Source organism: Photinus pyralis, unplaced genomic scaffold (assembly GCF_008802855.1).
Source record: "Photinus pyralis isolate 1611_PpyrPB1 unplaced genomic scaffold, Ppyr1.3 Ppyr1.4_LG7, whole genome shotgun sequence".
Taxonomy (NCBI): domain Eukaryota; kingdom Metazoa; phylum Arthropoda; class Insecta; order Coleoptera; family Lampyridae; genus Photinus; species Photinus pyralis.
In genome coordinates, this window is record NW_022170738.1 from 41,487,888 (window position 1) to 41,555,729 (window position 67,842).

The 67,842-nt window shown below is 35.4% G+C and overlaps 11 protein-coding genes and 3 long non-coding RNA genes across 19 annotated transcripts; 9 read left to right on the plus strand and 5 right to left on the minus strand.

Moving 5' to 3' along the window:
* Positions 1–300: 300 nt before the first annotated feature.
* On the minus strand, positions 301–2,536 carry LOC116176499 (probable cytosolic Fe-S cluster assembly factor AGAP009023). The gene is made up of 8 exons (XM_031495103.1): positions 2,393–2,536; positions 2,252–2,347; positions 2,049–2,204; positions 1,728–2,001; positions 1,424–1,666; positions 1,067–1,286; positions 641–798; positions 301–594 (listed from the first exon to the last, which is right to left on the minus strand). The coding sequence occupies exons 1-8, from the start codon at positions 2,453–2,455 to the stop codon at positions 353–355; spliced, it is 1,452 nt and encodes a 483-aa protein (XP_031350963.1). The 5' UTR covers positions 2,456–2,536; the 3' UTR covers positions 301–352.
* An 812-nt stretch (positions 2,537–3,348) lies between these two features.
* LOC116176502 (dynein light chain 4, axonemal) lies at positions 3,349–4,202 on the plus strand. The gene is made up of 2 exons (XM_031495106.1): positions 3,349–3,579; positions 3,631–4,202. The coding sequence occupies exons 1-2, from the start codon at positions 3,505–3,507 to the stop codon at positions 3,874–3,876; spliced, it is 321 nt and encodes a 106-aa protein (XP_031350966.1). The 5' UTR covers positions 3,349–3,504; the 3' UTR covers positions 3,877–4,202.
* Positions 4,203–4,376: 174 nt separating this feature from the next.
* LOC116176498 (ARF GTPase-activating protein GIT2) lies at positions 4,377–8,880 on the minus strand. Its single transcript, XM_031495101.1, has 11 exons — positions 8,709–8,880; positions 8,524–8,657; positions 8,366–8,472; positions 7,996–8,316; positions 7,774–7,948; positions 7,655–7,727; positions 6,447–6,745; positions 6,163–6,399; positions 5,061–5,213; positions 4,805–5,011; positions 4,377–4,758 (listed from the first exon to the last, which is right to left on the minus strand). The coding sequence occupies exons 1-11, from the start codon at positions 8,764–8,766 to the stop codon at positions 4,564–4,566; spliced, it is 1,959 nt and encodes a 652-aa protein (XP_031350961.1). The 5' UTR covers positions 8,767–8,880; the 3' UTR covers positions 4,377–4,563.
* Positions 8,881–8,918: 38 nt separating this feature from the next.
* On the plus strand, positions 8,919–10,329 carry LOC116176501 (mitochondrial E3 ubiquitin protein ligase 1). The gene is made up of 5 exons (XM_031495105.1): positions 8,919–9,135; positions 9,189–9,504; positions 9,557–9,833; positions 9,881–10,088; positions 10,133–10,329. Exons 1-5 carry the CDS (start codon positions 9,031–9,033, stop codon positions 10,250–10,252), a joined length of 1,026 nt encoding a protein of 341 aa, XP_031350965.1. The 5' UTR covers positions 8,919–9,030; the 3' UTR covers positions 10,253–10,329.
* Positions 10,330–10,605: 276 nt separating this feature from the next.
* LOC116176500 (cytoplasmic tRNA 2-thiolation protein 1) lies at positions 10,606–12,395 on the plus strand. Its single transcript, XM_031495104.1, has 5 exons — positions 10,606–10,870; positions 10,921–11,271; positions 11,573–11,761; positions 11,808–12,012; positions 12,066–12,395. The coding sequence occupies exons 1-5, from the start codon at positions 10,826–10,828 to the stop codon at positions 12,353–12,355; spliced, it is 1,080 nt and encodes a 359-aa protein (XP_031350964.1). The 5' UTR covers positions 10,606–10,825; the 3' UTR covers positions 12,356–12,395.
* A 1,471-nt stretch (positions 12,396–13,866) lies between these two features.
* On the minus strand, positions 13,867–25,518 carry LOC116176503. Of its 4 annotated transcripts, XR_004146454.1 has the most exons (8): positions 25,371–25,518; positions 25,107–25,317; positions 24,773–25,055; positions 20,424–20,531; positions 19,823–20,373; positions 19,115–19,769; positions 15,864–19,063; positions 13,867–15,812 (listed from the first exon to the last, which is right to left on the minus strand). It is a non-coding gene; the product is annotated as an uncharacterized LOC116176503 (long non-coding RNA). The 4 variants fall into 4 exon arrangements; XR_004146455.1 differs by having other exon boundaries at positions 19,115–20,373; positions 24,899–25,055; XR_004146456.1 differs by having other exon boundaries at positions 19,115–20,373; positions 20,424–20,534; positions 24,899–25,055.
* LOC116176505 lies at positions 18,055–21,747 on the plus strand. Its single transcript, XR_004146458.1, has 3 exons — positions 18,055–18,190; positions 20,471–20,565; positions 20,807–21,747. It is a non-coding gene; the product is annotated as an uncharacterized LOC116176505 (long non-coding RNA).
* Positions 25,519–25,650: 132 nt separating the features above from the next.
* On the plus strand, positions 25,651–27,014 carry LOC116176504. Its single transcript, XR_004146457.1, has 2 exons — positions 25,651–25,786; positions 25,837–27,014. It is a non-coding gene; the product is annotated as an uncharacterized LOC116176504 (long non-coding RNA).
* Positions 27,015–29,612: 2,598 nt separating this feature from the next.
* LOC116176856 (E3 ubiquitin-protein ligase rififylin) lies at positions 29,613–32,084 on the plus strand. Of its 2 annotated transcripts, XM_031495665.1 has the most exons (7): positions 29,613–29,763; positions 29,828–29,950; positions 30,000–30,130; positions 30,184–30,348; positions 30,399–30,601; positions 31,033–31,249; positions 31,300–32,084. In XM_031495665.1, exons 2-7 carry the CDS (start codon positions 29,844–29,846, stop codon positions 31,473–31,475), a joined length of 999 nt encoding a protein of 332 aa, XP_031351525.1. In that variant the 5' UTR covers positions 29,613–29,763; positions 29,828–29,843; the 3' UTR covers positions 31,476–32,084. The 2 variants fall into 2 exon arrangements, with proteins under 2 accessions (XP_031351525.1, XP_031351524.1); XM_031495664.1 differs by having other exon boundaries at positions 29,617–29,950.
* Positions 32,085–32,999: 915 nt separating this feature from the next.
* LOC116175700 (E3 ubiquitin-protein ligase MARCH3-like) lies at positions 33,000–36,743 on the plus strand. 2 transcript variants are annotated; one of them, XM_031493945.1, is made up of 4 exons: positions 33,000–33,709; positions 33,800–33,987; positions 34,033–34,226; positions 34,273–36,743. In XM_031493945.1, exons 1-4 carry the CDS (start codon positions 33,517–33,519, stop codon positions 34,640–34,642), a joined length of 945 nt encoding a protein of 314 aa, XP_031349805.1. In that variant the 5' UTR covers positions 33,000–33,516; the 3' UTR covers positions 34,643–36,743. The 2 variants fall into 2 exon arrangements, with proteins under 2 accessions (XP_031349805.1, XP_031349804.1); XM_031493944.1 differs by having other exon boundaries at positions 33,004–33,987.
* Positions 34,653–36,555, minus strand: LOC116175701 (ester hydrolase C11orf54 homolog). The gene is made up of 7 exons (XM_031493946.1): positions 36,414–36,555; positions 36,271–36,369; positions 36,036–36,211; positions 35,822–35,986; positions 35,682–35,778; positions 34,907–35,073; positions 34,653–34,861 (listed from the first exon to the last, which is right to left on the minus strand). Exons 1-7 carry the CDS (start codon positions 36,487–36,489, stop codon positions 34,688–34,690), a joined length of 954 nt encoding a protein of 317 aa, XP_031349806.1. The 5' UTR covers positions 36,490–36,555; the 3' UTR covers positions 34,653–34,687.
* A 1,954-nt stretch (positions 36,744–38,697) lies between the features above and the next one.
* LOC116175702 (serine/arginine-rich splicing factor 7-like) lies at positions 38,698–42,006 on the plus strand. Its single transcript, XM_031493947.1, has 4 exons — positions 38,698–38,924; positions 38,982–39,260; positions 39,308–39,497; positions 41,643–42,006. Exons 2-4 carry the CDS (start codon positions 39,059–39,061, stop codon positions 41,848–41,850), a joined length of 600 nt encoding a protein of 199 aa, XP_031349807.1. The 5' UTR covers positions 38,698–38,924; positions 38,982–39,058; the 3' UTR covers positions 41,851–42,006.
* A 1,884-nt stretch (positions 42,007–43,890) lies between these two features.
* Positions 43,891–45,659, minus strand: LOC116176006 (dolichyl-diphosphooligosaccharide--protein glycosyltransferase 48 kDa subunit). Its single transcript, XM_031494424.1, has 5 exons — positions 45,404–45,659; positions 44,853–45,346; positions 44,664–44,798; positions 44,456–44,614; positions 43,891–44,406 (listed from the first exon to the last, which is right to left on the minus strand). Exons 1-5 carry the CDS (start codon positions 45,528–45,530, stop codon positions 44,017–44,019), a joined length of 1,305 nt encoding a protein of 434 aa, XP_031350284.1. The 5' UTR covers positions 45,531–45,659; the 3' UTR covers positions 43,891–44,016.
* Positions 45,660–45,882: 223 nt separating this feature from the next.
* Positions 45,883–47,597, plus strand: LOC116176004 (U4/U6 small nuclear ribonucleoprotein Prp31). The gene is made up of 2 exons (XM_031494423.1): positions 45,883–47,362; positions 47,417–47,597. The coding sequence occupies exons 1-2, from the start codon at positions 45,980–45,982 to the stop codon at positions 47,516–47,518; spliced, it is 1,485 nt and encodes a 494-aa protein (XP_031350283.1). The 5' UTR covers positions 45,883–45,979; the 3' UTR covers positions 47,519–47,597.
* Positions 47,598–67,842: the final 20,245 nt, after the last annotated feature.

Consider the following 67,842-nt stretch of genomic DNA (forward strand, 5'->3'; position numbering starts at 1 on the left):
TATGCAAACACTAGATACAATTTCAAATGCAAACTGTCAAAACTAATAAAAACAAGAGATTATCCAAATAAAATCAGGGCCTACTGGACCATAAAATTTTAGTTCACTTACCTTCAATGTCACTTATTCCAAATTTGAGCTAAAATTCATGAAACTGTAACACATGTTTATATGAAATTTTAGTTATAAAATAATAAATATTTAGAAAAACCCTGTATATTCATAATATAAGGATTAGGAATATGCGCATATGGGGATGAACCTAATAATTTTGTGGATACTTGCAACGAATTACAGAAGTTTAAGAAAAACATTTTAATAAAAAAACATCTTAAAATTATACAACGAATCTCTACCACTTAATGTTAAGAGCTGTATTAAGCTTTTCAACCGCATGGTAATTAGTGTGCAGAATAGAACTCGCTTTATCGCTCTCATTTCCCTGGAGCCATGTTTTGTATAACTCTTGCGTTACTTTGCTTTCGTCCGGAACCTCGACAGGTAACGATTCATATACGTGTTCCAATTGTGCGGTTAATTCTTTTAAGGTTTTATCCTCACGCGGCCGCACTTGCGCTCCACCATTTAAACAACCTACAAGTAAACCTGTACAATAACCCCAATAAACTAGCGCTCTCACCCGAAGGGCAGGCCATCACTTCCACGTAATGGTACTGACATTTTCCCCGTTTTAGCTTCTGCACCAGGTTCTGAATATTCCGAAAGCCGTTGGCGATTGCGAACCTTAATAATATCTTTCCGTCTTTCTCTAATATGACTTCGCGAAAATCGGGATTCCTGAAATTATTAAGTCGTCAATTAAAGATCATCTGTTACTGAAATTAAACATTACAAAATTTTCTTAAAATTGAAGGCGAAAAATGTGGTTATTACAGTGACTCTAAAGAGAGTGTGGTGTTATTTTCTATTGGTAGCTGGTATATTGGCCATGTTTTAACGAAATACGCAATAATTGTAACCATAGCAAAATCTACCCATTTGGTAATGATAAATTTGGAATAAATATGGAGCATAGGGCAACACGGGGTCCTTTTAAAGTTATTACCTTAAATTTTTATATGCTATTTCATGGTCTTCGATCGCAAAGAGTTCTTTGGCAGCATAGTGGAAAATGTGATCCGCATAACCACCAGACCCGGAACCGATGTGTCGTTTAATTGAAGGTGAAATTGCATCAAAGTCTTTCTTCCAAGGTTCTGAATACATCGCCTTCTCCACTTGGTGCAATTCAATACCGCTAGTTTGTAACATTTGTTCAATTTCAACTACAAAACTGAGTTTAGGATGATAATAGTCAGTGATCATCAATGGTGGCATATTTTTCCCATAACCTTTGGAAATTGTATGACTGTTTGGAAAAATACCTCCACCACTAATAGTAAAAGCGAGAGTAAAAGCATACTTGCGGTAATAACACAATCTACATCTCGACTTTCTGCAGCCTTGTCGAAAAAATCCTCTCTCGCCGCCTCCAGCTTTTTATCATAACACGGCATTACAGTGACATGATAAACTGATCTCACACCTAAATTTTTCAACACCCAATCTTTTACAAGTGAACCCATAATTTGCTGAGGCGACTTGGTAACGGAAATAAAGGGTAGTATGAAATTACCGTGAGTTTTTTCAGCATAACAGACCCATCCTGTGAAGTTAGTTAAGTACATAAGAGATTTTCCAGAAACTAATTTCGAGTTAAATATTACCGGGACAGCTGGAGGCAAGCATTGGCAAAGCATTTTTAACACCATCATTTGTTGACGATAAATATCTCCTGACAAACTCCTTCCGAGTCTCGAGTAAAGCGAAATTTTCAGCAACCGCCATATCAACAACCATATCTGCCCCCAGATGTTTAAAGTAACCTGCCAATCTCTCGGCAGCTTCATCGGGTGTTATATTGTATCTTACGGCTAATGAAAGCAGGGGCTGCACCGAAACTGAGATAATAATAAACTTCGCTTCGCTCTCATTACCATCCTAAGAAAGTTTGAAACACTCTCATTCGCAAAATTTAAATAACTCACCGAGCGTAGTTTCTTATTTTCGTTTAGAACTCTGAGCAATTCCTCTTGACTTTGTTGTGTGACGAGTACAGTTTCGGCCGAAGTTATACACCCGGAACATGCTAGGCAATCCGAGAGTGTGATCTCCACCTTTTGCAACTGTTGTCGGTGACCGTCCTAAAAAATACGCCGTCCGTTTAATCAATAAAGCAAGAGAATCGAACCTCTTCAATTTGATAGTAAGATCCATCCTCCTGTATCGAGATTTTAGCACCCGTTCCCGCACTCGACTTCTCGATTTTGACCGGTTTGATACACTCCTATGAAACTAAGTCAGTTTTGATTTTGTGAATTATGAACGCTACCTGAGAGGGAGTGATAAAGTCATCTAAGTCGGTTAATTGTAAAACTCCACTAAAACCTGACATTTTTAAAGATACAGGTTATGTTATTGTAATCATCTGATTGTGACAATTGTGTGAAATGTCAACCTTGAAACAGAAACTTATATACAGGGTCAATCATAACACTAGGACACACAATTTTATGTTTTGTAAACAAGTTGACAACTTGAACAGAGTGTAATGATTCTATGGACATTGTATATGTAATAAATTTTCAATGTTTATACGAGTATATACAAGAAAGAACCTCTCACATGTCTCTTTCAAGAGCTGTTTAAATTTTTTTAAAACGTTTGAGTGCCTTCCAAAGCTCTCCGGGACCGATTCAGTTTTCTATGTTTTTTGGGCTTGTTTTACAGCTTTCCAAGCTCGGCCAGCTATGGAAAAGATAAATATGGCTCTAGAAATTTTATAAACGCTTTCCAGAGACTTCTTAGTGCTTTCAACTCGGCTTTCAAGCACATTCTAAAGCACCCACGGCAATGTAAAACTTTTTCAGAACCTCTTAGGCGCTCCAGAGAGCTCTTTCAGAAAATTTTAGCCACTTGCTAGGTTCCTCCTAGTCCTAGAAACTGTTCATGCTCTTCTGATGCTTTCATGGGTCTTCCTCCTCTAAACCTTCCTAGCCCTGAAAAGGAGATACGACTATGAAAAATGATCAAAAGGTAATTTAAACCGTTAGTCAACATGTAAGGGATTTTGAAAATTGCTAGATGGTTCTGTAAAGTCTTCTAAATGCTAGTTCTTTAGTCGACGACACTATTCTATTTAGTTGCTTTAAAAAATCACTGCAATTCTATTTCCATTACCCAGTTTCAGTACCTACCTCCGACATTCCCATGCTCAAATACCAAACTTTTAAAAATTTTTGATCAAAAAATGGTAGTTAAAAAAGTAAAATGAAATTAGTATAGGGCACGAATGATGTCACACACTTTGTAAAATAACCTCGTATACAAAGAACGTTGCGTTATACACTTTGTATATTATACGTGCCGTTTCCAAGGCGCCAATTGTTGTCAATTTAAATCAAATTTTGTCAAAACCTTAAGATTTTAAAATAATTTACATAAATGGCCGAGGGCGAAATTGGAGGAGAAAAAAAGGAAACCGAAAAAAGGATCGTACACACGTATCCCTTAGTGAGGGTGAGTCATGCTGCAGTTATTGATTTTGTTGTGGTCGAATACCTATTCTAGAATTCAGATATGAACGAAGAGATGAGAACGGAATCGGTCGAGATTGTTGTGACAGCTTGCGAGAAACACTCCGCCAACAACGAGATGGCTGCACGAATGATAAAGGAGCAGATGGACAAAAAATTCGGGCCCCCGTTTCACGTGGTCGTTGGGGAGGGGTTTGGTTTCGAAATTACGTACGAGTGTAAAAGCTTATTGTATATGTATTTCGCTGGAACTTTAGCGATATGCATGTGGAAGGCTTAGGTCTTAAGATTCTTTTTCACGATAAATAAACACGAAACATTACTTTTAGTACGCATATGTTTATTAAGGTAAGCTATTTATACAACTTTTACTATTTATATAAATCAGTCATTTATACAATGGATTAAATAGTTCCGTGCGTATGTGTCTCTGTATATAAAATCATTTAGGTAGTTATAGGAAAACGAATACTAAAACTATATTTAAATATTTGCACATCCGTCGATCACTTTCAGTAAATGCCTGATTAAAACTATTAAATATTAATACTTGCATCGTGTAAATGTTAAAAGGGTCATACAACAGTAACAGACCCGGCACAATGATATCATCTGACGCTTAGTACAGACTTCTTTAGTCTCTCCCTAAACCAATAACAAACACTGTCCAGCAACTTGCATCTCTAAACATAATTAACAATATTCACCATGCTTGATGATTTCTCGTAGACAACATTAAGATTTTTCTCAAAGTAATGTGTAATTTGCAACATATCCCCACAAATTATTCAAGTATTGCAACAATTAAATAGTCAATTTGAAAAAGATTAATTCCACCTAGGTCGAGAGATAAAAAGTCTGTCTTAATATTATTGCTCAAAGTAACAAGTGGTAAAAATTTCCCTTTCTTGAATCAAAAATACCACATTATTATTGCACAAAAGTGTAAAAAAAGCATCAAAGAAAGTCAATGAGCAGAATATTGCGTTACTAAAACCTTTGTGTCTTTTGCTATTTCGTAAGCGCATAGACGGACTTGGTGTAAATAATATTCAACCTTTTGAGTATCACCATTCTTACTGCAGAGTTGCAATGAAGTGCATTCGTTCATCAATCGAGCGACGCTGTCCAGCAATCGTCTGGTAACTTCCCCATCGTTCACCTACAAAAAACAAATAATCACTCCCTAAACAAAATGAATTACCGACCATAGAAACTGCTGCTGTCAACTGAGTTACGGCGTGCTTAATTTCATCGGCACACCTTAAGCAGTCCTCTCGATTAGGCCCCTGAATACACAACCACAATTGCTGTATTCCTTTCGTTACATTCTCTGTGCACACCATTAACGTCTGATTTTTCGGACCTGCATACATACTGTGCGTAGTCCCCCGCGAGTGCTCATTCTGCTTAACCTAAATCTACAATTAAAATTTTTGCCAAACGAAACCCCGCATCACAAACCTGATTTTTTAAAACCTGCCAGTTAGGTGTTTTGAGTCCTTCGCGTGTCTCGTACATGCTCGACGGTCGCTGCCCTCTGCGATGCTGCCTGAAATCTGCCTCGCCAACTTGCCCGTTGACGATAGTAATGTTTTCACTCTCTCTCGAATTGCCCTTCAAAATAATTGTTACACATAATTGTTTATGGACGCATAGAAGGGCCATTTTAATATCACAATTTCCTAGTTAAATCTAGTAATTTGATTGGGTGTTCCTAAATAAGGACGGGGCTACTATTTTACGACTAAAAGTTCATATAAATATAGGTCCACACTCCACAAACGCTTCGTTAGTGATCTAGTGTTATAGTTACGTTCATTTATAAACATCTGCAAATACAATTTTCAATGCCAACTGTCAAAACTAATAAAAACAAGACATTATGTAAATGAAACCAGAGCCTACTTCATTTGGCTGCCTACAGAAAATTGATGAAATGATTGAAAAATTTTCCTCTAGAAGACTCCTTCAGGAGGTGTATCCATCCTAGTTTTACATAACAAACTGCTAATAACTATGATTCAGTGCACCAGAAAGTAAAAATCTGCAATTAAATCAGTTTCAGGAGATGTAAAAGTATTTGCATTAATATAACTTATGAATACACAAGATTATTAATCCCCAGGTTGGACCTTTTGTACATTTTTAAAATGTGGCATCAAGGCACTTGAGTTTTTCACTTAAAAACTCTATGTAGAATGCCTTGATCATCAGTCACAAAAAGTCATATTGCCAGATTTAAAAATCTAACGGCCAGTTGCACAAAAAAAATAATCCAGGATTATTGTTTAATCCGGTATTAAGACATTTGATTGGCTTTATACTGCAGCCAATCAAATGTCAAAATTCTTGTTTAAACTCAGATTTGGCAAATAATGTAGGATTTTGATTATAATTCGCTTTCCTGCAACCGGCCGTATTTTTCTGAAGGCGTCATGTAGATGGAAATTGTGGAGACTTTTTACTCTGAAAATAATGCGCAATCATGTAGTTTTACACACCCTGTATAAAACAAAATAAGAGAGATATGGCCCTTCTAGGCATGCCTAATTATCGTACTTACAATAAGAAATCCTTCCAGTGACTGCGAGTCACCATTTAATTTCCGCGATTGAAATGAATCCGTATTTGACAGTCGCGCCTTTAATTCTTGATTTTCACAACTTAAATGATCCACTAATGTTTTAAGCGTACTAACTTCAGCTTTAAGATCGGATATTGTGCTGTCTGAATCTTGAAGCTTCTTGGCAAGCGAGTACAGCCTCGTAGTTTCCGCGTCCCCGTCGCCGCCTTTTTTATCCTAAACAGGCTCCGCTAAACCCAATGTTTACATTCTATCGAACTCACCTCGTCCAAATTTACGTGAGCGTAATCCTCGTCGGACGCGACCGAATCGTACAGCGGCTCGTCATCGGAAACCTGCGAAAATTGTCTAGACGAGGTCGTGAAGGAACCCTTATCAGCACTCTGCTGTCGCCTCTGCGTATCAAGTAGGATATCGTAAACTAAGCCCTTCAGTTCGGGCGTCGTGAAACGACCCAGCTTTTGTCGTCCTTGATTTCGGGTTGTCGACAACGACGGATCGACAGGAAGAAATGGTACAGCATTCGGATTTAATTCGACCGTGTCGGCGCTGCTCAACCAAACTGGTGGGATGAGAAGAATAATTTTACTAAATATTTGAGAGCCTAGGTAGATAATTACTGCAGATGCATAATAATGATCCTTATGATAAACCTTGAGGCACATTAACGTATTAATTTTAAATAATTTTCATGGATTAGGTTTTCCTGTTGGGACCATAAAGTTTATTATTATTATTTAAAAACTTATATTGAGTATTAATTTTAATTATCGCTGGTTATATGTTCTATTGTTTCCAAGCCAACTTGGATGAACATAAAATATTGGAATTTAATTTTTGAATGTGAGCATTTTTCACTGATATTTCGACTTGTTCGTCTTATTTGATAATATCATATAATAATTATATCGTTCTATTTGAAATTTTGAAAAAACCCTACAAAAACTCTATTCATCTAAAATCTGATTTGATGAAGAGAACTCTTTCCAATAAGAACAATGTGAGAATCGGTTAACTTAAACAATAGTTACATTCAATTTCTTAAACAGATGTTCACCTTCTCCCATTCATATTTTATGAGCTAGAGTAATATGCATCAAAATGATGCAATACAACATTGCAATGCATGTATTTTTTATGCATGTTTGTGGGATATATTTCACAAAAAACATCATTTTTCTACTTAACCATACGCTAGCGGCAAAACTAGAAAATAATTTCCAGCGATTTCTCTTGGCCTCTTAACAAAATCTTTTTCCTCTAAGCTGTGCAACTAATGGTTCCATAGCTGTTGCCTCTGACCTTTATTAATAGGACACCCTGTACATATTAGATTTGAGATTTAAACAAGAAACCACAATAAGGACTATTATTTAAAAAGTAAACGTCTCACCTTCTCAAACTCCTACTAGGTAAGCATTAAAGAAAATTTACACAGAATTTCACATCATCGTAATTCAAACAAACTTACTTGCTTCCGTTTCTCTTCTTTCGACCTCATCATATACATCCATGACGAGCTCTTCAAATGAACTATTTGACAACTACAAGATAACGTTTATAGTGGGATTTAAATAATATTAAAGAGACCTTTCTCAATTTTGACATGGCCTGCTGGTCACATTTCGTGCTGGCCTGTGGAATTAGAAAGTGAACGCCCTTCTCGTGATCCGGCTTACGGTGGCAGAGGTAGTAACTGAATTTGTCGGTGACATCGTATTGGCATTCGATCAATCTATTCGCCAAGTCCTGTACAATTTGCTGTCTGTAAATAAATATGTGAAAAGAGATGCCGATAAATTAGTAATATACTTGGCATAGTCGATTGGGGTTTTTCCTTGCCTGTCCGGGCAAGTTGGATCTGCGCCGTACGTAATTAATAACTCCGACTGCATTAGCTGATTCGCCTTAGCTGCCACGTGTAAAGGAGTAGACCCCTTCTCGTCGTGGAAGTAGTTGGGATCGGCGCCTTGTATTAATAACCGTAGAGACGTTTCTAAATTTGAACTTCTAACATTAGCGTGAAGCTCCTTGCCGAGTTCATTTTCGACACACAACAATCCGTCTTCGGTGGTATGCCTTGCGACAAATGCACACTGTTGATGTTTGGCTCGGATAAATTCCGCCTTTGTGCTAGAAACAAGGATTTAACAAGCATATTAGACGATGGAAGTGTACGTACTGCAAACTATCTTTGGGATTAGGTTTACGTTTTGCAAATTTGGAATTAGTTTCTAACATGTACTCCCATACATTATTAATACCTAAGTTGTTTAAAGTTTGTACCATCTAGAAACGGAAACCGTGAGACAAGAGAAATTGTGATTATCAAACTGTTACGGATAATTGTGAAGGACTCCAGTGACTTTTTTGTATCGACTTCACTTGAGAGATGTGTCTACCTAAACTACGGTGAATACTGCAACATTCGATGCACAAAAATATTCCTTTATTTACGGAGGCCCAAGAAGGATCTAATAATTGAAGTAATTAACAATTTCTATCAGAGTGTTTTTGCAGCTTACCCAATGAGCTGCAATCTGCACAGATGTCTGTGCTTTGGCGTGATTTCGCTCTTGACATTTTTCCACGATGGAGAATTAGAATTATTCAATTTCGAAAGCTATTACATAAAAAGAAAACAAACAATTTAAACAAATGTCAACGCCATTGTTCTTTTTGTTGTCACTTTTTGACATTGACAGCCATTATTCCAACAGTGGCGTAGGGAATTGCGCGAAGAAAACTCTGCACCGCCCCTGGGATCAGTTAACCTCTTTTTAAAATGTCAAAAGTAAAGTAAAAAATTAAAATTTTCTTCTAGAATAAATAATTTAATAACAAGAAATGGATTATTTGGTGGAAATAATAGCGTTAACAATCGACTCCGTTTGTCTGGTGGGATATTACGTAAATTACTTAAAAACTAAAAATAGCATAACCCTAATTGAGGTAAGCAGAACTTATAATGTAAATGGCTCAGATTAACGAAACCGTCCCAGTAGAATTCTCCAGTCTTGGAGATCAACAAAAACCTGCCAAAAATTGTTAACAAACAACCGGGTCAAATTATTCCCTATGTAGCAATCAGAGGAACTGTTCAGCCAATCGGCGATCCCATAATAAGCAATAATAATTTGAAAGTAGCCGGCGTTTTACAATTGTTAACAATTAAAGAGCATATAATTCAACGGGGAGCCACAGGGTATTGGTCCGAACACGAGAAAGTTATACAGACAGTACAAAATGTGATGCCATTCGTGATTGAATCACATGGTTACAATGTCGAGGTGGTCGATGCGTTGTCGGCGGATATTTTAGGTACAAATGTAAAATTTGTTTAACACTAACTTATACGGCCCGTTAAAAACAGATCTTGACGTAATATCCAACGTATTCACACCAACTGTGCCTAAATTGGTAGATCACATTTGGGGTTTTTTTACTGGCTTTAGGCAGAGAGGAGTACAAACTACAGAGGAAATGCTGCGCAAGGGAACCGTCATTACTGGTATCGGGGAGTTAATTATCTCCGAAGATAAAGGTGGGGTTCGATTACAACCGCCACGAGACGGGTCGCCCTTTTATCTTACAAATATGAGTATTACGAGTTTATTAAAAAAATTAGATGAGCAGCAACGTACCTATCGGTTAGTATTGTTGAGAAAGATTGCCAATATTGATAGATGCGTTGTAGGTTGTTTTGTATTTTGTTCGGAACGATAGGCATTGTGGTAGGTGGTTTGATAATACGACGGTATTTGAGGAACAGGAGTCAATGGATGGAGAGCGAACGTAAGAAGAAGGAAAGGGAAAGTATTAGAAAGGAGAGGAGAAGACGAGTAAGAGGAGATGAGTTGTCAGATTCGCAGCTGTGTGTTGTATGTAAAGTCAATCCTAAGGAAGTAAGTTTTGTAGAGGAGGAACAATGTTTACACGATTATTGCAGGTGATACTGTTACCCTGCGGTCACGTTTGTTTATGTGAAGACTGTTCAGAGGAAATTACTGATCTATGTCCAATATGTCGAGAAGTGATTGATAAACAAACTGCAGCCTACTTATCATAACAATCAATGTTTCTTTATGCGAATTGGAAGACAATAAAACTGTTGTCAATCCGTTTTATTAAAGGTTTATTACTGTGCGCCTGTTTGTACCATTTTAGAAACCTTTAATTGATTGGAACATGATACATCTGTTACACCTATGCAATTCTGCTTCCTGTAACAATTTGCTTGTACACTGTTCACTTTAAAGGAATTGCATACAATTTTATGTATACAACAGTTGCATGTTCGGTTTTCAAGCCATGCTTGCACTTATGGTACTTGTTACGAAACTGCTTAAATACTTACAAGCCTTCGATAAGTTTCCTGAGCAATTTAAGCTTGAATCTTCCAAGTTTTCAAACCTGATTTTTACTTAGATCCAAAATATAAATTTAACTGGCAAATAGACATCTTAATGCCAAAAAAATCAGTAAATGGCATTTGGTTCAACCGTTGATTATACACACTGTATATAATCAATGTCAATAACAACACCTGGCGTAACACTAGCCACAGATTTGAACAATTGTACTTAACCTTACAAAATCCAAATTATTACTTTATGGTGATTTTTGAATATGTGATACAAAAATGTCCAGCTGCTCTACAAAATGTGGCAAAAAGGCCGTTTTAAAGGTATATTATAATCACCTACTTCCATCATTTCACTCACGATATCATTCTAGAGGCCTAAAACTGGAGACGTTCTCTGCAAAGAGTGTTTCTTTGAAGCTTTCGAAACTGAAATACATTTCACAATCACGAGAGCTAAACTATTCAAAGCGGGCATGACGGTAGCCGTGGCAGCCTCTGGTGGTAAAGATTCGACAGTTCTCGCATATATACTCAAAATTTTAAATGAACGTTTTAATTACGATCTTAGACTCGTTTTATTATCCATCGACGAAGGTATTACAGGCTATCGAGATGATAGCTTAGATACTGTAAAGAGAAATCGTGACGATTACGATATGCCTTTGACGATTTTGTCGTACAAGGATTTATACGGATGGACCATGGATGAGATCGTCGCTGAGGTATTGTAGCCGTTCAAAAATTAGAGTACGATTGAATTAAGATGGGCTCCTTTATGTAATATTACAGTGCAATGTAAGATGGCACTACATATCAAAAAGGAAAGGTAAAAAGTCTATTCCTTCGTTCAAATAATTTTTCCTGTTGTCTAATTTGTGTAAGAAATTTTTGAATATGTAGTGCCATCTTACATTACGCTGTAACATTACATAAAGGAGATTCAATCGTACTCTAATTTTTGAACGGCTACAGTATTTGTAATTATTATCCAATTCCGTCGGTATTACACGAAGACGCTTTTAGATTGGTCGCAAAAATAATTGCACATTTTGTGGCGTGTTTCGAAGACAAGCACTTGATCGTGGTGCTGCGTTATTAAAGGTCGATTGCATCGCTACCGGCCATAATGCGGATGATATAGCGGAAACTGTCCTAATGAATATCTTGAGAGGGGATCTGGCACGATTAAATAGGTGTACTTCAATAATAACGGTAAATCAATATTGGAGTGAAGAATTTTAGTTACTTTGTTCTTTAGGGACATGGTGATGGTATAGCTAGAGTGAAACCATTGAAATACACGTACGAAAAAGAAATTGTTATGTACGCGTACTTTAAACAGCTGGTTTATTTCTCAACGGAGTGTATATTTGCTCCAAATGCATATCGTGGGCATGCCAGGGTATTATTAAAAGATATGGAGAAGATCGATCCTGCTGTTATAATGAACATTATTCACTCTGGTGAGCGACATTTGATTATACTTTCTCCAATGGCCCACTTTTTTTTCTTATAGGCGAGTCTTTAACTGTTAATGAAGAAGTAAACATGCCAACTCTTACAAAGTGTTCACGCTGTAATCATGTGTCGTCTCAAACAGTTTGTAAGGCGTGTGTGCTGCTTGAAGGGTTAAATCGAGGATTACCCAAGCTGGGTATAGGAAAATCCAGTAAGGCAAAAAAGATGATAGCAGAACATGACAAGAAAAAGTATGAGTGTTCATCAAGCGCTGAAAATAAACAATGTATATGCAAAAATGATCCAGTAGGTAATAGCATTGATAGGAAAAATGATGTAACTTGGTGAATACTTCGTTTTAATTAAAGATAATTATTTTGTACATGTTTATATTTGTTTTTTTTATAATGTTGTATTTGTGCACATAATATTATTGTTCTCGTTATTGTTACCAGTGTTGTTGTACTGTTGAAGTCTGAATCAGAACTTAAAATTTAAAACTAGCACGAGGGAAAGTAGTGGCCATAATAATGTGTCATTTGTTTTGAAATATCTTTAAATACGCATCTTTGCCACATGTAAACTACTTACAGTTTCCGAAATTGCCATGGTGGCCCTCGAATTTGAATCGGCATATGCAAATGTCAATTACTTTCACTTATCCAATTGACAACTGATGCTCTGCACTACTTCTATATAAAATTAATCTCATATATTGATAAGGGCAATTACCTTGTGGGCATTTGACTAGATTTCAAAGCGCCTACTGAATAAGCTGTCACAATACAGTGAGGGATAGGATGTAGTCCTGCAATGACTAGAAACATATATTCCTGCTTGAAAGAAGACAGGTAGTCACTAATATAACCCAAAATGATCACATTAATTGATTCCTGCGAAAGTACAAATCTAACACAATATACCTGCAGTAAACCCAAGCATTCCCTCAGGGATCAGTCCTAGGATCCATTCTATTCTCATGTTTTAGTAGCTATAAAGTACCTAGTGCTGTAGCTCATGATATTTCTATACCAATCTTGCATAAAGACAATATGACTGTTTTATGGAATCGTGCAATGCCAACCTAAGTAGAATCCAGGAGATGCTTCTGTATAGTAATTCACTAGGGTTGCTAGATTGAAATAAGGCATAATCCAGAGTACATAGAGGTACACGCGGGAAAATACAGAGGGAGGCAGAGAAGTGAAAGATGAAATTTTGAACAATTTGATACAAAAAACGTGAGTTTTTATGTTGTCTAGGCGCCAAATGTTAGTGGTTGATTAATGTGAGTATTTAGGCCCTTTGTTCATAATAAATTGCTTTTATTAGTATACCAACATAAATATAGGTAGGTAATAATTCAGGACTCAAAATATAAAATTAAGAAAACAATATTAATTCTAGAAAAAAGCGTTTACTCTCAAAAGAAACGTTCATACGAAAAATGTTTAAAAACCCACGCGTGGGCGTAGCACAATTGTAAATTATGAGTAGCCAGCTATCAATAACCGAAAACCCGATATCTCTAGGTAGCCCAGGGGCGGAGAACTCGATGGAACAGACAGACAGATAAACTACGGAAAATCGAGGACATAAGCGTTGCCTCAACTTCGTTGTGTTACGCTAAAAACTTAAAAGTTGTATAGTTCATTGCGTCGCATGCACTTACCATTGCCGTTTGCTCAGTTTTAGCAATGAAATCTGCAAACTCTCCGCATACCTACTGAAATTGAACGGTACAGCATAGACGCTGGAAAGTGGCGTCCTTTAATGTTGATCCCAATTCCCAACACAGGCATCTAATCGCTCGCCCCAGAGGAATGGGGTTTAACATATATACATAGGCTCTGAAAAAGGCATGTATAAAGTACCTACTTTTAAAGTTATAGCTATAGGGTAATAAATCCATGGAAGCGATTTTAAGGGGCTTGTTGGAAGGCACTGTAATGACCTGGAAAGCTGAAACGCTTTTCAGTTTTAGAAGGCCTTTCATACAAGCTTAAGAGTGTTAATGAAGAGTTGAGGGAACGCAGGCCTTCTAAATGCACCCTTTAACTTTTGAATTCGAATTTAAACTTCGAGGTGAATGCAAGATAAAACCTACGCGTCCTCTCCTCTACGCCTTCGTAAATCGTAAATGAATTTACGGCAATTATCCTTCGTGTTTTTTATTTATTTTTATTTGTTTTAACCGGGACGCCCCGATTGGCCCATTTTTTGTAATCGGCATCGAAATAGAGTAATAGACAATGAATAAAGGGTATTCTTTATTCATTGGAAATAGACCAATCAACGTATATTGACTAAAGTAGTGGTTGTGACGTCACAGTTCGTGTCACGTGATCCACTTTTTCGTTGTACATCCAAGCTTCCAACGCGTCCGCTTAGTTTTTACGTGTTCGTTGAATTTGTGAAGACCGATATTAAAATAAACCATTGAATAAACTTTAAAAAAGTGATACTATAAACACGCGAAAAATTTTGCTTCCTCTTTCGTTTCGATGCATCGTTTAATAAACCGGCGTTTAAGCCTGCGAGTGAAAAATTTAAACGAAGTCTTAAATTACGAAATTATGGCGTCCCTTCGTTTGAATTCAAATCGGCGTTTGCGTGCTTGCATCACGGTACGCGGATCGCGTTTTCGTATTTCGCTTTCGCGTTATTAAATTCAACCTTTAAATTAATAATAACCTGCAAGGAATTCTTAGTACTTCGGTCGTTTTGATGGCTCTTTATAAAGATAACCGCAAGAAGAAAATGGCGTCCCATTTTGAATCTTGTTTTTTTGCCTTCCTTAACGGGTTTAAAAGATAACGTACTGTGATAGTTTTTAGTGTTTGGAATCAAGACGCCTAAGATGTCATGAGTATGTTGATTTGGGGTAAGTGTTGTGACTTTCAAAACTTCCATCGTATAGTTGTTAACGTAATGCTTGGGATACCATCCGAAGCCGGGCTCAGACGACTCGTGTACTTGGCGAATAATCGTTACTTGCGTATACTTGGCATGTCGTGTGAGTAGGTTACTTGTACCTGCTTCGTTAGTTTTGCATTTCTGGTCGGTAAAAATGGTCAAAGCCAAAGGGATCACGATCATTCGTACATACTTGTCTATACTTGTAGAGGCGCTCAAACGAAATGCACAAGTAATTTGCCTTTAGTGCACTATTCATTTAGTTTTCAAAGACTACCAGAAGCATAGAGACATTTTTTTGTTTGTTCTTTTAGCAACTAAATTCTCAGGACGATCGCTATCCATAATGGCAGCCACAAATGTTCACGCTCGCAAAGCTAATTGTATACTTCCTAAGTACGCAAATAATTTTGTATTCGCCAAGTAGGTACACGAGTGGTCTGACCCCGGCTTGAGTATCGATGCCTTCTAATCAAACAACACGTTTTAAAGTATATTGAAGATTATTTACATTTTAATCAGTAAAAACCTAAAACAATATGTGGCATATCGTGCGATCAAAAAATGAGTGACTGTCTAGTACTCGCCTTGGTTAGTTTGTGTTAAGTACGATTTCCTACGTAAACAAAAATTCCAAAGGTGACTCGACGGTCACTCATTTTTAATCTTGACAAGTTGCCTTTTAATAAGTTAGAATGATGAGGGCCTTGTAGTGGGTGCTGCAATTGTGACATGGCGTTGGACTCCAATTCATCTGAGAATGGAGGTTAAGATTCTCTCCAGCAGCTTTTCAAGCCCTGTTAAATATGTGTCCTACATTTTCACATTTTTTTACTTCCAAGTACAAAATTGCTTTGTCTTTCGGTGTCAAATCTCGTTTGACGAAGCCCTAGAAAATTAGGATTTCAAATAATAAATTGCAAATCTGCATAATTCTTACCATTTTTATTACTTTCATTCAGTTTGCTGCTGAGGAACTAAAACTGCTCTTCTACACTTGCACTTTTTACAAATTTTCCTTTAAAAACAAAGATCAAAATTCAAACCATAGGAAGATAAAGCAAAGAGACGATGGTTGTGTTCAGTCTCGTTTCATGTTCATGGTTACACAAATCAAATACGACATGATGGCCCTCTCCAGCTTCAGACTTGATCGAATGTACCTATCGAATCGCCTTTGACATTTTCCCTTACAATTCCTTCAATCATTTCGGTCCTTCTTCCATGATCAGTGTTTGTTAAATTTTATATCAGCTGTCAACAAGTTGTTGAAACTAATACAAGGAAAAAGAGTTCTTTAGGGTTGAATTATCTCAAATCGTCAAATCTCAATACAAAGTAAACAATGATCATTGATCATATCCTTAAGGATCATATCGGTGTTGTATAAGTAATTAACTGTATGATAAACTGCAAGTTGAAGAAAACGTTTAGCTTTTGTTAAATGACCTTCCCATGACTTTTACCATTGAATGGTATACAGGATGCTTAAAAAAACCGAAAGAAAATAACTACAATGCGATCAAAAAAGAGTTGCTGTCGAGTTACTTTTGGAATTTTTGTTTACATGTGAAATCATATCGAACTTGAACTTCCAAAGACGACCCGACGTCAATTCTTTTTTGATCGCCCGTTGCGTACCGTATAAGGGGAATGCTCATTTGAAGTAGAGCTTTTTGTTCAGTCTTTGTCGTATAACACCATCTCATAGTCCGTGTGCGCGAATTTCGAAATACCCTGTGTGTGTTATGGTGTCGGAAGTTTGCACCAAGGCAGGAATTTTTTTTGTGCCGCTTACGAAAAGTTATGCTAAAAAATCAGTCTATTTCATATAATGCAATATGTACCATAATTTTACACTTTTGCCGTTGATTGTATTGTATTGCCCTTAGTCTGTCCGTCCATCTGTCTCTCCGTGTGCACGATAACTTGTATCTGTGCAATCGACAATCGTATCTTTTTTATTTGTTAAAATACTTAAATGAAATTTTGTATGTGGGCAGATGTAGACCCCCATTTGTTATTTGTGAAGCAATCTTTCTGAAATGTTAGGGTATGATTCTTCTTATAAACTGAAATTGATATAGCAGGTCAAAAATGGAATGCACATGTGTAACGCAAACTTTCTTACTTGTGGCCGAATCTTATAAATGGGAAAATGATACGCGCTTTTTGTAAATCGTTTACGATTACTTTTTTACTTTGTTTCCTTTTTGGCTATTTTTAATTCAGGGTCTCACATGCCAAAATTTAGGAGACTTCCTGGACAAATCGTAAATAAGTCGAATTTTGTTATAACGTTTATTTTTAGATTTTCTATGGCGATCGATTTCGGCGAATTGCCATCATCAGACCTAGCGAAAAATTGTTTAAGAGGCAGCGTTTTTGGAATTTAACATGAAGTGCGTGTTACTTATGGATTTGGAATATTTATAAATGACATACAAGTAGCAAGATTGTATTTAAAGTGTAATTGACGCTAGGCCTGGTGATGGCAATTCGCCGCAATCGATCGCCACACAAAATTTAAAAATAAACGTTTATAACAAAATTCGATTTATTTACCATTCTGAACATAACGTTTCAATTATCCTTCGTGTTTTGTTATTTATTTTTATTTGTTTTAAACGGGACGCCCCGATTGGCTCATTTTTTGTAATCGGCATCGAAATAGACCAAACAATACGTATATGGACTAACGTAGTAGTTGTGACGTCACAGTTCGTGTCACGTGATCCACTTTTTCGTTGTACATCCAAGCTTCCAACGCCACCGCTTAGTTTTTACGTGTTCGTTGAATTTGTGAAGACCGATATTAAAATAAACCATTGAATAAACTTTAAAAAAGTGATACTATAAACACGCGAAAAATTTTGCTTCCTCTTTCGTTTCGATGCATCGTTTAATAAACCGGCGTTTAAGCCTGCGAGTGAAAAATTTAAACGAAATCTTAAATTACGAAATTATGGCGTCCCTTCGTTTGAATTCAAATCGGCGTTTGCGTGCTTGCATCACGGTACGCGGATCGCGTTTTCGTATTTCGCTTTATTAAATTCAACTTTTAAATTAATAATAACCTGCAAGGAATTCTTAGTACTTCGGTCGTTTTGATGGTGCTTTATAAAGATAACCGCAAGAAGAAAATGGCGTCCCATTTTGAATCTTGTTTTTTTGCCTTCCTTAACGGGTTTAAAAGATAACGTACTGTGATAGTTTTTAGTGTTTGGAATCAAGACGCCTAAGATGTCATGAGTATGTTGATTTGGGGTAAGTGTTGCGACTTTCAAAACTTCCATCGTAGTTGTTAACGTAATGCTTGGGATACCATCCGAAGCCGGGCTCAGATGACTCGTGTACTTGGCGAATAATCGTTACGTGCGTATACTTGGCATGTCGTGTGAGTAGGTTACTTGTACCTGCTTAGTTAGTTTTGCATTTCTGGTCGGTAAAAATGGTCCGAGTCAAAGGGATCACGATCATTCGTACATACTTGTAGAGGTGCTCAAACAAAATGCACAAATAATTTGCCTTTAGTGCGACTATTCATTTAGTTTTCAAAGACTACCAGAAGCGTACAGACATTTTTTTGTTTGTTCTTTTAGCAACTAAATACTCCGGACGATCGCTATCCATAATGGCAGCCACAAATGTTTACGCTCGCAATGTTCGTATACTTCCCAAGTACGCAAATAATTGTGTATTCGCCAAGTAGCGAGTATTGATGCCTTCTAATCAAACACCACGTTTTAAAGTATATTGAACTTATCGTGCGATCAAAAATGAGTGACTGTCGAGTACTCGCCTTGGAAAGTTTGTGTTAAGTACGATTTCCTACGTAAACAAAAATTCCAAAGGTGACTTGACGGTCACTCATTTTTAATCTTACAAGTTGCCTTTTAATAAGTTAGAATGATGAGGGTCTTGCGGTGGGTGCTGCGATTGGGACATGGCATGTCGGACTCCAATTCATCTGAAAATGGAGGTTGAGATCTGCATCAGGTTTTCAAGCCTTGTTAAATATGTGTCCCACATTTTCACATTTTTTTACTTCCAAGTACGAAATTTACAAAAAATGCCTTAAGGTGTAGTTCAAAACTCTACCGCTTTGTCTTTCGGTGTCCAATCTCCTTTGACGAAGCACTAGAAAATTAGGATTTCAAATAACAAATTGCAAATCTGCATAATTCTTACCATTTTTATTACATTCACATTGTGATTTGCTTTTCTACACTTGCACTTTTTATAAACAAAGATCAAACCATACGAAGATAAAGCAAAGAGAAAATGGTTGTGTTCATAGTCTCGTTTCATGTTCATGATATATGACACGATGGCCCTCTCCAGCTTCAGACTTGATCGAATGCACCTATCGGAATCGCCTTTGATATTTTTCCTTACAATTCCTTCAATCATTTCGGTCTTTCTTCTATGATCAGTGTTTGTTAAATTTTATATCGGCTGTCAACAAGTTGTTGAAACTGATACAAGGAAAAATAGTTCTTTAGGGTTGAATTATCTCAAATCGTCAAATCTCAATAAAAAGTAAATAATGATCATTCGGTGTTGTATAAGTAATTAACTGTATGATAAATGCAAGTTGAAAAAAACGTTTAGCTTTTGTTAGATGACCTTCCCATGACTTTTACCATTTGAACGTATACAGGATGCTCCAAAAAAACCGAAAGAAAATCACGCCATTATTAATAACTACAATGAGATCAAAAAAAGTTGCTGTTGAGTTACTTTTGGAATGTGCGCGAATTTTGAAATACCCTGTATTGTGTTATGGCGTCGAAGTTTGCACCAAGGCAGGAATTTTTTTGTGCCGCTTATGAAAAAAGTTATGCTAAAAAATCAGTCTATTTCATATAATGCAATATCAATGTACCATAATTTTACACTTTTGCCGTTGATTGTATTGTTGTTAGTCTGTCCGTCCATCTGTCTCTCCGTGTGCACGATAACTTGTATCTGTGCAATCGCCAGTCGTATCTTTTTTATTTGTTAAAATACTTAAATGAAATTTTGTATGTGGGCAGATGTGAATTCGAATGAAAGTAAAACTATTGTCGAATTAAAAAATTTGTTTTTCGCATGCGCAATCCGATCCGACTAAAAAAAACCCCATTTGTTATTTGTGAACCAATCTTTCTGAAATGTTAGGGTATGATTCTTCTTATAAACTGAAATTGAAGTAGCAGGTCAAACGCAAACTTTCTTACTTGTGGCCGGATCTTACAAATGGGAAAATGATACGCACTTTTTGTAAATCGTTTACGATTACTTTTTTGTTTCCTTTTTGGATATTTTTAATTAAGGGTCTGATGATGGCAATTCGCCGAAATCGATCGCCACAGAAAATCTAAAAATAAACGTTTATAACAAAATTCGATTTACTTACAATTCTGAACATAACGTTTCAATAATGGAGAATTTCATAAAAAATATTCCTGGATAAAATTGTTTATTGTATTGAAAAACATTTTAATTAAACTAATACCTAAATGAATACTCATCAGTTGGTTGATTTGGCATTTCACTTTTCAGACCTTACAACGGAGACGAGATCGAAAAGCCCATGGTTCCATCCGTACTTTGCTGACGTTTCCTGCTAGGAGAGACTGATTTAATATGGCTAGAGGGTAAGTTCTCACGTCATAATTGGGGTATATGTAGCCAGTTTCCTTTCATACTATTGCGAAGGTTAAATATTTATGTTCATCATCAACTGGTAAGCAATAGTATTGAAGCCAAAGTTTGTAACTGTTTTGCATTGCCTATGACCTATAATTTTTTTTACTCTAAAGAAAATGTTGTAAATAATTTTAATTAGTTACATTTGTCAATTTCACTTTTTTAACGTAAATTTTCTCTTTGTTACAGATTACCGAAGGGCAGCCATATAAAGGTAGGATTTTTCCTTTTATGCATGGTGTATTGCATGTTATATATTATGTGTTGGGGGGGGAGTGAATAGTGCATATTACAATCAAGAGCAAGATCACCAACTATTTTAGCTAATCTTCGTGTTTATAGTACAATGCAAGTTGCAACAATCTCCTCAATTTATCAGCTTGGTCATGTAAGCTTCACCATAATGATTCTTAGAAAAGTTTCCTTCATGGTATGACTAGACTGAGTAAGCTGAGTCACTGTTGCACCTTCATTTATATTATTACACAAAGGTCAGCTTAGAGGAAGGTAAGTGCGTGCTCGTATATAATGAATTAGTTCATCAGTTAAAAGATACTTTTTACTGTAATGAACGAGATGAACACAATTTATACAGAGAGATTCTTTTAAGAGAATACATTAATACATACAATTTCCCTATGTAACACCTCCCATTAGGAATTTTAGAAACTTATACAGTGTGGCCATTTAAGTTCGCAGCATATGGCAAACTTTTTTATTATTAACATTAGGAAAAAAAGAGTAAAAAACATCTTTATTTTTTATTAATGTTGGAAATTGTTATTTCAGAAAATTTGTTTAATATTGCAAAGTAATATCTAATAAACAATAAACTCTTTTGTTATCATCAAAAAATGGATAACCTTTTGGGCATATAATTTTGGTGGATGATATTATGACTCAAAATAAATTGATAATCATAAATAGAAATAGTATTTGTTGTCACTTCTGGTATAAGTGGTATACAGACTGATTCAAATTCGAGGGGCACCCAGACATATGAGATACGCATATATCTATGGGGGCACCATGGGGATCTCGGGAACTGTAAGAGATAGGTAGGTTGTTTAAATTTGGCAAAGTTGCGTACTTTGATGCTTACCAAAATGCAGTTTTAAAACTTAAAAAATTCCGACTACTTTCGGAGATACCCGGAAAAAAAATTTTTCAATTTTTTACTGAAGTTATTTAAACAAAATTTTCACTTATAATTGCACAAGAGGTTTGTATTTTACCAAGTAAATTTGGGTTGTGTAGGAAATGAAAATTTGTTGCTTAGCAATTAGACGAGAAAAACTGTCAACTAATAAAAATGCGGCACCGAAGGTGGAGCATTTTTAGGTTGACAGTTTTTCGAGTTCAATTGCTAAAAGGAAACAGATTTGAATTGTTTTTATTTTTTACTGAAGTTATTTAAAAAAAATTTTCAAAATACATATATAACACATTATTACGGCCACTTTTTTCCCTCTACAAGATGCTACTTTTAAATTTTGACGTTTCGTCTCCAGTCAACCAACATCAACTTTGTATTTCTTTCATTAAAGAAAAACATAGCCATAGCTATGGGAAGTAGTACTGATAAATGCATGAAAAATGAGCCAAAGTTACTAGCCTCAGGGCGAAAACCTTTTTGCTTTTGTTAACATTTTAGCATTTATGAATATAATATATTGCTCTGTAGCTCTAATTCAAATATTGACTGTCAGTCCATTTAAATAAATATTCTCTTGGAAGATTGTCTTTGTATAATTGTCTTAAGGAACAGGTTGGCCTAACAGGCCTACTTATACTAATGTAATCGACTGTTTTAGGTGCCACTGATGAGTTTCTGCACGACGTCGCGTGACCGACATCACTGGTGATGCATCAACAGTTTCAGGGACCCGAAGAGTACTTTCTGCCTTGTTGGATAACCATCATGGGCGTGGTTATATGAGAGGATTTGGGGGCGTTAAACAGCCCCAAAAAATTAACTAGCCCCGTCAAGTATAATTCCGACATTATCTCGCATTCACGCACAAAATAGTACATTATATACCAAGGTAGAGAAGTTTAGTCTCGAGTTTAGCATTATTGATAAATAATAATAGACTTCTCTACCGTGGTATATATATACTATTTTTTTCACTACTAGTACTTGAAGTCCCCTAAATTAACATATTATATTGATAAGAACGTGAAGGGTTGAACAGAATTTTTTGTTTATTAATTTAACATGTCAATCAAGTACGTGGAAGTACAAGTCAAACAGGCCGTATTTTGTTTTGTCATTGCAGTGCAGTGCAGACAACCAATTTTCTGATGTAAAGTAACGATCATATGTGAGTGGACGGAATAAGAATCATGCACCGCACTAGTCTTTTTCAAAATTTAGATTTTTTCTGTGAATGTTTATTTTGCCTTTGAACTGAACAAAGTTGTTAAATGCCCACTCAAAAATAAAGGCAAAATACAATAAAAAATAAAGGATTTAGCCCCCCCCCCCCCCTAATCTGATGATGTAACTTCGCCCATGCTGAATCATGGAGGGTTCACGCCGACAAATTAGGTGAGTGTGCCACAATTGTCTTTAACATGCATTGATTTGGATCGTCCAGAAATTTTTAATTTTTCAACGTAGTGTAATATACAGGCTGATTCAAATTCTAGGGCCCCCATGGGGATCTCGGAAACTGTAAGACATAAATACATAGTTTAAATTTGGCAAAGTTGCGTATTTTGATACTTAACAAAATGCCGTTTTGAAACTTAAAAAATTCCGACTACTTTCGGAGATATCCAGAAAAAATGAAAATTGGCAAAATTGTTTTTATTTTACACCGAAGCTGTTTAGAAAGATATTTCAAAATAAATGACCCATTATTTTTTTCTCTCTACGAGATACTAGCTTTCAATTTTAGGTCTGATGTTTTGTCTCCGATTAACCATCATTAACTTTTGTTTTTTGTCATTTGATAGTGCATTTTGCTGCATCAAAATACGCAACTTTGCCAAATTTAAACTACCTGCCTATCTCTGGCAGTTTCCGATATTCTGGAATTTGAACCAGCTTGATTGTTGGAAAAGCAATCCCGAAACCTGATTTTCAAATCATACATAGTGTATTGCAAAGATTGACTTTTGACTATCTACCGTGAGGATTAGGCAAAAAATAATTATATAATTTGCGACATTCATTTTTGATGCGACACAAAAACCACCAGTTGTTTTCAATGTGTATTTATTTACTTTTCAGGTGTTGATAAATGGAGTTCAGGGAGAACCATGCCAGTAGTCCGCGGTCGTGATCCTTCCTGGAGAGACTGAACTAATAAGATTAAACACTAAAGGGTAATTTATTATTTAATTTTGTGTAAATTCTTTTGAAATAGTCTTAGTTACCACTAAGAGAAGATTTTTAAACGTTTATACTTTCGATTCATTTTAAAAACACATTTTTTTGTTAATTGTTTAACTTAAATTTGTTCTTTATTGTTTCAGATTGCAGAAGGACTTAGGACAGTCTTATAAAGGTAGGATTTTTTTCTTTTCTATGCATGCTTGTCTTTTTTCCAGCAGTGGGGGAAAAGTGAAGTGCGTAGTGTAACTTGTAAAGATCATAATTATGATGTTTGCTTTAACTAATAGAAAGATCGCGAATTATTTCTCTTTGACCTTCGTATACTGTGCTAATGGCCTTTTGTAACGACAAATTTAAGCGGAGCTTAGCTTAAGGGTAGCTTAAAATCCATGTGTGATAGCGCAGAAGAAATCAGGCCCTAACGACTACATAGTTCGCATAGGTGAAGCGGATTACCAGCGGAATAGCCAACAGATCAATCCCAGACGGATGAGCGAAGAAACTCTGAAGTGAAAGTGGGCACTATTTCTAGTGAGACAAACCCGATTGTGACGAGCGACTATTATACCAGAAGTTAAAATACCAGACCGATTAAATTTGTAATATTTAAGTATACCGAGAAGTATACCAATGAATGAAATGTTATTTTTTTTTATTTTGTTTAAGAAGGGGCGTGTAATGTATTCACATTAGTATAATACTAAACGTCAACATAAACGTACCTGTTTACTAAGTTTAGATTTACTTTAATTAAAGGTGTACTTAATTTACATGCCTTATTATTTAATGTGGTCAGAAACCACCACTGTTACCATTATCGCAATAATCGTTGCCATGGATGTTAAGCTCGCCCACAAGCTAAGTTTCGCTTAAATTTGTCGGTGCAAACGGCCATAAGTGAGTTGTAAAAATCTTAGATTGCCTTCTTGGCGATGTACCATTGACTGCAATATCACCACAAGGAGTACTTGCCGTTAGATTTACTACACATTAGTTAAATTATTGGGTATCGGCTTCCAGACACTCATGCAGGTTACATTAGTTTACTTCAAAGTCAAAATTTCATGACTGGTTAGTCACTTCATCAGGACACGACTACAAAAAAGTCAATACAATAAATTAGAATACATTAAAATCTATACTTACAATATATTTAGGTATTAAAATTAAGAGCGATAACATAAAGACACTTTATAAAAATAAGGAATCACTAAAAATTGCATTCTACAACCCCCTAAACTGTCAATAACTTATTTTCAAAAATGAAGGATAGATTCCAAAAGAACTTAAGTGTTTAATTTATTCCATCCCATGTCGAAATTGTGAATTGTGTTACATAGGGCAAACGTCTAATTGGCTAAAAACCAGAATTTCAGCACATAAAAGTAACTGTAAACTTCAAAAAGAGACCTGTGCATTAACAATACGCAATCAGCTGGATCATGTAATGAATTTTAAAACGAGGTGGAGATTGTTGATAACGCAACTAATTACAGTGAGAGGTTATTTTTGGAAATGTTTTATATCAAAATTAACTCTACAATGAACTTTAGGTTGGACACTCAAAATTTAAGTAATACTAATAGTTATGCCAATTTAATAAAATTTTACTCAAATAAATTCAAATATAATCAAATTCCCGCCGTATTAACGCCATCTTTGAACTATTTGTGTTACCAACAATATAAATATTTATCAATTGTCACTTTCATGTCAACCACATATGAGGGTCATTTTTTATTATGTAGGCCATGCCATGCCTTTTCCAAATTTTAATATCTATAATTGTTATGTCATCTTTCACTCTTAATTTTAATTAATATATTGTAAGTATAGATTTTAATGTATTCTAATTTATTGTATTGACTTTTTGTAGTCCTGTCCTGATAAAGAGACTAACCAGTCATGAAAATTTGCCTTTGAAGTAAACTAATGTAACCTGCATGAGTGTCTGGAAGCCGATACCCAATAATTTAACTAACGTGTATTGACTGCAATAATTCATTGAAATCGTCTCTCATTGCATCAATCACTTTACTTGATAGGTACTCTCATTGAATAAGTATTACTTATTTAATGGTATACTATACACTAGGGATGTAACGGAGCTTCGGTTCCGATTCCGAAAGAGCGAAACTTCCGATTAATTTTGCACTTTCGATTCCGATTTCGGTTCCGACAAATTTTAATCCGATGTTATATCGGAGGTTTATGGACAGGGTCGGTGCTGCCACAATTAGTGCGTTTGCGTACAAATATGTTTATACTTGTGGCGTGGGGAACTCATGCCTTCTGTTGATTACCTTTGCACTTGTGTTCCTTGAGTATAATTTACTTCTTATCGAGTCACTTAATTTGTTCTATTTACATATTGGTATTGTAATTTAAGATGTGACATGTCTCTTCTTTAATGTTCCGATTTCGGTTCCGATAAACCAAATTGAAAAAGTCCGCTTCCGAATTCGGTTCCGATACAACTGCTTCCGTTACATCCCTACTATACACTATGACCGTTGAGTGAAGGATCTATCCTTCACTCAACGCTATGACTATAACTCTCGCAAGGAAAGATTGCCGGTCACAGAACACTTGATCCCGATCTACAATCTCTGTTTTTCGTAAGGTGCTAGCGACTTCCGGGAAAGTATCGTGTCAATGTTGAACGAAAAGACTTTTTGTTCAACATTAGCACGATCCTATTCCAGAAGTCGCTCGCATCTTAATAAAAACAAAGATTGTAAATCGACGCACGGTGTGCTGTGACCAGCAATCTTTCCTGGCGAGAGTTATATACGAATTTATAGCCATACCGATTTTATGAAGAGACCAAAGCAGAACAGATTTATTTTATGAATTGAATCTTTTTTTTTGTTTCCAAGATGAGGAACGTTAGCAATAACTGATATACCTCATGTATAATTGTTACACAAAGATCGATTTAAACCGTTTTTAAAGGAAGGTTTGCAGTTGAAATATAAAGGGAGCGTTCGTTTAGGAATAAATTGTTTCATGAAAACTTTTGTATGTTTAAATAGAAGTTTGTACTCGAAATAATCTTCCAGTTGTTCTTTACTTAAACTTTTGTTACCTTCCTTAAAATATACTAGGGCATTAAGGCTTTTTAGTACACCCATGTTGTACAGTACATATTACATAATCACACCCTACTCCTTCTCTCTCTAATATTGATATCTCACTCAAAGGTTGGAATTGGAACTCATATGAAATATAGGTTCCGGTTCCGCACTATTTAGATATAATTATTTGCTAATGGCCGTTTGCACCGACAAATTTAAGTGGTGCTTAGCTTAAGCGTAGCTTAAAATCCATGGCAACGATTATTGCGACAATGGTTGCCATGGATTTTAAGCTAAGCACCACTTAAATTTGTCGGTGCAAACGGCCATAAGGGTTCCGGATCTGTGGCTTAAGTAATTTTCGGTTCCGGTTCCAGTTTTTTATTATTATTAATTATAGAAAATAAATAATACACAAAATTAAAGTACTTACATTATTCTTTTGCATAATCATATTTTTTCGGTTCAATTGCAACTTACTAATAGTAACGGTGTCGGTATCGGTTCCGGATCATAACTTATTGAATAACGGTTTAGGTTTCAAGTGAGGATTTTATACCTGGAATCCGTTCCGGTTTCAGTACCGGTTCCAATTTATGGTTGGGACCCATACTATAGGCCGGGCCTGGTTTCGTACTATACCTCTGTAGAATCATATAAGAGATACACAGTTGGGTAAATTAGAAAAAAAGTTTCGTATTTTAGGGCCTAGTAAAGTAAAATTCTAAAATTCCGATCAGTTCCAATTAAAGATATTCGAAAATATCTGAAATTAAACAATTTCGTATTTATTTTTTCTGACCCTGTTTGAAAATGTATCACAAAAGAAATATATCTTCCTCATTATCGGCACTTAAGTTCTACAGGATCGTGGCCATCGACTTTCACTGCAACGTTTCGTCTTTAAGAAACCATCATCAACAATATTTTCATATGCACGAGAAAAAAGTACATAGTGTAGCATTTTTTTGCCGAATACAACAATGTATGGCACAATATTATTCTTTATGTTATGTTAAAAATTTAATAAGAAGCCTTTTTGTGACTTAATTAATAAACAATTTTTAACATTTTGGTGTAGTAGGCGTTGACAAAATATCAAAATAATTCATTGATGGTTCTTTTAAATGACATAATAAAGAATCATATTATACCATACATCGTTGTATTCGTAATGAAAAATGCTACTCAATACAGTATGCACATACCTTTTTCTGGTCCATAAAAAATATGAAGTTGATGATAGTTTTTCAAAGACGAAACCTCGCAGTGAAAATCTGTGAGCATCATCTTGTTGAGCTATGGTGTTCTTTGTACTGTTTCTGATTCGACTACCTTTATTTTTGGTATTAGCAAAGAGTATGTACTCTTTCGTATTTGTCACTCATAAAATATTATATGTTACCTAAATCTCAGCATGGCAAAGTTTACACTTGACCAGCAACCTTTTTTTGTCATACGTCATGAGCGCGATTACGTTTACTATACCAATGTTATGTTAATAATAATAACCAGTATGTTGAGTTTACGAAAAGTTTTTAACACACAAACACTTTAAAACCAAATTTCAAGAGCACCAATATAAAACGAAAAATATCTGTTCTTTGGCACTAATAATAACGGGACTGGTATCAATAAGTCAGGGCAAGCGGATCCGGTACCGACTCTTTTCGGTTCCGGTTCCAATCCCTGCTCAGAACCCACCATATACTTCTCAGAACTTGCTCCATCTGATATTACTTATTTCGAAATTTCGCCACCTTCAAAAATTTTGTCGATTCTCGGTCCCTCGTCCCCATGTTCTTCAGCAATGGAACTATTAAACTAGCTATAAAATGGCGAAAGTGCATAGATAATAATGGTACATCTACTTTGATTCATTGAATGTATAATTTCATTTTTTTTCGTTTTTTTCCATGCGTAACGCATCATAGGGATTTCAATGTAAAATTCATAACATGCGATTATTGGCTCTCCAAATTATTTTAGAGCAAAAATGTATTAAGGTTTTTTGTAGAAAAAAATTTTTTACGTCAATCAACCCTATTAGTTTTCAATTTTTTGCATAATTGGAAAAATAAAACTCGTATCTTTTTCAATAATCTGTGATGCCATGGAATTTTATAATACAAAAACTACGCCAATATCCGTCAAGCCATGGAATGTGTGCTATAAAACAAATGAAATTCTATCAAAAAGTGTTATATTTAGAACAACGAATTCAATATAAATAAAGACCAAATTACTAAAAACGGTTTCCTAATATAACAATTTACAATAAATGTTGGAATAAATCACCATTAACTGCAATACAAAAGTCATATTCGACGATGCAATTTTTATTGCAATTCTTGCAGCAGTAAAGCGAAAATTGCAGTAATTATTCAAAAAAGATGCGGTGATTACACCATGCAATTTTTCGTGGAATTTATTGCTGCAATGAACTGCTGGCAAGAATTGCAATGAAACTTGCATCGTTTAAAGACGATTAAGATTTTGCAATTTTCTACTGCATTTATGAAATCGGCGTAATTTTAACCACTACGTCTTGAAGCTATGGTAATGTAACCACCACCAAGCACCATTTGCGTTTTAGGTTACAAAATAACGTCATGTTATGCTAGTTATATTTTTTTCATTTTATATTTTAATGCTTTACCCGTCGTTTTAAAAATCTCATTTCTCTAAATCGATGAGTCATTGCATCGAATGATTTGATGTCATAAGTAAGCAATCTAGTCGTTTAAGTTGAATACATTTCAAGAATGGATTGAGAGTAGGAAATTGTAGTGAGACAAAAGTTAAAATGCCCTGTACCAAATGTAACACGGAATTCACTTTGCTAACATGGAAAATAAAGTGTTCCGACTGTGAGATGTATTATTGTACAAAGTGTTTAAGGAAAACACAAGGGTATTAACGATGAAAACATATGATAGGACACTATAGGTTTTCCTTGCAGAGTCTTATACTGTGATAAATGCGTGGTTTTAAACAAAAGACCTCCCGAACGGGAAAAGTTAATGGAGTTGAGATCGAAAGATTTGCAAGACTATTTAAATAAGAATCATATATCCACTCACGGTTTAGTCGGTAAACAGATTCCGGACTGACGAGTAAAAACCATTAAACAAATCGCATTGTAGAGAAATCTGAGCTAGTTGAACTGTTTTATAGACGTGCAATTCCCGCAGGTAATAAAAAAAATCAAAGTCGTTTGGCATCGGTTTTAAGCGGTTCCGTGCCCAACATCGCAGCACAAGGCCAAGACCAAATCAATCAACTCAAATCCAACATAAACAACATGCGAAGTTAGTTCACGTAACCATTACAATGAAATCCTGAATTTTGTCAATTGTAGGCTACGCAGAAAGTACACTTCACAATTTAGGTAGAAAGATCGGTCCTCAAGAGGCCGAGCAAAACAATTTTGCCTTCGAAGGCCAAACTTTTCACACTTTCCTCAATACTGAAGTGCCGTTCGGGCAACAAAACAATGTTTCTGTCAACACATCCGTACGAACCGAGACCTATATGGATAACTCTCAGCCGACAAGTTCAAGCGTAAGTGTTTTAAATGAGAGGCTGTCTAAAGCTGGATTCACATGCATACGAAATCCGACGATACTGTAATCCGAAAGGCGTGTGATGGGTCAACAATTTCAAATGTCAGGCTTGAAATTTTTGACCAATCATACACCTTTCGAATTACAGTATCGTCGGATTTCGTATGCATGTGAATCCAGCTCAAGTTGCAATCCTTACTGCTACAATGGACAAATCTGTTATACCATTATTTTACAACATCAAATGGGATCTTAGGACCAAATCTACTTTGGTGGTCTAACTAGTGCCATTGTATAGATTTTTCCAAATTTAATATCATTTTGATCCTTTGTTCAATTGTTGGTACTCCTATCAAATAATGGTATTAACAGATTTGCTAATTGTATTAGTAGGGGTTACAACTTAATAAGTTTTCAACATAATTTAAGAACCAACAAGCGACTCATGTGGAACCTACGCCACCAACTAAGTATCCAAAACTGTCCGATTTTAATAGCATAGAACAATTGAATGAGTTGTCTATAAAACAATTGAAGGAATTACTAACTTTGAATAGGGTTGACTTTAAAGGGTGCGTCGAGAAGTCAGAACTTTTAGATCGTGCACAACGCTTGTGGCTTGACAATAATCAGTACAAAGATAAAGGTTTGCTTTTACTAATAGGTAAATGTTTTTTTTTACGGAGACTTTTGTAGCATTCGAAGATGCCAATGTTGAAAATTTATGTAAAATCTGCATGGACGCGCCACTCGATTGTGTTTTGCTAGAATGCGGTCACGTTGCTACTTGCATACAATGCGGTAAACAACTGGCAGAATGTCCGATTTGTCGGCAGTTTGTCAGTAGGGTGGTGCGAACTTTTAAAGCGTGAGTTATTAAAATTATTATGTGTAGGTATTATTATGTAGTTACGATAAGGTCGAAATAAATTCTGCAAATTGTTATGTTTTAAAAATTTAAACTCTGTATGTAAATGGTATTAGATTAAATTCAAATGCTGGTGATAAATATGGTAATTAGTAGAATTTTTCTTAAATATTTGTGATACACTAATTTGATGTAAAGATTACCGATTACTGTCTGTGTTATAATGATTAGTAATAAAATTATTTTATTAGCCATCTGCTGTCAACACACTGGGGTTTCTGTTCTCTTAAGAGTTGCAGAATCATTATTTTTGGAGCACCCTGTGCACTTTTATATATAAGTACTCACTAAATAAATCGTCACTTGCTTCCTGTACGTACACATTTTGAATATACTGTGCCCAGGGTCGGCAACCTATTGAAACGGAAGAGCCAAATGTTACAATTAACAAAATTTCCCAGTTTTTAAAGAGCCATTAAAATATTTGATTCAATATTATAGTATTTGGTTATATACCTGCAACAATGCATCGGTCTTTTCTAGCTGATACCTGGTAAAAAATATTTTTAAAAATCTTTTGTGCAAATGTCAACTATACAGGGTGGTGACTTGCGTAACGGATTTCATTGTAAAATTCATAACATGCGATTATTGGCTCCCCAAATTATTTTAGAGCAAAAATGTATTAAGGTTTTTTATAGAAAAAATTTTTTTACGCTAATCAATCGTATTAGTTTTAAATTTTTTGCATAATAAAGACGGAAAATTGGAAAAATAAATAATCTGTGATGCCATGGAATTTTCTAAAACAAAAAGATATCCAGTTGTCAATTAGTAGCAGTTCGAAATGGATTGTATGATCGATTTGCTTTTTGTCTTGCAGTTAATGGTGACTTATTTGAACATTTATTGTAATTGTTATATTAGGAAACCGTTTTTAGTAATTTGGTCTTTCTTTATGTTGAATTCGCTGTTCTAAATAAATACTGTTTGATAGAATTTGATTTGTTTTATAATAATAATAATAATAATAATTAATGTCCAACAGAAAAAAAATACATTTTCCAATTACAGGACAACAACAGATTAATATGTATAGAGTACAAAATAATATAAAGAAATATATAGCTGACATTCCATGGCATGGCGGATATTGGCATAGTTTTTGTATTATAAAATTCCATGGCATCACAGATTATTGAAAAAGATGGGGGTTTTATTTTTCCAATTTTCCATCTTTATTATGCAAACAATTGAAAACTAATACGGTTGATTAACGTAAAAAATTTTTCCTACAAAAAACCTTAATACATTTTTGCTCAAACATAATTTGGGGAGCCAATAATCGCATGTTATGAATTTTACATTGATGCGTTACTCAAGTCACCACCCTGTATATGGTTGTGGATCTACAGAAATTATTTTTGAATGCACAGGGTGTCCCATTTTTACGATGTCAATAATTAATGTATTTTGGTAAATATAACATCGTGCATATTTTTACTTGTTTCAATGTTCAAAATGCCATAATTATTTTTTTTTTCAAATGGAACTACCACTATTTTATTTCGCTATTCGATTGTCTTTTGTGTTCTCTTCAAATTTTATAAAGGCTGTCCCCATAGTTTGACAAAAGTACCTACCCATTCATTAATAACATGGTTAGGTATATATCGGAGTAGGCTGTGATAATAAAAAACAAAAGTATACCAGAAAGTAAACAAGTATCACAAATTTATTATTTGCTGCAAGTGTGCTTTCAATTTCGAAATAAAATAATATTAATTAAAAAGGTGAATTTCGAAAAAATCAACAAATTGTTTTAGATAAGTAAAGGGCAGAATCGCGTATGCGGCTAACCACAGCAAATTGCCTTGGATAGGAAATAACGACGGCGGGTGTTGTCACTACCTCTGTCCTTGTCTAAAGTCGCTACCTACCGTTTGCAAAAAACATCTGTAATATCAAGAATGCTAATGATAAAAGGAAATTTGACATTTACCCCAAAAAAATTATAAAAGTATAAAAAAATCCTGTTCTTGGGAATGACTAATAACGCAATAAAAAACACAGACATTTCGCCACGTTCTCAAGAACAGCAGAAAAAGATAGTCGTCTCCATTGTATTAAGTGAATCCGCGGCGAGCCAATTAAAATTAAATGTACCTTACGTGGAAGACTTGGAGGGTGAAAGTAGTAGTCAAGCGGTTGGACCGTACATGAAAAGATCTGTCTCGAGTGTGTATAATTTAAGCAAGTTGTTTGAGAGTAATGACGTTTTAAAGAAGCGACGAATTTTAACGGACACTGCTTATTTCTCATCTAAAGCAGCCGATTCTTCGTCATCCGTGGAGTCAAACGAAGAAGCAGAGATTATTAGTGATGGGAGTTCGGATGAAAAATTGAAACCTGTGGAGGTGCTGACGCGACCACTACTTTCAGTCAATAGTACGGCTCATGGAGGTCATATTAAGTGCAAACGTAACAATATATACATATCGGTGGTAGACAGAAGGGTGCGAAGGTTTCCGTCTTTCTGAATCCGTAATCGATGCTTTTAGGATAGCTCCGATTGGTTTAATATCTGCAGAATTTGCCATGGCGGTGAGAGTATCGGCGATTTACTTTCGCCATGTCGCTGTCGTGGCTCGATAGCATTGGCCCATATGGACTGCCTGGAAAAGTGGTTGAAGGAATCCTCCAACAGTCACTGCGAATTATGCAAATACCATTACACGATAGTTCGAGAACCTAGGTTTACTAGCCATCCAAGTTAACGTTCTAAAACTTGTTACCCGTAGATATGGGGTACTAAAATCGGTTCTTGTTTTCATATTAAATCCGGGTGAACGATTTTGGGATATGGCGCTAGATTTGGTTGGTTTCGTTATTTATACTGCAGCAACAGTTTTATCCACGTATACTCTGTCTGTACTGTGCACTGCCGCAACAAAATCTACGAGCACACGATTTGGTTCACCACAAATAATAGGATTCAGTTCCGTCTTGGGAATTGCCGTAATTGAATTCACCTACACATCTTGGCTATTAGAAAGCTTAAAAAAACACCTCCTTGCTTGGGAAGTGTGGAACCGTAATAACTGCGATTTAAAGGTGATTCTATCAAAGAGTAAACAGCCAATTAAATACCAAGTGGAAGACTCGGACTGAAACAATTAAAAAAAGTTAAACCCATAGAATTTATTATTGACAATTTTAATCTCTTCCCACTTTATGGGTGTGTTCAGGTTTATCGACCCGATAAATATCTTGGGCTAAATTGAAGTACCCCAGGTATTCGACCGTGTCGGGCGTGGTGTCGATATGATAATGGCCACCTTCTCCGTGATAGCTGAAGCTGTGAAAATGCTGCACTCGCAAATCGAGGTCCTGAAAATGAGGATTGAAAAAGTGAGACAGTTAACTCCCGCTTACGTAATCGCCGGTAATAAGAGTGCCGTTGGCGATTAAAGGTGCGGACATTTCGTAAAACTTTAACCACTGATTAATCTCATCGTCGGAGTTTATAGCTGTCTCCGAAAAGTGGGGCATTACGTGTTGCTTCGCTTTTCCCTCCCTCAATAGAAAGGTACCACCTAATCCTATAATGAAAATGCAAAATTTTTAGTCTCGTATTGGCGACTCTCGTTAAGTTGAAGCACCAGCGCGCAGCCGTCTCTTAGTAATTTAACGTTCGGCCAAAATTTCTACCAGTAACGCCGCCATTGGGAATATTTGAATTTGCCTCAACTGAGCCACCACGCATTGTGCTAATGCGTCTGCTTAACGTGGGTCGCCTGTACGAGGTGGTGACTTGACGAACGCACCATAGGAATTTCAATAATCATTTTTTTAATTTCCGATTATTGGCTCCCGTAATTATTTTAGATATAAAGTCTTTTTAGGTTTTTTGTAGAGAAAAAAACTGTCGCGTTTAGAAAGTCATGTATGCCATGGAATTATGGAAAAAAAACAAAAGCGCCTGCATTTGCCATTAGTTAGCTTTCATTGATCTCATGGCACCACTGATTTTCTTAAAAGCGCCAGTTTTTAGCAATATAATTTCTTGGTTTCAAAGTTGAAAAAATTAAAAACTATAGTATATGCATGGATTTGTAATTTTTTTCTATACAAAATACCTAAATACACCTTATCTCTAAAATAATTAGGGAAGCCGATAATCAGAAATGAAAAAATTAAAAACGGTTACCTAAAATTCGATTTCCGTAATGATCAGCCAGTACACCTCGTATACTCGCAATGAAATCCATGCAGCCGACTCGCTTCTTTACATGAACTTGCAGAACCTAAACTAACACTGCACCAGTTTAATTTAAGACTTGCTACTACCTGCCCAGGTTTTCCTTCGCATATGAAAAAGTTCCCAAGTAATGCGAAGCGCGTTTCTGTTGTCGGGAGTTGTTCTTGCACAGGCGTTCCGTCTGTTTGGTTCACTTTAACGATACGAGTTTGCTGTTTGACTAAACTATTTTCGATATTGATATTCATAATTGCCTGTGGGAATGTTATGCTTCGCAAAGTATTTGCATTGTAAAACTTTTACCTCACAATTAACGGTGGCGTAGGGATGTGGACCTGCACCTGCTCCTATTATGAAAGCTGACTTCATTTTTACTACATCGGGAATATCGCACAAATCATACACCTTGTCATATTGTACGAAAGGTACAAGGTAAGGAGGTCCTCCAACATCCATCATATGAGTGTTACCATTTAAACCTAGATTAACATTGAGACTTCATTTTTGAAGCCAATTTCAATTTATTTATTCGACAAACCTTTATTGGCCAATGTAAAAGGCATTTGTGTAAGATCAGGGCAGTTGACCACCTCAACTTTGACATCTTGAAAATGTTTCTTCAGTCCCTTGTTTAAAACTACAACCTCTGCATGTAAACGAGTCAAAATTTAGCACTCATACCATCTGCAATTTCTTCAAGGGGTGGAACATGTAACGGTTTACATTCAATAGGCAACACTTTCATATCCAACGCCATGGCTCTAAAACTAGGTTTTGTAGTTCATCAACTGATTTATTCTAATTTAAGTAAAGGTATTTCGTAGTTGCACACGTTGATAAGATAATGTTTATTTTTTTAGATTACTTGACCTTACTTATCATTGTAAAATTACATCACAATATATTTTGTTGTTGACTGGAAGATATGGATTGTGGTTATTAACTCCAATAACTGTACAACTGTGTAAACAAATTAGGAAAATTTTGACTATTCTGGGAATGATTACCTACCTATATCAATTTAAAATACTGCAATTATGTGATTTTTTCTACTCATATTAAATAATAGGTAGAATACTGATGCGTTTTTAATTGAGAAAGTTATCTATTATTCAATATGTTTTCATTATTCAACTGTTGTCAGCCAATCGTATTCCGAGTTTGTCATTACTCTTCAGCTCACATTGTAGGGTTGCCTTGGAAACATATGTGTAGCAAAAATCAAGATCTCGGATCGCTGTCAAACATTAATGTCAATCAAACAAATTACGAGAAATCAGTTTTGTGAAAATTACGTGAAAATGGACAGTAGTGCAAGCATGATGAGCAGTGACGACGATATAATTCTAACTTCTCCGTATTTTACGTACATTGCTGATTTTGTCAATTGTTTGATGACATAATAAAACCATTATGCATAATGTTATTATTACTGTAATTATTGAATACAAGTAGAAAAAGTATAGTATTTAACTCGTGAGAAAGGCATTATTCACTCAGATAAATTACGCCACTCGTCTTCGACTCGTGGCGCAAATCTTATCTTCGTGAATAATTGCCAACTTTCTCACTCGTTGAATAATATACTATTATTCGAATTTGTAAACCTATACTTAAATGACATTACCATAACAGACTAGTAAACATTGAACAAAAACAAATGCTATCAATGAAACTGTTATGGTATCAGCAGATAGTTTAGAAATATTTACACTTAAAATTTAAAAAATCGTCTGGTTCTTATCATGATGATACATCCAGGTTCTAGCCTTTAAAAAAGAAAGAACACAAAAAGTTGATTTGGAGAGGATACTCAGTAAACCTTAATAACTTGAAAAATCAAAAATTGCCGTTATTTTGAATAAAAACTTCGCGATCGTTTTTAGCGCACTTTCCAACGAATTTGGGTGCGCTATTGCAGCCACTTTCTCTGTCCGTCCGTCTGTCCGAACCCTTAACTAGGTACTCGTACGTTTTCAAGATATTTAGTTCGTTTATTTTTGCATTCGGTAGCGTATAGCTCTGACACCTGAGCCAAGGAAAATCTTGACGATTAAACTGCGCAAAGTCAACTTATATCTTGTTGAAATTATAACCACACTTCCTTGTTTATGAAGATATTTCTTTGAAATTTTAACCATAGATGCTTCTCTCTCTCTTTCTCTCTTAACTTTTTTATTTATGGCGAGATTTTTTTGAAATTTTAACCAAAGATGCCTCTCTAGTAACCAAAATATAGCGCACATAGCTATGGCCTTTTCGAAAGTACTGGGCAATTCACGGAAGATGCGCGGAAGTTACTCGCCGTAGGGCAAAACCTTTTTACTTGAATTCTTAAGCCCCACCTAGGAAACTGCTTGCCACCTCTGCTACTTTCCTTCCTGAAGTTGGTATCTAATTGAACCTCGCAATAATGTATTTAATTATGATTTTTTTAAATCTATCAAATACTCCAACGGCAAATTAATTTGCGGATAAGCTGCATAGGTTTGTGGACAACATAATATTTGTTACGAACATAAACTATACTAACCAAAAGCGTATCAAATTTAATTGAATAATAATTATAAGAATTATGATGGAGAGAAAACACCTTACGTCTCGCAGGTGCGGTCAAGGGGCCGATGGCCCATGGGCTATGTGCGTAATCCGGTTCTGCGTATATTCAATATTTTTAGAATTAAGCAAATGTGCCTAACTAATTAATATCTAATACACTATAATAAATAGGATATGATTACCTTGTGTAATTTGCTTAGTTTACTCAAAATGAACTTGAACCACGCCTATAATTATGGAGAGATACTAGTTTTGTACCATCACTAGAACTTTGCAATATGACCTTCATAATTTACACATATTCAAATTGGATATTGTCGCAATAAAGACAATCTCATTTCGTGGCGCGATAAGTAAATTGACGGAATACGTTTGAATTGTATTTAATTTTCCTGCATTTAATTGTTGCGTGAACTTGTCATTAATTTGAATTAAGCGGGATTTAAATTGACCAATGGTATTCGTTTCAAAACAAACATAAAAAGAGTGTTGGTAATTTTGTTGTTGTGCGGTTGGCAATCTTTGAATTGAAGCTTTAATGTTAGGGTGAGTGAACCGCTGTGGTTAAATCCCAATTTCCTTTAGAATCTTGCCGATTTTTGCTGTCTAAAGCTATAATCAATTGCGTTACAGGTAATTATTTTACTTTTTACGCCCATCTGTAAAACTTAACCGTCAAATTATGCGTAGTTTCCGAGAGTGGAGGTGACGCCCGGGGTGCGTCCTTAACACTGCTTTATCGATCGCCTTCACCTTTTTCATTATACATGAAAAAAATGTCGCGCTACGGTTCCGAAACAAAAATATACGTGGGTGATTTAGGTAATAACGCCTCGAAGCAAGAACTTGAGGACGCATTCGGTTACTACGGACCCCTGCGTAACGTGTGGGTCGCTCGAAATCCACCTGGCTTTGCGTTTGTCGAATTCGAGGACCCTCGGGACGCCGAAGATGCTATACGTGGTTTAGGTGAGTGCGGTTCTGGTGAGATGTGCTTTTAACTCTGCCCTATGTAGATGGGCGTACAATTTGTGGAAGACGGGCTCGCGTAGAGATGTCTAACGGAAAGGCGGGGAGTGGTAGGTACAGAGGTCCACCTCCTCGATCTCGCGGAAGACCTTTTCATCCAGATGATAGATGCTATGAATGTGGCGATCGAGGCCATTATGCGCGCGATTGCCACCGGTACAAGCGCAATCGTCGCAGGTATGAGCCTTTCCTTAAAGAGCTTCACGATTTGTTTATTTGAAATTTTCAACGATCAATGCTTTAATACCATTTTTTCATTTTTGTTTAATGAAGACGTTTGCGTCCCAATGTACATTGCAACTGGGCGGGCTTTCACATTAGAAAATGTAAAGTTGGTGCATTTTAGATGTTGTTGAGAGGGGGAAGTTAATCAGAGTTGAATTTATATAGAGCCACCCTGTAAATTTGTTCGAATCTATACCAAACGATTTACAGTAGTTTTCTCAAGGCAATAAGCAAGTTTAGTAACATTAAATTAAGAAGCGATTTATGACGATATTTATCCAGATCCAAAATTCTGTTACAGTCACCTCCCAGACTTAAAAACAATTTTTACAATGACAATTTTAATTATGGCAAAAGGCAACTAAATATCGCATATTAATGATAGAACAATTTGTAACTATCGTTGCTGTTGTGTACATATGCAAGTCATTTTTACCCACTTTATTCAAAATTTTACAACAGGTTTATTATTCATCATGTTAGTTAATTAATTTTTTTTAATGGTCCCAAGCGACTGTTTCAAAGCAGTACCATACATACAGTGCATGTGCCATAATTAAACAATCTGTTTTTTAGAATATTTTTACCTACTTTGGAAGTGATTGGAGTAATGACTCTACTTTATAAACATACGCAAATATATTTTTGAAAATTACGCCTTCAAAAGTTCAAAAATTTGCGTGTGTTTTGTTTTTTTTTTCCAACTGGAATTAACAGACTTGACAAGTTTGTTCAGCTAATATTCTAGCCAGGAGTGGTTATTATAATGCTAAATCCGTAGTGGTCAAATATTCTCTCCCTAATTACTTTAGATATTTTTGTGCAGATTAAAATTACGAGTACATACAAATCATCCTTCAAATTTTCTTAATTTCGGAAGTTCAAAAATGAGGGACGATAAAAGTATGCTTTTTTGAAAAATCGCTGTTGCCTTGGAATTATAAAATCAAGTGAGCGCTTAAGTTATCTCTTATGTTATTTTAAGTCACTGAAAAATGTGCTCAACACCATAAATAATCGAAATCCACATTCCAAGCAAAGTTTAAACTGCCTTTGTGCCCTTGATCCTGATTTATATAATTTAAAAAAATGATCCAATTAAAAAACAAACTTGTGGATTTACCCCCAGTGGATTACAAATTTAAATAAACCACCAATATGAGCAACAAGGTCACTTCTGGTCGACAAGTATTGACCAAAAAAATCCGTTACTCCCTTGACCATTGTCATCAAGTCCAAAATCATGAGCTCCTTTTTTGTCGCTCATTAATAGTGATTTCAATGAAGTATAATAAAAATACAGAGAGCGAGATGGTCTTTTTGAATAACATCGTGTAGGTACTTATTTCCTGTTATTAGATGACTGAAATAGGCCTTCAGTGATTGCTGCCGGTGTGTTCTATGTTCTCACAACTCTAAAAACTGTTGGGGTTTTGCAAAATCTTTCTTGATATCTCTGTAACATAGTCTACAATGATAAGTAAATTAATTATTATAATTTGAATGCCCCCTCTTGATTACATTTTTTTAAATTTCCATAACTAGTTGCAATTATAAAGACGCTTTGTATAAATGGAGATGATTGGCTGACAGTACTGCCATGTTATAGGTATATAGTAGAATCGTTCACGTCTCGCGTTTGCATCCCACTGACTGCGTAGACAGCCACCAGGTAGAGTACTACGATGAGCTCTGCACACGACTACTTTTTTCATAAGACTACTGTGAGCCAGTGAGTTATCAGCTCTTTCGGGCGTACGCTAGTTGATTTACTACCTACCTACTGTTCACTTCACATCTCACGAGCTCAAAGACATGGTAAAAATTTAATTAATCAAATTAATCTCCTTAAATATTAATGATTGGTAAAAAATTAAACGTAGCAAGGGTGAGTATTGTTCCAGTTTAGTTCGTAGCTGAAAGCTCGAATCAACAGACGCTACAGATAGTGATGGTTCTTCTACATCTCCATAGATACATAAAGGACAAGATACAATTTACTTTCATTTTCTACATAGACTACTTATAGATTATTTAAAATTAATTTTATTTAAGCCCCCGTCTTATTGAAGTTGTATTATTTCGGTGTATTTACAGATCTCGCTCGCGATCACGTAGCCGTTCTCGTGATCGGCGCAGTCGATCCAGAAGTGCGTCTCGCTCTCGATCGCGTAGTCGTTCTCGTTCCAGATCACATTCACGTTCGGACTCTGCGCGACGCAGCCGTTCAGCAACAGGTGACAGAAAGTCAAGATCTCGCAGTCAGTCGGCACCTAAAGAAAACGGATCTACGACACAAAAGTAGATGCATTATTTAAGGGGAAATTTTTTTTTGTTATCATTCGATTTAGGATTAAACTCTGAACCATCACAGCTTCGTGTTTTTGTAACAATTTCAATATCTTTGATGTAGTATGTTTCTGTAATAATTTAGTTCATATTAAAAACGTTTCTACATAAATTTGCAGCATATTTTTGTTTTGTTGATTGCACCATTCCAACTGGTGGCTATAAATACTGGGTAGAGGGAACTTTGCTTATTTATTTTATTACTTTTATTATTTAGTACAATTATTATTATTATTATTATTATTTATAATTGATGGAAGATTTAAATTGCTTGTAGCACTTTCCATAGAGTATGATACGCGAAACAAAAAACAATCGTGAAGAAAATGTGAAATATTAATTAATACTACCATAATTTAAATGATACCATTTATTTTTAACACATGTACATGTAATTAGTTACGTTCATATCGTCGTTTATATCGTGTTGAAACATGACAGCTTCTATAGACTTCTCAGTTATAATTTGCTTTACTTGGGAATCACCCAGTGTTCAATTAGAGGTGGTAAATAATCACGTGATGTAACTAATTGTTTTTTTGATAAAGAAAATGAAAACTATTTGAAGTAAAAACATTTAACCCGGCAAACATCACATGTTACTTGAAATAAAACGTTTAACTCTCGCCAGGAAAGATTGCCAGTCACAGCACACCTTGTGTCGATTTACAATCTATGTTTTTCTTAAGATGCGAGCGACTTCCAGAATACGATCGTGCCAATGTTGAACGAAGTCTTTTTGTTCAACATTTACACGATACTATCCTGGAAGTCGCTCACATCTTTAGAAAAACATAGATTGTAGACTGGGATCAAGTGTTCTGTGACCGGCAATCTTTCCTGGGGAGAGATTTACTAATTTTGTTCTATTACTCAAATCTTTTCTTAAATAAATGCAATACGTTTTCTTCTACACTTCGTCAAACAGTTTGACATGTTGAATATGAAAAGAACCTGCATTATTGAGAAATAAGATACCAACTTGATTGACTGTACGCAGATGTTGAAATAAAGTGTTCCTTTGCATCCAGTAACCCTTGGAAAATCTCCCAGTTTCCACAGATGGGATGTTTGTACTTTGTAAAATGAATGAATTTGGATAACTGAGTAGTGCTTATTTTAATACTGCTTTTGTGTTCAAGTTGAGGATGTCTGTCATGGGAATTTTTGAAACCGTAGAAGATGATGGTTAAATTACAATTTTTTGTAGAGATATATCAGAAAAACTGAAACTTGCCGATTTTGTTTTTATTTTTTTATAATATTTGAGCAGATACCAAAGAAAAAACACTTTCTCATTGCCACTTTTCAGTTTGAGAATACCTACTGGACATATTTTCAAGGAAATTTGTCCGATGGGTATTCTCACACGATTAGGGCACCTATTGTGGGGTTTGCACCATCCTGTTGAAACCAATAGATTGAAACTTTTGTTTGTGTGCTGTTCATTGTTGTATTCATAATAAGAAATGCTTCTCAATAGAGTATGTATCATTTTTATGCACCACATCAAAAAATATTGGTAAAAAATAAAAACAGTTCTGTTTTTCTGGCATATCTTAGGAAGTAAACGGAATTTTCTGGTTTTCTTTACACCATAATAACTGTTCAATTGCACAACTGTTCCCTATAATTTAACCATCGTCGTATCTTCTGTGGTTTCACATACAACAAATCTCATAATGTTTCATGTAGCAAAACTTTAACCTTTCTCGACTTTTCTACTCGGCGACTTGTTGAAGTGCAAGATGAGGCACACGCGTACGATTTAGTTTAATTTAGTTCGACTTAATCCAATTTAGTCTGACTAAGTCCAGTAAAGCTCATCTTAGTCTGACCTTATGTAACTAGTACAATTGAATTCGCTTAGTTCGAAGTAATCTTAGCCCGCGGTACACTTTTTCGCTGAGTGGGTAACCCCTCGCATTAGAGTGAAGCATTTTTCCACATTTTTAAAAAAGAGGGATACAAGCAAATAATAACTTAAAAGAAACACTTTACGATTGTGAATTTATTTATTTGTTTGTATGAAGTAATGAAACGTGAGGAAAAAATGACAAACTACATTTATAACAATAATTCATTATAACACAGGCTCACATAACAATTATTAAATACTTAATTAATCGCCCTTAGTTTTCACTGGCTCATCTTTATAGTGAAGAAAAACAAATGAAAACAAAAATACACCCGCCATCATTGAAAATGCGCTAACATAGTAAGGGTATGCACTTGGTATAAAACGCTCATATTGTGTGTGCTGTAAAGGCCGTACAGATACCTGTGTACTGCTGTATAAATGTGTATAACCCACACGATCGTAATCTACATTCAGTTGATATACACCGTATACGTCCGGTATTTTAAATATTGCTTCATATTTGCCGGGTACTTTTCGTTTAAGTGTTGTGCGTATGAATGGATCGATACGAACAAACTCCAACTGAATGTCGTCAGTGTTATATGGCTTCCATTGGCCCGATTCCAAAATGTCCACTTCAATAGTGTAAACCTGCAATAATTTCATCAGTAAATGTTAAATTGGGGGGGGTTCATGTTACAATCTGATCCATAATAGTGTATGCTTGCGGAGGAGCTTTTTCTCCTTGTTTGTGATGCTGAACAGATCGCACCCGCAACTGACCTTGTTGCTTAAATACCCAATCGGCTATCGATAATGCCACTTTTTGATTACCCGAAATGGGAACCTTGGCTCCTTGCTAAAAGTTGATACTAACTTCCGTAATTTTTGTGTGGGTTAAAACATACCTCTCCTCTTTGCACGAGTGAAGTAAAGTATTCGTCGGAGAAGAACTCCAAAGAACCACTAAACACAATTCGTGCGTTATTTCTTGCTTGCAATCCAGCAATTAAGACTGTATTTTTACCAACTGCGTGCGGATACTGCAATATGAAATTAATCATTTAGCCTAATCTTCTCCCTGCGCAATTACCTACCTCTTTAATTTGCTGTTCGGGTATGTAACTATATGCAGTACTATCTGCTGTTAAAAATGGTAGAACAAGCGGATTCTCCGGATCAGCCAAAATACCAGTGCCACGATACAAAAGAGGAGCTATCTCCTTGCGTTGGCCCACAATAATCGGTGCGTCGATAAGAAAATCAGACGGGACAACAATTTTGGTATGCTGCCCATTATCAGAGATATCGTAATTTAAATGATCAATAACAAAAGCGCCTTCCTCATCCACTTCAAAACCACACTCGGACGCAAGCTCACGTAAAACATCGCCGGTCGTACTACTTCCCGCTACTAAAATGTTGCCACCCTCATCGATAAATTGCGTTATGGCATCGACACCCAGCGATCCCCCGAATTCTTCGACCGAAGGAGCAAATATAATTAAATTGTCGTATAAGTACTCTCCATATTTGGATAAATGTAACGAGGAATCGTCGGCAATTTTAAATGTTAGCTGGTAGCCACGATCTAAAGAAAGAAGGGGCCGGTAAATAATAACCTCAAATTTTTACTAATTTACCTTACCTTGTAACAATTTAAAAAATATGGAATGTGTTTCTTTTATAACTTGATTATCTAATAATACTAACGTATTTCCTGAAGCGTTTGCTACAGATAAAATTGAAAAAATTACAAAAATTACAAAATTCATTTTGAATGACTACACGTCAGCTACTCGAGATGACACCGGCACTCCAAAACCTTGCGTGGCTTTTTTAACTATTCCGTACAGATAAACCACCTACTCATGAGTGACATGAACTACAGCGGGAAGTGTCACTTGTTGGCTTGCTTAAGGCTAGAGATTGCAGATAACTTGTTTTAATCTCTTGAATAATCTGGAAAGATGTTTGAACATCTGCAGAATAATTATTTTAAAAACAAACCGCAAATTCGTCGTTTACTCCTTGGACTATGAGGATGCCAATCCGGTTTTTCTCTGATTTGTGGTTCATTTTGAAACACCGTGTATATAAAGTTTTTATTTGTGGGCGTATCGAAAATGTTCATAACCTCAAAAAATATAAAACTTAACCTACATGAACGATATGATACGAATCGTTTAAATTAAAACCTTAATCTTAAAAGAAGTACGAAAACATGTCTTTGGCCGACGAATTGTTAGCAGATTTAGAAGAAAATGATCAAGATGAATTTGAAGAAGGAATGGATGCGGAGGATGCGTCCGAAGTTAAAGAAGAAAAACCCAAAATCATCATTCCAATGGAAGAAGATACAACAAAAATTAATTCGGTAAAGGAATTATGCAAATTATGGAATTCGGATCAGTTGCGCACTATTATGAAGCAGATTAAGAGTTACGGTAGTAAACCACGTAAGGCATCCGATATTATTGGTCCCGTTGAGTCCGATCCGGAATACCAACTTATAGTTGAAGCAAATAATATGGCTGCAGATATTGATGGTGAAATTGTGACAGTTCACAAATTCGTGCGGGAAAAGTATCAAAAGCGGTTTCCCGAGCTCGATTCGCTCGTGGTAAGTCCCTTGGAGTATGTGCGGACAGTGAAAGAGTTAGGTAATGATCTCGATCAAGCAAAAAATAACGAGATTTTACAACAATACTTGACACAGGCCACAATTATGGTGGTATCGGTAACTGCTTCGACCACCCAAGGAACCCTACTAACAGAATTTGAGAAATTTCAAATTGACGAAGCCTGTGATATCGCAATCGAGTTGAATAATTGCAAGTTGGAAATTTACGAATATGTCGAGAGTCGCATGGCATTTATTGCTCCTAATATATCCGCAATTATCGGTGCATCTACGGCCGCGAAAATAATGGGCATTGCTGGTGGTCTTACACGGCTCTCTAAAATACCCGCATGCAATGTATTAATTTTAGGGGAGCAGAAAAAAAGTTTGTCCGGTTTCTCTCAGACAAATATGTTACCCCACACTGGGTTTGTATACTATTCGGAGATTGTGCAAAACTCGCCTCCCGATCTTAGGAGGAAAGCTGCTCGACTGGTTGCCGCCAAATCGATTTTAGCCGCAAGAGTAGATTCCTGTCATGAAAGTACAGACGGAAGAATCGGCAAAATGCTCCGGGAAGAAATAGAAAAAAAATTAGACAAACTCCAAGAACCTCCGCCAGTCAAGTTTGTTAAACCTCTCCCGAAACCTGTGGAAGCACCAAGAAAAAAGCGAGGTGGTAAACGAGTACGTAAGATGAAAGAACGGTACGCGATGACCGAATTCAGGAAGCACGCCAATAGAATGAATTTCGCCGATATTGAGGATGACGCGTACCAAGAAGATTTAGGTTACACTCGTGGTACTATAGGGAAGTCGGGTGCGGGAAGAATACGTCTTCCGCAAGTTGATGAGAAAACAAAGGTGCGAATATCGAAGACTCTGCAAAAAAATTTACAAAAGCAGCACGCTTGGGGCGGCAGTACCACAGTGAAAAAACAAGTTTCCGGTACAGCATCCAGTGTTGCCTTTACTCCTCTGCAGGTAAACAGTTTTTTTCTTCAAACTCGCACATCCGTAATGCATTTTTACTTGTAGGGACTTGAAATTGTCAATCCGCAAGCGGCCGAGGTGAAAGTGAATGAAGCAAATGCAAAATATTTTTCGAATACGTCAGGATTTGTGAAATTAGATAATTGAATTGTATTCATTTAAATCGTTTAATTTTTATGTTCAATTATGCCATGTTGCTGTGACAAATATAATTAATTAATTACTAGGCATAGTTTTAGTTGAGTTTTGAATAAGCACTTATTCAATGGTTTTAGTAAAGTGCTAAGGCTGCGCATAATCAATAAAAACCAGGCTAGGGACTATTACTAGGTGCTAAATGAAACTTCTTAATAACTTAATGTCAAACACCATTATTAATAGAACAAAACTGAATAACATAGTGCGCCATAATTGATTATAGAAAAATAAAAGTTCAATTAATACAACAATAAGTCAGTAAATAATGTTTATGAAAAAAAATCTCTGTATATATCTACATACTACCACATTAAATATTACAAAGGTTAAATGAAAGAATGAGCAATATTTGTAAAAATCCAATACATGAGAATGAAAATTACAAACGTTCATGATGCAATTTAATGGCGAATGAGGAACATAATTTAAATGAAGAATAAACTCAAAAACTTCATGTAAATACACTAAGTAGGTATCAATGAGGATTTGCGATAATTCAACCGTTTTAACCGGATTAGTAGAAATCACCATAGAAACAATTGTGGCAATAATTGTAGCCATAGCAAAATCTACCAACCCGGCTTAACCGGTTGAATTATCGTAAATCCTAAAATTAAAAGTTTCATTCCTATATAACGGTCATTATCCTAGTGAATTGCGGAATCAAAAACATCAGAAGATCTGCATATATTTGACATATCACATAGTACAATAGTTATAAATTCAATGATCAATTACGATCACGCTGAAGGAATTAGATAGAGGGGCAACCACCATAAGACAGATTTATTTCTTATTAAGCACTTCCCTTCTCTGTCCAACGTACTGGAACGCCAACTAGAAACTTGCCGTCGGAATCTGAGATTCCATAAGCGCCGTGTAAATCTCAGATTGTATTTTCGCGACAATTTCAAGTATGGCATTGCGCCTCTATCTCGATTCCTTCAATCAACCGTCCAAGATAATAAGAATGTGAATGATAAGAATGAGTAGGGATCTCGAAATCATAGAAGATACTGAGATGGATTGATTTAGAGAATTAGAGAAAAGTTGCGCAAAGGCTGTAAACAAAATCGGGAAATTCCGATTACTTCTGAAAACATTCCAGAAAAACCAAAATTTGCGGATATGGTTTTTATTTTTTTCTAATGTTTGAACAGATACAAAAAAATAAAATCCACTTCTTCATTGCCACTTTTTGAGCTCTACAAGATACCATTGAGATATTTTCAATATAACATTTCGTTTCAGAGAAATCATCATCAACTTTATTTTTATATGGCCCATAACAAAAGTGTAGACAAAAGTAGATGACTAAAATAAACATTATTTTCCAAATAAACCAAAGGTCTAAAATGTCTTATTTAAGACCTACTTATTACTCAAAAGTCTCAAAATGTGTGTAGTTTTTTGGCAACCACGGTGGAACTAACGGCTTCGCCTAGGTTTTTCCCAACTTATAACAAAAAATATTCACTAATTCATATTTCTGTTGTCTACTGCTCGATTATGTAAATTACCTAATTGCATTTATGATACGCATAACGCAAATGAGCAATTGCTTAATACCCGTGCAGCACTTGTTTGCAGACACAGACGGTAAGAACGTTAGCGGTGTTTTTTCGAAGGGGAAAGTGATCAACACATTATTTTTTCTTCATTTCGCGAAAAGTCGAGGCGCGGTTACAGCCGCGGCCGTCCATTCTTTTCCTTTTATCGGAGGAATGTGCAGTGCATGTGTGAGTGTGTTTCTACAAGAGATTGTAAAAACAGGTATTCACGGTCTCCCGATCGAACTGGTGCCCGCGTCTTAAGCGGGTCGATGTATTCACCTGCTGATGACCGCTTGAAATAAACGTAATCTCATATACAAAAAAATTATCTTATCAGTTTGGAGTGTCATGAGGTTCAAATTCAAATTCTACTTTAATCTACTCGACCACACATAAATAACGATAATCGGGTACCGGTCTAAAAGTGCAAATGTGAATTCAAAATCAGTGATTGAAATCCTTACGTGAAAGAAGTTGGTTTTAAAAGCGCGGTATAAGTACGGGGCGCGTGTTCCTTGGGGTGCCCTTTTTGGAAAAAAATGGCCAGCTTTGAGGATTTGCAGTTTGAGTGGTCAATGCTGTGTCAAGACTGCGCTAGCTGGACCGATACAGGTAACAACAATTTCGTTCTTTTTCTTACGCAATTAATTACATACAAACTTGTAACATTCGGTACGCCCACTATAAATCGTCGATAGAATGTTAGTTATTCGCTCTTAACATGCGGGAAGTAGGTTAGTTCTGCTAGGTCGCCGTTTTCGAAATTACTTTTGATCGTCGCCTTTTACGAATAAAATGAAATGACCGCGTAAAAGTATGTAAAAATCAAGGCCGAGTATTGTTTTATTTGCTTATTTACTTCAAAATGTTATTTTCACTGGAGTTATAATGCAAAAAAGAGTCGTGAAATTTTTAATTGGGGGCCATTTATTTCGTTAATGCTTCAAAAGAAATTAATCGAAAATTTCTGCTACATGCGATGAAAAGCCTTTCCCTATCGGAACGCACAGGCACATTTTTAAGTTTGGCCTTGTTACAAATAGATACTCTACCTCGTTTAATTTACATAATTTATGTTTGTACGTTACAATTGCGCGCAGAGACATTAATACACATAAACTGACCTAAACACGCTGCATTTCCATATGATTGATAAGGCATTTTTAACAAACTGCTTGGAGAACATCATAATCCATAAAACGTGTCTAGAGCATATTTGGAGCCTGGAGGATGGTGCATCCGCACATAATGTCCTAATCGTGCGGAGATACCTATATCGAACATATTTTTCATTTTCCAGGAAATTTCCCGCACGATTAGGGCGTTGTGCGCAGGTGCACCATCATGTTGCATCCAACAGTTTCCAACTTTTGTTTTTTTTTGTGCAATATAAAAAAATCTCGAAAAAAATAATGTTGGTAATTTCTCCGAAACGAAACGTTGTATTGAATATTCTTCAACGGGGTCTTGTAGAGCTCAAACAGTGGCAATGAGAAAGTGTTTTTATTTTTCTGTATCTGCTCAAATAACATCAGCAAAAATTAAAAACAAAATCGGCAAATTTCGGTTTCTCTGGCATATCTTCGGAAGTAATCGAAATTTTCGGATTTTCTTTACAGCATGATGGTAACTGTTGAATAGCGTAACTTTTGTCTAATTTGATCATAGTCTACACAGGATGTTACATATAAGTACGTAATGGAGATGAAAATCACAGTCAGTTAGTTTTTGAAAATTGGAAAATTAGGAATTTTCCATTAAGCTGAATTGTGCAAAATATAAATAATTATTATGTGGCACCTCGTTCGTATTAAACCGATGTATATACTTCCTAGTGCCACATAACTAATTTAGTTCTTCTGCTCCTCGACAATGGTAAAAGCTCTTGACTTTACTTTTTGTGTCTCGAACAATAACTACCAGCACCGATTCTCGATCTTCTAAAGTCGTCTATTTTCATTTTTATCAAATTTATCTGACCTGTAACCTCCTCCAGGTTCCAATACCCATAGTTGTCGCACAAATTTTGTAAGCATGAGCATGCAATATTTCACACACTTTTACCAGCAAGTAAGTGACATCTTCAGGGATGAAAGAGGTGCGTTCATATGCTTCGTCACTTTCTTCTCCATATTTTTAAAAGGGTTTTTCTTACTTTTTTTTATAATAAAAAGCATATTAATTTCGAAATGGATTTGGATCGGTCGGTATTGGGTATAAGGTGTGTGGTATAAGTAACACTGGATTAATAAACTAGGTTTTGCTCCCTCAAGACTATATTAAATCCATATATCTATATTAAAGCCATTCTTTCAGGAACAAAGACTCTTTTTAATCCCTTGTTATTTAATACTATTACACATTTTTTTTGTGGGAAATTTAATGAGCTTTCGTTTTGTAAATATAAGTACCTAGTGGTATGAACAAATTGATAGTTTTAAAAACATTGAGGGAAAACCGAGGGAAAAATCGAAAAAAAGGACCTAAAATAGATTTACTGGGCTATACGGTTTGCCTTTCTGATCCTGGTTTATACACGGTGTCCATTTTTCGAGTGCCACTATGGGGATCTCGCTTATCTTAAGAGATAGAAACTTGGTTAAATTAGGGCACAGTTGCGAATTTTCGTGCTGAATAATAATCTAAAAATAAATTTATAATATCTTCAATAGTTTTGAAAATATGGCAAAAAATCGAAAATTTCTGATTTTCATTTTTAACTTTTTCATGGTCAACTAATTGTACTAGACATTTCTAATTAACACATTATTCAGACACTTTTTAATGGAGATTTCGAATATGGCATCCCCTTTTTAATAACTTGCAAGATAACGGAGAAACACGTGGCAACTTTAGTTTTTTTATGGGCGCCGTTTTTTATTTTGACATTTTGAGATTAGGTCTTTTTTTCTCTTTACAACGATATATCACACATGGTGGTTCAGTATCACATTTTTTCTAAAAATACAATTTTCATTTTCTGCGAAGAGTGCTATGCAAAAACAAAACGTTCTTTTGTTGTGAACAAAAGGTTGACTTATTTCAAGTAGTGTAATTTACGTTTGTGCTAGTTTTATTGCTAAAATATTATTTATTCTTATGCATTTTGTTCTAATTTGAATTATAATGTTCTTGCAAAACGAAGGTTCAATTCTGTTCATATGAAAATCGAATTTTCTCAACACATCTAGTTCCCTGATGCCTACGCTGCAACCGGACATATGCATCAAACTGTCAAACTTTTCTTCACAATAAAAGAACGTTTTGTTTTTCCAAAGCACTCTTCCCAAAAAATTAAAAATTGTATTTTACGAAAAATGTGATACTGAACCACCATGTGTGATATATCGTCGTAAAGAGAAAAAAGACGTAATCTTAAAATCTCAAAATTAAAAATGGCGCCCATAAGAAAAACTAAAGTTGCCACGTGTTCCCTGTCATCTTAAAAGTTATTTAAAACGAAATGTCACATTCGAAATCTCCATTGTAAAGTGTTCGAATAATGTGTTAATTAGAAATGTCTAGTACGACTAGTTTATCATGAAAAAATTAAAATCGAAAATCAGAAAGTTTCGCTTTTTTACGATATTTTCAGAACTATTGATGATATTTTAAATTTCTTTTCACATGGTTATTCAGCAGGTAAATTCGCAACTTTGCCCCCATTTAACCAACTTTCCATCTCTTAAGGCAAGCGAACAATGGACACCGTGTATGTGATTACTCAATATGGACACACAGGTTTGAGGATAAATGGATTCTTTGGGAGATTAATTTCAGGAATTTGTTTTTACTCCATTATAAATTCACTACAGCTCTGTTTCATGAGATATTCTACTACTAAACTAAGTAGATACTGAACATATAAAACCACACGTTATAGTTTTAAATGATTTTATAATCTCAGTAGGTGGTTAACCAAGTAATTACATTTAAAATTACGATTCCGATTAGTTTTCGTTTTGGTTTGTCAAGTCGAGTAGAGACCGGTACAAAATTCATGTAACTAGTTTTGTTAGAGAATTTGCATTCTTCGTGTGCCTTTATATCATGACACATTAACCGTGAATGACACACGATACGGTATAGACTGGTTGTTGGTGTAATTTTTGGAATATAAATGGCATTCAGATCCGCACATTGTATGCGCTTATATTATTCAGCTCGTGTATTTATCACGTCACGCTGTAGGTATGTATTTAATGGCAACTTGAAGGGGAATTTATTTATGTTGAATGTTGCCCAAAATGGAGAAACAATACTCACTTTTTTTTACATGTTACAATGCGTTGTTTGGGGTTAATGTAGGTGTAATAAATATTGGATTAAATTTAAACTTAGGAGGTTGAAATATGTTGCATTGGTTTACTCTTGGGTTTAAACTAAACAATTTTTTTTCATTTGAAATTTTTAAATAAAATTCTGTTACGATGTCGTTGCCACACTTTTTCTCGTTAAAACGATAGTGACTTTGGTCAATCTTACACGTTGTAGGACTAAATATTGTTTAATGGTGTCCCGTAGATGAATCTAATTGATTTTGAGCTAATTCCTCACTTTTAGGAAAAAAATCCAAAAAAATGAATCAACTTTCTTAATTGTTGAGCGATTCTTTTGAAATTTGAGCAGTGTATTAAAAGCAAGAAATGGGAAAAGGCAGACCCGTAACTCAGTTCAATTTTTCTCTGTGTTGTGTAGTACAACAAAAAAAACTTGTTGTAGTTCTTTCTATTCTCATTCTCTGAAGATGTGCCACCAACAATAATTTTCGTACTTATGCCTTTTCTACGCTTTCGTAGACACCTACGCCTGCAGAATTAAAATGTAAAGAAAAAAAAATGAATTCCCCCAATTACATTTTATATGACTACAAACTAACAAATTTCATTTCACGCAATGCACCAATTAACACTGGTAATTAAGGCAAATTAAGTGCGACGATATAATTATTATATTCTAATACCACTTTTTTTTATCATTATATAAAAGCTTACGCGACTCGAGTATGTGATTAACTAATACTTAATTACATACTTTTCGAGAAAAACACAACAATGAATAACGTGTAATTTTTAAATGTTTGAATTCTCCCAGAAATGTACAAAATTACCGTTGTACAATCTTATAATTCTTTTCATATTTCTTATTTACTTGAGAAGCCGGTAATTTAATGCTATTTCGGTGGTAATTGATGACCTTTGTTTCGGCAAACGTTAAAAGTCAGAAGTTATTGGGAGTTGTGGGATAGCCGCATTTGTCTCTTTTTGGTTTTTGACCGTATGGCCTACTTATAATTAAGCGCCGTTTACACACAACATTTTGTCGTACGATTTATCGGTGTCGACAAGACGTTGCAGACAAAAAGTTGTGTGTAAACAGCATGTTTGAGCAATATTTGGAACTGCGCAAGACTGTACAGGGTGAGCCAACGATTCCGTGGAATAACTTAATGCCTTGAAGATTTTTGAAAGAGCTGAAAGATGACAGAAAAATATATAGGGTGTTCCATTTAAAAAAAGTGAGATTTTTTAATATGAAGTTTTGTAACTTTGGACATACAAAACAACGCATCCTGTATAATTCCAAATATTTTTAAAATGTGAAGCATATTCAACCATATTATAATACAAAAGCACTATCTAAAAATCTTATTTCCAAGGCATTAAGTTACTCCACGCAATCGTTGGCTCACCCTGTACAATGTCGAAATAGTAGAAAGAGTTGAAATATGAGCTGCAGAGTACTATGTAAACGCGAAAAGAACCTTTTCCTTTACTTTAATTGCCTTACACAATTTACATCTTCTTTGGAATCGATTTTGTGGTTGTTGTTACGTACGAGAGGCGAGCCCTCTGGAATATAATTATATAACATCACAAACAGAAGCAATCCGAGGAAAATTTACCGTCTACCTCACATAATCACTATGACAAATTTTAAATTTTACCGCCCTCAAAATGCCCGTAGCAGAATTGATTAGTGCAAATTAGTGTCAAAAATGGCCGAACACAAATACCCTATGTATATAACTACGATTACAGACTGTATATTTAAAATGACTCGGTCAATCACATTAAAAAATTTAAATCACCCCGCGCAAATTCAAATTTATCGCAACAAAATGATAGACCCTGAGGTTCAAAAATTCACATCTCCCGCACAAATTCAAACTTAAATACACCGCAATAAAATGGCAGACATCCGGAAATTCAAAAAAAGGGGGTGAGGATGGTCAGGCTTCTATTATTGCTGTTCATTTTGAATTTCTAGTAAAAGTTTTGTCTGTAACGTCTCGTCGACGTCTTTAAATCACGTTTTGTGCATGGACTACAAAAAAAAAATGAATAATTTACCTTTTTTGCTGTAACTTGCTGGAGCCTCCCCAGATTGGAAGTTGTTTATAACGGGCGATCAAAAATGAGTTGCTGTCGAGTCGCCTTTGAAAATTCAAGTTAAGTACGATTTCCCATGTAAACAAAAATTCCAAAGGTGACTCGACAGCAACTCATTTTTGATCGCATAGTATTTCTCTATACCGGGTGAATACTTTCAAACCGAACATAGGGAATTAACATGGGAAAACTGTATTTCGCAGATTGTTGCTCCCCAAAAAACTTAAGAGAGTGCATAATGCCACCATTGGAAAGAAGATTTTTTTCCGCGTTTTATGTTATGAAAATTATTAACGTCTAGTTGCACGTTTAATTATTATTTTGCGAAATTAGGTAGTCAAAATGTGTACTTGGTTTAAAAAATCACGGTAGTCATGAAAACAAGGTACGATAACTGTCAATTTAATTTGTAATTACTACAAAACTTATGATGTATTCCATTGAGGAAAAAGTGTTTATTGTAACAAACGTTTACGACGGTAATAGTTACCGTAGAGTGCGAGATTTATTTTCCGTGGAATTTAATCAAACTTCTATTCCGTCAATATCGACAATTCGACAGATATAGTTTTTCAATTTGACAATTCCGGATGCTTAAATCTACGGGTCATGGCTATATGATTTTCTGAGTTCAATTTATTTTGCGAATTTTTGATAAAATAATGAGAAAATACAAATAAAACTTAACTAATTCACATTTAGTTAGATGAGAAAAAAATCTTCTTTCCAGTGATGCCATTATGAACCCTCTAAGTAAATTTGGGGTGCAACAAGCTGCGAAAAACTATTTTCCCATGTTAATTCCCTATGTTCGGTTTGAAAGTATTCACTCGGTATAATTATGTTCCTGTTCGAGCGGAATCTCATGGATATCGTCAGAGAAATTGCAAAATACATTTGAGTTTGAGAACGTAGCACAATGTACTGCTTTGGATCTAAAAATTGGCCTGCAAAACGCTGTAAGTACAAGATGCTAATCTCCGTAAAGTGAGAGTACCTTTCGTTAAATGGGTAAAAAAGCAGAAGGTGGCAGATAAGTTTAACTGAAACGTACGCAAAAAAGCCTACACGATCATAAACACAAATCTTTAGGAATTTATTGCAGTCGTTAATAAAGTGTAAACGACAACTTTCTTTACAAAGGCAGTAAGTACTTTGTAGTCAATTAAGAACTTTTTACAAACAAAATAACTGAGAACTATTAGTTGTATAGATGCGTAGAGAAACAATGACTATTGTTAAGTTGCCCCATATTTTAGTTCAATCGACAGGTTCCAAATTGTTAGAGCCAATTCGCACCGGTGCGATGTGGGTAGTTATGTCGGGGTGTGTATAAGGAAAGAGGAAAGTTAATTAATTGCGACATCAAACAAATAACAATGTACAGTACTAGAAGCGCATAAAAATTGTTTTTTCACACGCTGACCTACGTACCCAATTCTGCCATCTTTATGCATCAACGGGCACGTACCTTTTACTTTATGCAACCACCTTCTACTTTGTTCTTATTTCAAATGCAATCTCTTCAATCGGCAAACCTTAATTGTAAACAATTTTAACCTCTTCATTGCCAGTGAGGTTATTCCACATTTTATTTGTAGTTCCGATTTCTAATTATGCAATATCTCTGTTAAATAAGCTAATTGTACCCGTTTACCTGCACGCGATTCCGTTTTCAAAATTTGTCGTAATTAAATGCAAATTGAGAAGAAGCGGTAGTTTTTCGTTAATTATGTAAGTTTTGTTTACTTGAAACGTGTCTTTCCTTACTTTCAAATTCGACGAGTATCTCAGGTTGGGGTATCTATTTTGCATAGGTACTTTGTGGAATAGAACACATCGTAATTATCTCATTGGCATGCTGCGTCGCTATCAATAATCGTTATTTGATGCAAATTCCGATACAGGAAGACCTGGTACGCTGTTGGAAAGTGAGAGTGAGATCCAAAAGTGTAATAGAGGACAATAATAACATTAATATTTATTGAGGGATATAAAAAATTGCTCAAAAATAACTGAAATTAATTACGTATTATAATCAGTGAGTAAATTTAATGAATAATGATTATTTTCACCTTTTACCAAATTTCTTTACTATAATTTTATCCCTCTTGATTGTAGTCAAGTGTGTACGTTACGCTGTTTGTAAGTTACGTTTCGATCATCTTTGTTAAGTATATTTATAATTCTTATTTTTAACTTTTTCCCTTCAAAATGGTAGAAGTGTTACCCTTTCTTCATACGTCTGTCCCGGAAAAACACCAATAAGAAACTGAAATAGAACCTTAAGAATTGTGCCATCCTCGCCCTATTTAAGGGAGCATACGAAACTGTAATCATAACTGCAAGCCACTACCAGGCAATCATCTATAATTTTATTATTATTTTTAAGCCAAAATCTTTTTCGATATTATTCGGAACTCTAATTGAACTGAAAACCTCTAACCATCAGAAACAGTTCCGAATATTCCTTTAGCGCTTGAGATATGAAAAAGCTTATTTTATTATTATTTAATATTTTCCATACAATTTGATTACGGAAAGTCTTAGAACTGATGTGGCCTATCCGGAACTCTGATCGAAACATCAATTATTCCGTTTTATTTTAACGCGAAAAGACAAAATTCTTATACATGCGGTATCTCATTATAAAGTAGTTGATGACCGATCCGCAACTACAAACATTTTTTTTCTTTTAAAGTATTTGGGTAAATTCCGTCCGTCCGTCCATGCGTGCAAAGATTTGAAACCTCAGCACTAATAACAACCGGAAGAAACCTATCATACCAGTTAAGGCGCCCTGAAAGACAACTCATTATTTACACGCACGATGGCGCGTGGAACAATTTTCCACAATAAGTTACCTTATCTTGAATAAATGAAAGCCATTGGTCACTTTGCTGAGTTGAGATTGTGGAAATCTGAAAAAAAATTGTTAATTCACCCCGATTAAAATTCCTAAAAAAATTCCACTGCAATTCATGGAATTAAATTATTTGCGGCATTTTCAACCAACTGCATGCGAATTTAGATGATTCACTATTAGGCAGGGGACACTTTCTAACCCGAAAGCCCTTGTTTCAAATGACTATAACTTTTGTTTGAAAAGTGATTTTAAAAAACTATTTGACAAATTTGTTCCCTAGCTCATCGTGGTCGGGCCAAAAATTGCAGTGGAATTTTTTTCGAATTCAAAAACTAATTTCAGATTCTTGATTTTCATGTTCCAAAATCCTCAGATACCATTTAGGGGTGCTCTCTTTCGTGGTAGGAATTTTGAAATGTTTTTTGAAAAATCGGAATGGGCATACCCCAAAACCTATTCAAAGACGTGCCGCCAGTGTTTGTAACTCTTATGATTGCTGAGGAAAAAATTAAAGAAGGAATGTAAATTTCATTACTTGTATGGGGGTGGCGCCCAAACGAAATACGTTTGACCCTCGGTTTATTTGGAAAAAGTGCTTGTTTTGATCCTCTCTGCCAACCAACTTTTTTACATAGGTACCTACTTATCTGTAGCACCCTGTATATTAAAAAAAATAGTCGCTGTAGTGTTGAATCCTATAGGGAAATAAGAGACGCATTTTCTGTAACCTATTGAAAGTGATACATAAAACTTAGAAGGCATATGTCAATCGGCTTGCATTTTCTACCATTCAAGTTGAAATACATCGAAACGCCTAGTCCGGCGTTCCTAAAGAAACGGGATTAGCATGTAAGAAGTTAATCAAGTGTGTACGGATCATCCCCACACCTTACAGGTGTGCCGTAAGTTACATAATTAATCGTAGAGAAATTACGAAAAGAAAGAAAGTTGAAAATCTATTCATCTTTTTGCCACAGAATTTGCTTGTAACTCTTTTCGCGCGCCTTTGATCCACAACGAATGAAAATTCTAATTCTGCGTTTCTAGGTCGATTATAGTCCATTATATAATTATACATAGCCGTGTTTCGAATTGTTTTTTTTTGTCATAAAAACTGAAACTGTATTTTTATTAAATTAAAACAAGGTTTTTGTATAAAAAGTTAAGTAACAATTATTGCGTACGGAGTATTCGTAATCAATTATATTGCCATTACCTACGTACATTTATACAATACGGAACTTTGCACTAGAATTCTATATAAACGTGTCTTAACTTTCATCCAAGAAAATTACCACCGACGCCCTTTTTGAAAACGATTATGTTTTATGCAATATCCTGCCCCCCTGTACATTTTACCGAAAAAACTGTTGAGTTTAAAGTTCTTCAGAATTAAAAGGGGCATAAAAACTGTCTTTACATGTTTTATTAAGTTTTTGGTATACCCGCAAATTTAAAAATACATTTCAACATTTCTGTTATTAGTAGCAATAGCCATGACTTTTGTTGTTTTATGAATTGCTACTAATAACAGAAATTTATTTTTAAATTTGCGGGTATACCAAAAACTTAATAAAACATGTAAAAACAGTTTTGTATGCACCTTTTAATTCTGCACAATTTTAAACTCAACAGTTTTTTCGGTAAAATGTACAGGAGGGCAGGATATTGCATAAAACTAATTTCCTATGTTAAATCCCTATGTTCCTAACGGGCGATAAAAAATGAGTTGCTGTCGAGTCGCCTTTGGAAGTTCAAGTTAAATACGATTTCCCATGTAAACAAAAATTCCAAAGGTGACTCGACAGCAACTCATTTTTGGTCGCATAGTACTTACCGTGCACCACCCGGTATGTAAGTACAAAACAAAATCTGACTCCAAAAAAAATCTTAATGAACTAAAAAACTTGTTACTGAATTCCTTAGGGAACGGTTTTAGGCTCAATCTTGTTTTTGATATATATCAACGATCTGGTCAAATTAAATATTGGGCCTGGAATTGTATCCTTTGCTGACGATAGGTACAGTTTTGGTCTTTGATGTGATGCAGTAAACGACGCGACATTACACTTAAAAATGGAATATGGCATGGCCCACGTCAAGCACCAACTCAATAAGGATTTTTTTGTCTCTAATTTAAAGAAAACTTATTTCGTGCAAACCCTGGAAACGTTGTAATGTAATGAGAAATTACCTTGCAATCGCGGGTTTTTTTGAAGTTAAAGAAAGCGTCAAAGTTAAAGAAGTCAATTAAAGAGAGAAGCGTTAGCGGCAAATTTAAAATGTCTGCAGTGACCAATTTTGAGTTTATGATGCATAAATCTCATGACCTAAAAGTAGGTAAAAGTGACAATTGATAATAAATATTGAATGGTAAACATTGAAAATGTCGAAATTTCTTGCGCAAGATTCATTTGCATGGTGCCTCCAGCTTACAACTCAGTATTGTTTCACAACATGTTCTGACCGTTTAACTAAAATCTAACTATCTTGCACGCAATTATGATCAATTAAGATTCTTGTACCCGTCAATACGTGTTGCGACACTTTTAACTACCTGCAAAAATGTAGGTTAATAACCGCGCCATTCCACCATTATAGAAGATCGCATTTATTTTACAAATTACGTTTTTTAGATGCAATTTATTGCAATTCATTCAGTTATTGTAATTCGCTATTTCAATTACATTTAAGTAATGAGATTTTCAGATATTGTGAGATATTTAAAAAAAAATTAACTATTATTGACTTAGGTACTGTTACAATAATAACGGTTAAACAAAACGCATGATTAAAATTTATTACGCGATTATGCGCAGCTTCTTAATCGATCAATGTCGAATTTGTTATGCGAACAAGAAAACCTGTTAGAAAATGACAAAGTTTGTAAGGCACTGAGGTCGCTATAGGATTGGGTATTACAAAATACCGGTGACGCATATTAACTAATTAAGTTTATTTAAATTGTTATACTACGAGCTGCATTAGTTTTTGAAACACAATTAAAAATTTAGCTGCGGTAAATAAACTCCATACATCAAAATCTCTCGCCAGTAATGGCAAGCATCTCTTGTGTGGCTTGAAGTTAGGTTGGTAAAATTGGTTTTAGACAGTGGAGACGCTTAGAACGATATAGAAATGCAGTGACGTAGAATCTCTAACGTAAAATTAGACAAGTATAGATTGTGCAGATAAAACGCATTTTTTTAAACCGAAATAGCATAGTAATGGTTGCGTTATAAGGTTATAAGATGATTGCCAATAGATATGTCTCCTCCAGACAATTCATTTTGATTTCGTGGGTACTTTCCTTCAAAAAACCTTTAATTGGAATACCATAAACGATAAAATTAATTTCTACCACCTCCCTCCTCCCCCGGGACACTTGCTGATCTCGCAAAGGAGTTTCGCAGGAAAGTTATAGTTTGTACAAACCAATTCATTTCGGTGAAGCCTGTCATTAGAATACCATGAAGGGTAGAACGTGTGTTCACCCCCCCCCCCCCATTTTAAAAAATTTTACTTGGCACCGCTAAACGCATGCGATGCAAATTTTACATTCAAAAACACCATCTCAGGAAATAATTCATGCCCCCCCCCCCCCCTAGTAGCTATCAATTAGCAAAAAAAGTCTCTCTCTAGGTGGCTCAGAGGCCGAGATATCAGTGGAACAGACAGACGACGGAAAATCGAGCACATAAACGTTACCTCAATTACGCATCAGAAATGTTAAACAGAGTGATTTTGAAGAGGGATTCACATGTGCATAGAACTTAAGAGGCCATCATTGTGAACATTTATAACTCGATTTATAATAATTGTTTCTTTTTAATTTGCGTTCTGTCTCAAAATTCTAATTGGTTAGGTTATAATAATTGGAATCGCTTATTGTTTATTTTCCATGGCCTACTAGCCACTTATGAACAAAAAATTTTGAAATCACCAAATTATTAGTAAAACAATGCAAGATTAAAAGAAAACACCAAATATAGATACCGATAACTCGATATCGCTAGAAAGCTGATGAAATTTCGTATTTGGAAAATAAATAAAGTGCGGGATTGCATTTGAAAAAATCATTGAATGAAATTTTATAAATTGGCAAATCGCTCCACACGCAAAAAGAATGCCACCCTAATCGCCCTGCCTACATTGGTACATATTTTATAGTACTAAGTAATTCCACAAAGTCACAGCTTACTAAGTTTGACAACGACTGCGATATTCAATTTTTTTCAGACATACTACTCTAGAAGTATACTTTCCCGCAATTTATCTCAAGTTCGCAAATTTCCTTCATGTTCCCCTCAAGGTTGACTTAACTTGTTTTGAACTGTATCCCAAGTTCCTCTTGCATTTTTCTTCATCAAAGTTACTTCACTCATAACTGGACGTTGATCGTTTAGATCATTAAACCGTGGTTTGTTCGAATGTTGTGGGAGTACCCCATCGATTTGATGATTTGAGTTTTACGGTCTTCGTTAAAATAGAGCTGAAGGTTTGTGGGGTGTGTAGGCTAACGAAAGATAACTCGGTTTAGTAGTTTTATTTTGGTAGAGCAAATATTTCGGACGCCTATCGCTGTGTGTTTGTGCAATCTTTGGAAGTTTTGGAAGAAGTTTAATAAAATTATTGGAAAAAGATGATACCCAAAAATTCAGTAATTCCATTGGTTCCTTTTTGCTTTCTTCGTAAGGAACGGGCGATTGAAAATGAGTGGTGTTCGAGTCGCCTTTGGAAGTTTAAGTTAACTTCGATTTTCCATGAAAACAAAAATTCCGAAGGTGACAGCAACTCATTTTTGATCGCAGAGCGAACACATAATTTTGGGACTACGTTTGAAATTAACTGTTTGCTTTTGCTTTGATTTCCTCTGCTGTATCGTCCAGCGCCATGCTGCAGAGATATAACCTTTATATAAAAAGAACTGACGCGTTTCTGTACTAGATCGAATAATATTATAATTTATACGGCCATTATAATAAGGAAATTGTTGATGGAAGCTTGGAGTTAATGTTTATATCAATCAGAAGTATCTGCCATTCGACTTCGGTCACCAATAGACCGGCCATCGACCTTAAGCAAACATACCGGTACCTTCGACGTGCGAATGTGTGAAATTTATATTGGATTATTCTTCTGAGAAAAACGGGCCGTTTACTTTTTTTCGACAATCACAAGAAGCACTAAACAATTAACTTAAATTACACTTTCGACTCGATAACGTCTTCATTTACCGGCTTCCTGTTCATTGAATATTTTCTAACATTGACCTGTTTTCGTCAACATTGTACTGTACTTTTCTAAATAAACAATCGTGTAAAATTGTCTTAGGGCATACTCGAAGCTTTCCCCGGCGAGAGATTCTTTGAATATTACCTAAAAAAATAAATCGTTCATAATGTGAGAACCTAATTGTTAATAACAAATTCACGCGGTTTGAACACGAGTTTGAAATTAATCTAATCAGACAGAAAAACCATTTTGATGTTCGCGGAAGAAACCGAAAGTTATGGGAGCCGAATTCGCGTTAACAATGAAAGAAAATCGAATTTTTCACTTTCTATGCTTTTTCTCGACACGCGGCGTCTTTATGAATTTCAAATTCTATTCTATTCGATCTAAATTGAAAGTTCTACGTTGGCTTGAAGGCAATGGGTGCGCACTCGGGTCATCAATTATTCTTCTAAACGAGGGCAATATTCATAATTGATCGGCGATACTTATCGGATCGGTTGCCTCACCTTAATTGCCGAAATCGTGTAACTGTACCCCATTGATAGGCACTAAATTTGGCGAGATATTTGGAGTATCCAAGCCTTATGAAATGTCCGCATTGTTTGCGGATCGTACATTAACAGCTCTATAATTATCAAGGTGTAAGGTTCTAAGTGCTCTTCTCGATTTATTCGACAATGCCTACCCCAAAATGACAAAACACTTGTGTAGAGACGTTTACGTGTGTATTAAGTTTCAGATAAAAAGCAATAATGGAAGAAACCCAAATTTTGGGATGTAGGTACCTGTGTAACTCTGTAGGTAAGGCAATATTTTGGCCTCTTAATTTATTTGTTATATACTGAAAAACAGCAATAAACGTTGCATTCATGAAAGTAAAGGATTTTTCGGACTTTCTCTTGAGATACCCCTTAATTTCATAAGCGACTGGGAAAATGGGTTGAACCACTTGCAAAATTGTACACTTGTTTAGGGCCTGTCCTCACGATTCGCTTTAATTTATATCTAAAAAACTAGAACTTTCTCTAATTATCTTGTGATAGTACAATAGGTGTAGGTGGTCATAATTTAAATACGAGTCGTGACTAAGATTGTCTTAGTTTTTAATTATCTCCCTCCGCATTGAATCCTCGAGGCAAAATCGATTGTAGCACCTTGGGCAGATTGAAATAATTCGCCACTTGAAGACTTTTCGAAGTTAATCCTACATTTTACACAAAAATGACTGTTCTTCACACACTGTTGCTTCTTTTTGTAAAATGTTGGCATAGCGTGATCGCGTTGTCTATTCGGTCCTCTTTTAGCCTACAATTTCGCAACAGCCTACATTTAAACAACAAAATAAACATAACACGCGAAAGGTGATTCGCTAACAATCTACCATCATAACAAAATGTGGGAAGTGATTAACCTATCTGAAAATGCGGGTAATGTTAAAAGGATTCTTTTATGTAGATAGGTACTTCGAAATCAATGCTGAAAGTTGTAATTAAGCACGACTACATATGCAATTTAAGTAAAAGTATTTCAGCGAGCACGAATTTCCATTTCATACTTCAAATTTTTTAACTTTTATGACGGAGCGCTAATAAATAGGAAATGTATATGCGTATATGCTATGAATGTAATTTTAAATGCAAATGCTCATAATTTAAACGAAAGTTCGAGTAGTAAAAAATCAACGACCTTCAGCATATTATCCCACACTTATTAGAGCATTTTTAATAAAATTTTTAATCGGTATTAGTTCGATAAATTTCGAAGCTCGAGTTAAAATGTGAACGCAAACTTATATTTTTTTCATTTCCAATTGCCACTTTCTAACGGCTGTTCAATTTATGATTGTGTCGATTTTCTATCGATTATTTTGCATATGTAACACGTCCATGCTTATAGTAATAACTAATAATATCTACTTTGGATTCTGGTTTAGAATGGGATGTGAACCACTAGACGGGATCACCTTCCTGGTCTTTGCCGAACCTTCTCTCTCAAGTTATAATCCTGAATTGCCTCAATTTTAATGTGCCTCGTAAACCGAACCGTTCTTCCAATTGATGGTAATCAACTGGTGGTCGATGTCGCCATGCTACCTAACTGGTCCTTTGTTTATCTCGTTGAGTCTGCCATGCATTTGTCCAAGCGATTTCTCACCCAGGCTGAGTATCGGAAACGTCTTATGAATTCGAGTTGATAGTATCTTGAAAATTGTCAAACAGGTCTTGAATTGTCTTCTCCTTTTCTTCGTAGCAAACATCATACTACACGGCAACAACCGCGTTTATTCCTCCCAGGAATTATTTCCATGTACCTAAACCCGCTTGAAGATTACGGCATGTTCCATTAGGATTGATGCACCTTAAGGCGCCGTCATCGGAAAACTGAAGCAAGGTGGCTATTGTTTTTATACTTGTAGTAACGAGCGATCAAAAATAGGGACGATCGAGTCGCCTTTGGAAGTTCAAGTGAAGTATACGATTTACCATGTAAACAAAAATTCCAAAGGTGACTCGATAGCATCTCATTTTTGATCGCATAATATTATAGTCCAGGCTATACCGGGTGAATACTTTCAAACCGAACAGGGAAAACTGTTTTTCGCAGATTGTTGCTCCCCAAATTAACTTAGAGAGTTCATACTTCATACTGCCACCATTGGAAAGAAAATTTTTTCCGCGTTTTATGATATGTAAATTATTAACGTCTAGTCGCACTTTTAATTATTATTTTGCGAAATTAGGTAGTCAAAATGGCGTGCACTTGGTTTAAATAATCATGCTCGTAATCGCGGTAGTCATGAAAACAATTAGGTACGATATCTGTGACAATTCAACTCATGTATAAAAAATCGCATAAGCCGCAGTGAAATTGTCACTTTGACAGCGGCAAAAGTTACCTGCAACTTTTCCAGCGACAAATGCACTAGTGGTTTTTTCACTTATTCATTTTCGAACCAATTATCGCATTATCCTTTCCCATATGACTAGTTTGACGTCTGTCAATAATTGATTAGTTGGTGAATTTCTTGTTCGTTAAATTGTCCTGCCGAATTACACTCGAGGTTTGTATTTAAACCGAGTAAATTTGGGTTGTGGCAATTCAAATCTGTTTCCTTTTAGCAATTGGACTCGAAAAACTGTCAACCTAAAAATGCTCCACCTGCGGTGTCGCATTTTTATTAGTTGACAGTTTTTCTCGTCTAATTGCTAGGCAACAGATTTTCATTACCTAAACAACCCAAATTTACTCGGTAAAATACAAACCTCTTGTGCAATTATAAGTGAATAATTTTAATTTGTACTTACTACAAAACTTACGATGTATTCCGCTGTGGAAAAAGTGTTTATTGTAAAAAACGTTTACGGCGATAATATAGTTACCGCAGAGTGCGAAATTTGTTTTCCGTGGAATTTAATCAAACTTCTATTCCGTTAATATCGATAATACGACAGATAATTTTTCAATTTGACAATTCCGGACGCTTAAATCTTATACGAGTCATGGCTACATGATTTCTGAGTTCATTTTATTTTGCGAATTTTTGATAAAATAATGAGAAAATACAAATAAAACTTAACTAATCTGCATTTAGTTAGATGAGAAAAAATCTTCTTTCCAGTGGTGCCATTATGAACCCTCTAAGTTAATTTTGGGAGCAACAAGCTGCGAAAAACTGTTTTCCCATGTTAACTCCCTATGTTCGGTTTGAAAGTATTCACCAGGTATACAAAAAAAATTAGTAACCGAGTTTTTCATACTGGTGAAATGATGGGTGAAACTAATTAAAACAGCTGAATTTTTTCGCGGGTCAAATCACGGGGGTTGAAAGGGGTGGGAACTGGTATTTTGTAATTTGTGGCAAAACTATTAATTTTAGGCGAAAATGTTCAATATAAAAGTTATAGAGAATACAAAAACAGACAGACAGGCTGGCGAAAAATAGACTAGACACTGCGAAAACTTTCCCTTATAATTTGAAGTACTTATGCAATTGGGTTAGATGCATTTTTATATAACAATAAAAAATTTTACGGTTTGATATTTATGTAAATTATCCAAACTAATATACTTCTTACCTATACTACCTATACAAGAATTCGTATTTGCGCATGTACCTAAATAATAAAATACACAAGCACGGACAACTTAATCCACAGGCGAATGCTTACATTATAATTTTTAGGCCATTCAAATATGATTAACACAGTTTTTCCGGTATCAATT

Coding starts and splice junctions, on each gene's coding strand:
- LOC116176499 (XM_031495103.1), bottom strand. CDS start 2,455: ATGTCAGGTTTTAGTGGAGTTTTACAATTAACCGACTTAGATGACTTT. Junction 2,348..2,392: donor ACTTTATCACTCCCTCTCAG/GTAGCGTTCATA, acceptor TTAGTTTCATAG/GAGTGTATCAAACCGGTCAA. Junction 2,002..2,048: donor AAAATAAGAAACTACGCTCG/GTGAGTTATTTA, acceptor AAACTTTCTTAG/GATGGTAATGAGAGCGAAGC.
- LOC116176502 (XM_031495106.1), top strand. CDS start 3,505: ATGGCCGAGGGCGAAATTGGAGGAGAAAAAAAGGAAACCGAAAAAAGG. Junction 3,580..3,630: donor ACACGTATCCCTTAGTGAGG/GTGAGTCATGCT, acceptor TACCTATTCTAG/AATTCAGATATGAACGAAGA.
- LOC116176498 (XM_031495101.1), bottom strand. CDS start 8,766: ATGTCAAGAGCGAAATCACGCCAAAGCACAGACATCTGTGCAGATTGC. Junction 8,658..8,708: donor TGCAGATTGCAGCTCATTGG/GTAAGCTGCAAA, acceptor TTCAATTATTAG/ATCCTTCTTGGGCCTCCGTA. Junction 5,214..6,162: donor CACTGGAAGGATTTCTTATT/GTAAGTACGATA, acceptor ATTATTTTGAAG/GGCAATTCGAGAGAGAGTGA.
- LOC116176501 (XM_031495105.1), top strand. CDS start 9,031: ATGGATTATTTGGTGGAAATAATAGCGTTAACAATCGACTCCGTTTGT. Junction 9,136..9,188: donor ATAGCATAACCCTAATTGAG/GTAAGCAGAACT, acceptor CCGTCCCAGTAG/AATTCTCCAGTCTTGGAGAT. Junction 9,834..9,880: donor GAGCAGCAACGTACCTATCG/GTTAGTATTGTT, acceptor GATGCGTTGTAG/GTTGTTTTGTATTTTGTTCG.
- LOC116176500 (XM_031495104.1), top strand. CDS start 10,826: ATGTCCAGCTGCTCTACAAAATGTGGCAAAAAGGCCGTTTTAAAG. Junction 10,871..10,920: donor GCAAAAAGGCCGTTTTAAAG/GTATATTATAAT, acceptor ATATCATTCTAG/AGGCCTAAAACTGGAGACGT. Junction 11,762..11,807: donor GGTGTACTTCAATAATAACG/GTAAATCAATAT, acceptor TTTGTTCTTTAG/GGACATGGTGATGGTATAGC.
- LOC116176856 (XM_031495665.1), top strand. CDS start 29,844: ATGCCCTGTACCAAATGTAACACGGAATTCACTTTGCTAACATGGAAA. Junction 30,349..30,398: donor CAACATAAACAACATGCGAA/GTTAGTTCACGT, acceptor TGTCAATTGTAG/GCTACGCAGAAAGTACACTT. Junction 30,602..31,032: donor CTCAGCCGACAAGTTCAAGC/GTAAGTGTTTTA, acceptor ACATAATTTAAG/AACCAACAAGCGACTCATGT.
- LOC116175700 (XM_031493944.1), top strand. CDS start 33,517: ATGACTAATAACGCAATAAAAAACACAGACATTTCGCCACGTTCTCAA. Junction 33,988..34,032: donor TATCGGTGGTAGACAGAAGG/GTGCGAAGGTTT, acceptor CGATGCTTTTAG/GATAGCTCCGATTGGTTTAA. Junction 34,227..34,272: donor ACGATAGTTCGAGAACCTAG/GTTTACTAGCCA, acceptor TGTTACCCGTAG/ATATGGGGTACTAAAATCGG.
- LOC116175701 (XM_031493946.1), bottom strand. CDS start 36,489: ATGGCGTTGGATATGAAAGTGTTGCCTATTGAATGTAAACCGTTACAT. Junction 36,370..36,413: donor CCTTGAAGAAATTGCAGATG/GTATGAGTGCTA, acceptor CAGAGGTTGTAG/TTTTAAACAAGGGACTGAAG. Junction 35,779..35,821: donor GCGAAGGAAAACCTGGGCAG/GTAGTAGCAAGT, acceptor GTGTTAGTTTAG/GTTCTGCAAGTTCATGTAAA.
- LOC116175702 (XM_031493947.1), top strand. CDS start 39,059: ATGAAAAAAATGTCGCGCTACGGTTCCGAAACAAAAATATACGTGGGT. Junction 39,261..39,307: donor AGATGCTATACGTGGTTTAG/GTGAGTGCGGTT, acceptor TGCCCTATGTAG/ATGGGCGTACAATTTGTGGA. Junction 39,498..41,642: donor TACAAGCGCAATCGTCGCAG/GTATGAGCCTTT, acceptor GTGTATTTACAG/ATCTCGCTCGCGATCACGTA.
- LOC116176006 (XM_031494424.1), bottom strand. CDS start 45,530: ATGAATTTTGTAATTTTTGTAATTTTTTCAATTTTATCTGTAGCAAAC. Junction 44,615..44,663: donor CACTCGTGCAAAGAGGAGAG/GTATGTTTTAAC, acceptor ATCAACTTTTAG/CAAGGAGCCAAGGTTCCCAT. Junction 44,407..44,455: donor ACACTATTATGGATCAGATT/GTAACATGAACC, acceptor AAATTATTGCAG/GTTTACACTATTGAAGTGGA.
- LOC116176004 (XM_031494423.1), top strand. CDS start 45,980: ATGTCTTTGGCCGACGAATTGTTAGCAGATTTAGAAGAAAATGATCAA. Junction 47,363..47,416: donor TTGCCTTTACTCCTCTGCAG/GTAAACAGTTTT, acceptor TTTTACTTGTAG/GGACTTGAAATTGTCAATCC.